The sequence below is a fragment of the Platalea leucorodia genome (assembly GCF_965183815.1).
Source record: "Platalea leucorodia genome assembly, chromosome: 7".
Taxonomy (NCBI): domain Eukaryota; kingdom Metazoa; phylum Chordata; class Aves; order Pelecaniformes; family Threskiornithidae; genus Platalea; species Platalea leucorodia.
The window spans coordinates 5,681,848-5,753,704 of NC_138829.1; the positions used below are offsets into that span (position 1 = coordinate 5,681,848).

Here is a 71,857-nt window from a genome sequence, read left to right on the forward strand (position 1 = left end):
TAAGCAGCGCCCCATACAAGAGAAAAGACGACAGGCAAACACAGCTGCTTCCCCACTCTAAGATAAGCAGAAGACATAGCATAGAAATCTTCTACCACCAAAAAATTAGGATGGAGGGGAAAAAAAGACAAGCAAAGCAGTGAACATGACTGGGCAGGAGATCTGGCTCCCTCCCCTCCTTAAAACAGGTGTAGAAACACCAGGAAAGAAAAAACAAACAAAATACTCCAACGTAGATAACAAAACACAAATCTATCTCCACTTAACAACCAGCACAGAAGTGGTGATGGGGGGTAATGCCTTGAAGCCAATATCCAGCAGAACATGAGGACACCAAAGGTGCTCCTACCTTTCAGCTGCCCTCTGGAAGAGCAGCTTTGGTGGTGGCTTATCCTCCCTACTGCTCCTGGGACAAGAAGTGCAAAGGAGAAGAGCTGCTACCTGCATCTAAAATTAGACAAGCAATTGTTTAGGTATCTACCTCCTTTGTATGGGAAAAAACATCACCTCAGCCTGGTTTCCCTATCCATCACTGGTTCAACTCGAGAATTATTGCCATGAAAACTTAATCCAAAGAGCAAACCTCTCTTTCGGAATATGCCATAACATCAAAAACTGACTACATTAGATTTACTGACATGCACGTATTGGCTTGAGAAACCTGGAAGTAGGAGCTTCTGAAGAACAGGCCAATGTGCACTGGACCTGTGAAGGAACCCAACGTGCCTCTCCCTCTTCAGGGCACTTTGTAAGGTGCAGCACTTTTGCCCCATATTTGCAACATTTCCTACAGAAATGGAGCAATCAATTCAGACAGCACTCAATCACAACACCCCAGCACCAGCTGGATGGCAGAGGATTGCTCCTTCGGCAACCGAAATTGAGAGTTATTTGTAGCAGTTAAACACTGAAGCAACCAGTGATTTAAAATGACTTTGTGAAAGCTAAAAGGGGGAGAAAAGAAAACAAAACCCAAGTTCTCTTACAGATTGAGAGATAAACTGATCTGCCACCTCCCGATACCATGCCATTCTCAAGTCAAGCCTCACTTACCGTTCTCCAGATCACTGTAGTCTTCAAAGAAAAAAAAAAAATAGCTCAGTTCTAGCAAATTCTCCTTCCCTCCAATCAGGCTGCATATGGCTGATGCGTTTCTGCTCCTCACAGTGGAAATAAGTGGAGCTCACCTTCACAGCATCGCTACCTATCCTTCGCAGCAGACCGACGCTTGCGTACCGATGGTCTCTTCCTGGCGACTCCAACAGCTCCAAGGTGAACGAGCAGCTCCACGCCAAAGTATTTCAGCCAGCCCCCCTCCTCTAGAGCCTCACTTCATTTCGAGGTGGGACGCTGCTGTGAAGAGACTTTAATTCCAATCCTGCTTATTCTCCTAGGTTGATGTGTATGTCAGGTTTCTATTAATCACATTTTAACTGCCTCCTTCTATGCTACTTTATTTAAAACTGCTTGTTCTCCGTATCCTTTTAGTTCATGCCTTCTTCACTTCTCACCCTCTATTTCTAAATAGCTAGATCTTATTTTTCCAAGCACTTCCATTTCCCAATGTTTTATATTTTGATTTGTGTTGAGAAGTATTCTTAAAAGAACACCAACTCCTTCCTGCCCTCTGTGCATACGCAAACAGAATACAATACCAAATCATGTTAATAAATTATAGGACTTGTAAAAACACAGCTGATTTTCGAGCCTACAACAGTTTACTGCAAAGCCATTTTCACCAATTGTAGACAACATAATTACACACACATACACACCTCCTCTCAGGCATTCATTTGGCTGCCAGCCTGTTAAATGCCTATGTTCTGGGAGCGAACATTAGAAAGGCAATACTTTACCTCATTACATGAACGTTAAAAGGCGTATTTGTATTTTGGATAGTACTTTATTGTATTCAGAAGCCACTGGAAATATTTTCCCAAATTACATGCTATAAGAGCTGTAAACTTAAAAAGGTGTGAAAATTATAGTTCCCCGCCCCATCCCCATCCAACTTGTATTGTAAAGTAAACTTACTGACAACGCAGTCTTCTCTAGAAATAGAAACTCTTTCAGTGTGCACATGGGGAGGTTTTTTAAAGGAAGGGGAAAGGGAAAGCTCACACCAGTGATAAATTTGGTCAGTAAAATTACTTTTATTCTTTTTTTTTTTTTTTTTTTTTTTTAAATAGAAGGGCTTATACAATTGAGTATAAAGATATTTGAAGAACATGGAAATGAAATGAAAGAAGTCTCTGGCAGGAATTCTTTTTATTGAGGAAGAGTTTACATATCTAAGTTTAAGTATTCACCTACTTTTTGCTGCCTCCTGTTAACAGGCCTAATGAAATATTGCACTGAGCATATGCATGGAAAACACAGCTAATAAAGCAAGAAGTATGGTAAATACATTTCACACAACCTTAAAATAATTCAAACAATCATACAACAAATTCTGAAGCACTTCTGTGATCTGCAGTTGTAAGATGATGTTCACTGTTCTGAAGTGTTTACAAATTGCCACTTTTTTGTAGAAAGATTTTGTATTGGTTAATAAAACCACAGCCTTAAAATTGTTGGCTTTCAGTTACAGAGGTAACAGAGAGGTATCATCTGAACTCACATCAGAGCTTTTGAAAAAAAATGGCAGCAGTACAAGCATGTGCCTCCTCCAGTGTCCAAAACTCTTTGTGGCTTTGCCATGGCCAAGGAATAGAGCTACGCAGCTCAACAAAGCAGCCAGCCTCCCCAAATACTTCGAGACAGTCTGGCATCCGTTCTCTTGTTTACTGATACAATGCTCTGCTAAATATGAAATGAAGCAGAACCTCAACTAACCAAGAGAAGTTCCACACACGTCTGTCACTATTGACTACACCTGGGAATTCATTAACAAAAGAGGAAAATAATTTTATTTGACCGACCCATAAAGTAAATTTATAGAAGTGTTGCTCTGAAGATGGGAGAGAAAGAAGTTTCCATAACATACGGTGAGCCCACAGTAGAAATAAGTGTTACAGATGATTTCTTCAGGGATGACGTAAGTCAGGTTGAAGACACAAACCACAGCAATTCCAACCTGTTTTCCACAAGAGCTCACTCTGAACAAAGGTCTATTTACAACAACTCTCAACTGCTTGTGGAAAAGCTACCCCAGAGGTTTCAGACATCACTGTTGCTTCGATTCAGTACACGCACATATGGGTCCATCTCAGAAACACCTTGAATAAACACTGGAGCATAACAGGCACAAAAGTAGCCTGTCTCCAATATTATGGTCATGATCAGTGGAAGAGAAGCTTTTGCACACTTCAACATTTTATATTGCTCAGGCACTGAGGATCAATTATCTTCAGCACAGGAATTTTCAACTCTAGGTTTCTGCTAGAGCTGCTGTCCATTCCTCCTGTATATGAAAAACTGGGCTACATTTTATCCTTTCACTTCTTTATAATTTGAATTTATTTACAGACAAAACAAGAGACAGGAGAAAGTTCTCTTCTATTAACCCAACAATGGGCACCTTCACCTTGTAGTAAGAATGCCTTAGGCAAGGCAGCTGCATTTACTTGAGGAGCGTATATAAAATTCAGTGTGCTGGCATCAAACAGAAACAATAATGTCAGACCATACAACTCCAATACGTTCTGGTGGGCCCTTGACTTCGGTACAAAAAACCCAAAAGAACCAAAAAAAAACCCTCAAACTTTTCACCACTTCAGTTCTGTTTAGAATGCTACACAATGAATAAATTACATCTTTCTGGGATAGTGTTGCTTTTACTCCTACATCTCAAAGAAATTCCAAGCTAATTAATTAGAGCAAGAAATTACATTGAGCAGGATAACATTTTAAATGAAAGAAATTACTTAGAAACACCAATCAAAGATAATTTGATTATGATTAGCTGTGCTGAAGTCTAAGTCATTAAAATTGATGAAGAATGTTTTTACACTGGCCTATTCTATGTAATCCATTACCTACACTATGCTCTGTAGTTCAAGTCTAACAAATGGTATCTGATAATTCAATATTGAAGACTAAAATACTTTCAATGTACCACTTGCTTTCCTACACTGACATGTTTCCAATTAAAAAAAAGAAAATCAATAGCAAGTAGATTTGCAAACTTCTTCACCGGGAGAACTTTAGCTTACATGAAATATCATTCTAATTTTTACCTGCTCGCCTTCTACATAGTCATGTTTAAATATGGCTGCTGCTTTATTCTGAACAGTAATTATCCCACAAAAGTTACAACCATGGTTTGGTAAGAAATCATTCCCTGTGCTTTCTAACAACTGAGGCCTGCCCAAAGGTACAACATTTCTTTCCATGCTCTCAGCTGAAGTGACGAGCAAGACGAGCAGACCTATAGTCAACACGCAGCTGAACAAAGGAGTGAAGGATGTTCTTGTCCAGATTAGCAAGTTGTTCCCCTGAGCAAACTTGCTTTAAATTATCCGGGGCTACAACCAGAAGATTGCAAAGTGCATGCAAGGTATCAAAGAGTTGTAACACCAGCGCAATCTGTGGTTAAGAGAAAAACAGAGAAAGACAGATATTAAGAGTTAGAGTTGCTTCAACTCTTGTGATGCGTTGTCCACCTAGATTCTCAAAGTACTTCCTCCCTACAGAGGATTTACATCCATCATTCTCTCCTCATGTGTGCATAAATAGATATAGACACATGCACATATACATCTGTAGGGAGATATGCACACATGCAAAGTTGTACATAGAATACATAATAATGCAAACTCAATACTTCTTCAATACACACACATAGCCTGCAAGTAATAAAATGGTATCGGGAAACTGCTCTTCAGGACTTGATAAAGAACTGCTGGTATAGTGACAGAATATATAACATCAGCATACAAAATGGGGATATTCAAACAGAAACAAACTATTTTTATGAAGAAAAACCTTCCGATTAAAAATAGAGTCCTGCTACTAATTTCAGCATGTCTGTACATCACTAACCTGTGCATGCTTACCTTGAAGTCTTTGGCACACTTCCTATATTCAGCCACGTCACAAATAGCTAGCATGCCTCCCATGCAACTGTAGGAATATTGCTGTAGGTGTTCATAGATAAGTCGATGAAAACGAACTCCAAGCTCCATCAAAACTGTGTCCACATTCTTACCATCCATAGATTTTCTAATCTTTTCCACCTGCTTTCTAACATAGCCACAGACTTTAACACAAGCCTAAATAAAGAAAAAAAAAGAATTAGGTAACTTACTTTCTAGAAATCTGTTCTTCTCAAAGTGGCTTCCACATCATAAGCTGAAAATCATCACCAAGTCTTTAAACTTCCCACAACACATAATTGAAATTAGTAATTTTCCAATTAATAATTTTCCAACAGGTTTTATTTGCCACATAAAGATGCAAAAATGCAAGTAGAAAGATGGATGCAAGACAATATTCAGTTATAGTTTATATCAGTTCAGACTAGAATAGTTAAATTTGGGCTTTTAATTCAAACAATGATCAACCAAGGGTGGGGGGGTGGGGGAAGTGATTAAAAACCTCGTCACCTGCAATTATAAACCCAAATTAACATGCAGGCATCTTCACCCTTCCCACATAGTACCAGACTCCATGTTCTACTGCTCCACTTCTCCCATTCCCACCTGATTGCAGGTAATCAGGCAATGCACTCACTTCTTCCCATTGACTGTAATTTGTTCTCCACTCCTCTCTGCATTGTTCCCTAACAAGAGCCTAACGTACTCCAGCACTACAGCTTCTCAGCAGCCTGTAGGCTGGGATTCAGACAGATGCGGTGGTAGAGACAACGTTCTGCAGCAAAGAATGTTCATGCCATACCCATGATGCTTTGTCATGCTCCTGCCATTCTAAGGGGAAAAAGCAACTACAGAGTACCTCATTTTCTGAAACTGATAGCTTAAAGCTAATTATCCGCTAAAAACCTTGTTCCAAATCTGGGCATCTTGGGAGGGGAAAGAATGTGACAGTTCATCCAGCACCTACTGATTTGTCTGACACTAGATACAAAACTGCTAACATTCCTTTTCAGTTTGAGAAAATAGTCTGCAACAAAGTTTGGAGGTGCTTAGTGCAAAATCAAAGCTAACTAAATTAATCAAATGCACGTGTTGTCTAATGCATGTTTGGTAACGAACATCTTGTACCTAATAACACTCCTGAGCATCTGAAGCTATACTGATGAGCAGGGACTTAGTTTACTTACATTAGTATATTGAATCAAAACATTGTTTTCATCTTCTGGTTTAAAATCCGTCTTCTTTTGCTCTGCAGCCAAGATGTGCTTCATCTGTCCAATCATACAATTCAGCGTCCTTTAAAGTTACAAATACAGATTGGGTTTTGAAGGGAAAATTTTAATTTCCTTGATTTTTATATTTACATATATTAATATGATTCTATACAAAAGTAAGCAGCATAAAGCAATGACGAAAAAACTCCACTACCTAACATTTCAGTAATCTACAGAAGATACAATAAATGTTTGCTTTTAGTGTAAGAAGCAAGTGGTGCTAAGGCATGTCAAAGGAAATACTTCATTTAACAGACATGCACCCGCACATACGCACTCTTCTGAAGTTGCAATGCAATTCTATAGAGACGATATGCTTGATTTTACTCAAGCAGTTAGAAAAAGGAGAATCAGCCAAAAAAAAAAACGTAATAACCCTAAAAAACTCTTTCCTCCAATTTCAGTGTCTTGGAGCACAGCATGCAGCATGCTGGCCAGCTGGTTTTAAAGGGGACACATTAATTGTAAGGTAATCCATTCAAATCCAGCTCTTCAGAGAAACTGGATAGCATTCTTCAATGCAGAGAGAATCAGAAAGCGGAAGGAAGTATTCCAAAGTTTAGTAGAATTAGATCACATTGCTTATTACTCAGAAGCAAGCATCAGAACACACTTGGAAAATGAAGGAGGGGGGAAAAAAAAAAAAGAAAGAAAAAATACCCAGGGAAAAACCCTCTTCCTTTGCCAGAGCTTGCTATTTTTCCTGTTCTGAGGAATCTAATAGCGTTTTACAATGTCATTTATTTCTCCCTCACAGGACTTACCTTTTCAGCACATTATCTAAGGTCAAGGCCCTGGTTTACTTTAAGTCCAAACTAAAGGTCAAACAGCAAAGCAGCGGAGAGGAGCTGCATGCCCTTCTCAGTGCCCACCTTTGCCAGGAACCTCCCTCTGTCTTTCCTTCCCCCTCCTCTCCTTCCCTTCCCCACCCCTCCAACCTCCCCAAAGAAAACAGTCAAGGCCATTACAGGCCTTGAAGGATTCAAGTTGGGGTGAAGGGGAGAAGAATATATGTATCCAAAGAGAGGGAAAAAACTTCTTTTCTGTGCATAGAGCTCAGACTTGCATTTCAGGTGTACTTCATTCAACAATCCACGTGCCAATAGAAATTTAAAGAAATTATATCTTGCATTCTCCGCAATTTCCATTTTCAATAAATACTCCCAGAAGGCTGTTTACACAGAATACAAACTGAAAGAAAACCAGTTGAACTAATTTTGTTTGGCTAATAAATCACTTTTACAGAGGTAGACATTGCTATGAATGCCGTTCAAGAAGCTGCTATTGTACTTTTTCAGATTGGATAACGTCGAAACCATCAACATTTAGAAATTTGCTTTTATTTTTTTAAATTACATCATTCCTTTAAGCAGGATGATCAATTCTCAACAGCATCAGTGGCACCACAAAGCAGCATGTAAGCAGGCACACAAAAACATTTTACATGTAACATTCATCTCAAAACTAATCTCTCTTTTATACGTGCCAAAGCACAAATGTTTTTGAAGTCTCCACCCACAAACCTTTGAACGTACCGTTTTCCAACAGGGACTTGTTCCCCTAAGTCTTGCTATTACTTTTAAGAGATTAATTATTTTACACAAACAGTTACAAACTATTCTAAATGCTGATGACTGACATATATCTGTCTAGATCTAAGCTTATGGCCTCAATGGTTCAAGTATTTCAAATTTTATGTTTAAACCTCCAAGGTCACTTCTGGCAGAAGCAGCTAAAATCTCAATTGCCACTTACACATCCTCTATCTCCACCTTTCTTTTTGCACCTGCAGAAAACGCAGGTGCAAATAACGTATCAAATTTCTTCCTCATCTCTCTGCAGAAAGTACCCAGTAGGACACAAATGCAACGCCTTTTTTTGCTATACATTGCTGTTCTCATCCCTCTCCAGTATGGTGTGATCCTTACAAAAACCTCAATAATAATTTCCAGAGTAGGCCTTGTTACCCACAGGATGCCTTCTTCCCGTTACTGCAGAGAGAAAACAGGCACAGAAAGCTTAGGTAACATGTTCTAGGTTGACTAATGCCACCTTGAAATAAGGGAACACTACATGCATCCCAGACCAAAGTAGAGCATCGCACAACAGCTCCATTTCCTAATATTAAGCTTTTTAATTTGTTATTTTCCTCTTCTACAAAACAGCTATGGTTTTAATTTACAATTTTTATAGCTGTCTCCTCATTTTTATTTGGAGAAATGGGGAAAAAAAAAAAGATTAAATGAGTCACTCACAACCTCAAAGCAAGTCAATGTCAGAATCAAAATTATTCCAGGTCTACAGACTTCTCTGACTAGGTCTAATCCATAGCACTGCACAGATTCAAGCAAATCATCTAACCTATTTTTGTCAAAATTTGCTCCTAATGGAAATCCTGCAAGTCTTTAACCTATTTCAATCATCATTCCTCCCTCCTTTAAAGTAGAAAAAAGTAGTTTGAGACAGTAAGGCAAAACTGAATTATTGCACTCTCTCAACATAACCAAAATCCTTTAATATCCTTACGAAAGTATTTATGGGTCAGAAATCTGCCACAGAAAATATGACCCTCTAAACAAACAAAATCTAAATTTCCTATGCACAATAATGCATACTTATGGATTTAATATTTTTTTTTAAATCAATTTTGTGTTCAGAAATAACTTACCCTTAAAAGGAAAGCTAACATACATCACAAAGGAGTTTTACAAGAATTAATGATTAACAGAAAGTTTAAATCTCTACTTGCCTATCAATGCCCATATCCAGCTTCACTTCCATTTGTTCTATGATATCCTTTTTCTTCTGAAGGCATTCAGATAATTTAGGAGAAGAACTGCAACGGTATAAAGGGTTGGGTGTGCGACAGTGTTAAAATATCAAAACAAATTTGTCTGCTGGGTCTGCTACTTACAACAGGATTTTGTGAACATTCCCATCCCATCAGAAAGGACTAGTTTAGACGGAGTTAGCTGGCCTCAGAACAACAAATCAACAGCCTGAAGAGCCATCTGACCCCGAGGAGGATTTGCTGAGTGCTGATAGGCAGTACTGTAATACTCTTCAGGCAGTACTGTGCCTTCTGAGCGGTGCCTCTCAGCTGCTGCCAGCCCCGGCAGGTGAGCGAGCAAACCCAGCTTTTCACGCACAATATCACAGCGCATCAGTGTGCTCTACCTCGAGTGTATCCAACCCGTGGCTCCCAACAACATGCAGCTTTCCTGCAGTTCACATCTGGCTCCCAAGGCATGGCCAGCAGCCCTGACACTGCCAGCTCAACCCCAGGTGCAGCCACAAACCCCCTCTAGTCCTGGCTTGTAATGCAGCAGTGAGGTCTCTAAGGAACAACTTGTCTCTCCTTCCTATCAATACTCCTGGAGCTCCCTCTCTCCCATTAGTTCTCCAAGTTACCGATTTGTTTACCTTCCCTTCTTCTCTCTCTCATTACAGCATTTTATCTTCCCACATCATCTAGCTTGAACCACTCCAACAATCAACTCCTCTTAACGGAGATGAAGAATGAATAAAAAAAAAAAAAAGGGCTTTCTTCACCAAAAATGACCATTCACAAAGGAAATGCTAATCAAAATAAGGTACCTGATCAATGGCATCAGATGATCATTGAACTGCTTGTCGAATAAATGGAAAATAGTATTGGCCTGGTGGACAACATCCAAGAAATAAAGATTTGCATTCTTTGAATCAGAAGAGGGAATGCCTATAGCAAAGAAGGTTTCATTAGGATTGCCATGATACGCAGTTCTTATAACTAGCATGATGATTTTTAAATATGCAGAATTTTTCCAAGAACGCTTAAATCAGAGGCTTAGAGTTTCAAAAATTTACCGTGGCGCCATATACAGAATACTTCTCATAGCTATATCAGGTAATAACCATAAGCTTAGAAATATCTTGCTTTTAAAATTTCTAAAAGCAAAATGGAACAGACAATTTAAATTATTTCTTCAGAACACGAGTTTTATGCTTTCCTGTAGGAAAGATAGGGTCTCACTATCAGGATTTTAACTTCCTTAATACAAGCAGTTTTCTTATTTACTGTCACTCTTTAAAATGCACAGGTATACAAACAAGCACAGAATTCTTATAGAACATAAGACTCTAAGCCTTAATATAAAAATATTCTCCTGCTATGGCACAGAGAACAATTAAAAGTGGCAGGGAGTGCTGATGTCCCAATTTCTGTGACACAAATGTTTTTGAAGGGAGTAGCATGTTTCCATCTGTGCATCAATTCCCTAAATGGAAGCCACACTTTAGAAGACATTAACTGCTGACTCCCAAATACACAAACCAAATTTCATTTAACCAATACATTCCAAACAGCGCCAATCAATAAGGCACAACAAGGATCTGCAAAGATCATCTGCACAAAAAGGCCAATGAGATGAAACGCTCAGAAAATATTATACTCACCAGCAAGGCCCGTTTCTAGTGCATAATCGATGTGTTCAGTACATAAGAACTCTACAAGCATAGAAAAAATTCTGAAAGCATTCTTCGGTAAGTCAGATGGATCAGAGAGCTTTAAAGAAAAAGAAAAAAAATTATCCTAAAGGTCAGTTCTACATACATTTGAAAGTTTATCCGATATTGTGAAAGGGATAAGCTTAAAATACAACAAGTATTCCAGAATAATTAGAATTTTATTCTAAATTAAAAGTATCCATACAGAGAACTACTCAGGAACAGCCTTTAGTACCAATAAGCCCTTCAGCATTAACAAGTAAACTGAAGCCAACACGCCACAGGATGCTACAGAAAGCAAGAGTATGAACGGTTTCTAATAATAATAATAGTAATAATAAAGGAAGATATTAATTAATAGTCCTTAAAACGCAATTGTCCAGATGTAATCTCAGGAATTACCTAAACTGCATACCACTGGATGCTGGGAGAAGGTACACAAAAAAGACGATTCTATCCATGCCCTGCCTTTTTTCTTTTTTGCTAAGCTTGTGCCACTGGCCACACTCAAAGACGGGACCCTGGGTCAGAGGGAGCTTCCGTTTCACCCAGTGCAGCTCTTCTTTTATCACTGCCACAGTGCTGCAGACAAATAATGCAGACTGAACTTCAGCTACGTTTATCACAGTTCAGCTGGAGTCAACGGAGCATGAGAATTTTTATTAAGTGAAGTAATGCCCACATATACAGAGAGCATCTGTACCTTCATGAGCTGTGAGCAATATGGGATTTTGGACAGCAACATGTCAGTAAATCCCTTTTCTAAAGAAAAATGTGACAGGGCTTTTGCACCTAAGAAATATGGCTTTGGTTTTTAAGGAATTACGTGAAGACTTTATGAAGCTAGGAATAAGAAAGTTTACTACTGCAATTCAAGTTAATTTATGTAACACCCCCAAAGATTTCTGCTGTATTCCCAAAAAAACCAAAACAAAACCCCCAACAACAAAACACTGTTACAGAGATTTCCAAACACCAAAATGCTGAATATACGGTTACATTCAGAATTACCAACTTATTTTTCTTAAAGCAGTCACAGCTGGGACACGCAGCGTATCTGCATGCATCTGTCATGTGATATAAATATTACAATTAGTTAGCCAGGGACATATTTAATGTCTCTTTTGCATAGTGAGTTGCCCTGACCACAAACAAAACCCTAGCAGCGTGTATGATAACAGAGAAGTTATACACCTGTAATTCTAAAAATCTCCTTATATGCCAAGATCCATTTAGCATTGGTTTCCACCCCAATACATACAATTGTTTTCAGACCAAGTAAAATTCTGATCCCAACAGGAAGAAGAAAAAAAAAAAAAAAAAAAAAAAAAAAGTTGTGCACAATTGGGAAAAGTTAGTTTGTATCATGAATTTAACAACTGTTTCTAGCACCTACCATATTGAGAAAAATAATGATCTACTGCTTGTCTTGCAGTCACTGACTTTCACCACTAGGAAGGCGGTCAGCTTGGTGTGCACAGGTAACAGTGCTGCATCTGTATTTTGTTATATCTTTGGCCCCTCTGAGTTCATAAAATATTAAAACTTCTGAATATCTAAAGTGTTAAGTTTTTCTGCACTAAGCCAATTTAGAATGTTAGAGGCATTAAAATTTGTTAGAAATCAGTGTAGTTAGCTAATAAAAAACCCCTAGCATTTAAGTTTGCAATTCAGTTTCAAGGGTTTTCATTTACACTAAAGTATCAGACAAACAGTAATTGACAGGCAGTAAAACCAGCGATTTAATCAGAAGGAAAACACTTTTTTTTTTTTTTTTTTTTTTTTTTTAGACTAAAGCATTTAAAGAACAGTAGAGGGTTAGCAAGGTAAACAATGTTAAAGATTATTCCTCTCAGCATTTTACTGGTGATATTCTGTAATGCTAGAAGAAATGGCACTTGACACAGGAAAACAATTGTTGAACTATTCTCTATATTTTTACAGCAGGAAAAAAAAATTACACTAAAGGCTTCTCAAGTCTTGGGTCTAATTTAGTAAGAAAAGCAATGCAGACAATAGGTTTAACCCTCCCCACTTCTTCCAAAAATAGACAGTATTAAAACCCAGAAAATACAACTAGATCCACATTTAAAATCAAACCCTTAGCCTCCACCATGACCTTGATTCAGTGAAAAATACAAAAGAATTAATTTGTTTAATAATGTCCTTCCTTTCTTCCTATCACGCTTCAACTGAAAATTGAACCTCAAGATTTGATTTCACACACAAAGTTATACCATTAATGGAGATCACAGGAAGCAAACTTACCCTGTGACATCTTTCAAAAGCTTGTTTAGTTTCTTGCAAAAGGTTAACGACCACTTCTTGCGACAGAAAAGTTTCTCCGTGTGTGTCAATACTTGGCCCCAGTGGTAAGTTCGTACGTTGCCTTATTCTCTCTTTGAGGTCTTGAATACTAGAACAAAGATATACCAAAAGAAGATTTCACTGGATGGAAATTTTGATGCTCAAATTCAACAATGACTTAGGATGTTTTAGTTGTTAACTTAAAAAACAGAACCTAAGACACAGTTTAGGATAGGCAAGCATTAAGACAGTTTTGCAAGCTTAAAAAAAATTGCCAGTAAATGCAAAACTACCACCTCTCATCCCATGGTCAACTGTGTTCTACCATGGCACGTTCACACATGGAACCAGCTGTTCCCCATTGTGGAATAAGAGCAATTTCTATCGAATCCTATGGCACTTATGCTCTGCGGACCAAGGTTAGCCTCCATACATTCTGTCCCATTGTACTTTCAAAACACTAATGACAGCTTTCTATCTCATCCATGCCCACAAATCCTCTCATCCTCATCCACTATCTCAGCAGTCCTGATTTAGTCAAGCATGCTCCAACACATTTCCATGCATAAAACAACCCGTAAAGTCAGTCGCTACAATCAATTTAATTTTCCCCAAGAAAATTAAATTTCATCTTTGTTTTGTAATTCATTTAATTACTTCGCTGCTGCTGTTCTCTCCAAATCACTTTTCATTCCTGACACACTGAACCCAGTAGCTCTTTGAAAGGTGCAGTAGTCTTATCACCTCTGCTTCACACAAGTTTTAATTCTTCCTTTCCCACTTCTCACTACTCCTTTATTAGAGTTTCTCTACCCTGAGGATAATGAAGTCTTGTTTTACCTTTCTCTAAGTCCATTGCATCTTCTGGGCTCATTAAGAGCTTTCTCACTGACATTGCTATGGTCTTTTCCCCTTCCTAGGTCTTGGGAGGGGACCACAAGACCTGGGCAGGTGAAAAAAAATGTATGCTTTTAGATACACACATATACATGCTTTAGGTACCTTAATTTTGCTTCAGTCCTTTTGTGGATCTGGATCCTAAGTTGAAACATAGGTTTAACTGGTATTTTTCATTTCCCATGAGCGTATAAATACCATGCATCACCTTTCACATGTACCGAGAGCAAGACATTTTTTAGCAGAAGTTAACACAAAGTGACAGCAAATTATAAAAAGCTGTAGGTCATTTTAGAAGCCTGCTCTTTTGCAGTTCATCACTGTACATCTGACATGGCAAATACTATGTTTCTCCCCTTACCGCCTCCCTTCCATTTTGAAACCACAAAACTTCACAGAAGAAACTTACCCTCCAGTGCCAATGGACCTCTTCTGGTGGTTTTTGGAATCATAATAGCGTTGCAGAATCATAGCACTCCTACTTTTCAAATAACCAATTTCCACCTCAATGTAATTCTCCAAGTAGGAAATGAAAATGGATTTGATAAGCTTAGACAAGAAAGTCTGCTTATCAGTACCCAAGTTAAATTCCATCAATTTGCTTGACAGATTAGTAGTTCTTTATGCAAAAGAAACAAAGAAGGGGAGAGGAGGAAAAGGTTGAATTTGTATGAATTACAGCATTACATGTTTGTAAAGTACATAGCACAACGGAATCCTGATTGCGATTAAGACTTCTAGCAGCTTTACATTTAAGTAAAGAATTTCGCATAATTCATGTTTCATTACATACAATACAACTGCAATCAAGTAAGTCGCCAGTGAGATGTGGAGGACTGGCTTTTGAGAGTAATTTTAAAACTGTGCAAAGATCACTATACTAAATACTTCCCATTAAAAACAATAATGGCAATTTTAAATTTTCTTTAGGAAAGCAATCATTGTAAAGGTTAATGGGCGTAACAATTTTTCAATTTTTATGAAAAGTTTACATTTTTGGCTTCTCTTCCTACGTCTTGGTAATAAATCAATCTGTTACAAGAGAATATCTACAACAATCTACAATTTCATCATCAATATATAAATACCTTGTATATAGATCATAGAGATTCTTAAGATACTGTTCTGCATCTGATTTCCTGTGTTCTTCTAGCTGGTCCTTTACGTAACTCTGTAAAATTTGGGTACACATGTTAGAAGAATAACTATTAGCCACAGGTCCTACTCACTACTTGCTAGATTATACGTAGTTTACTGCAAAGTGTGTATCTTACTTAAGGTAATTCATATATTCTTTGTTTTTAAATCTCTAATTTACAGATCCTGCATTATCTACAGATAGAGTTAAATGCATCTTTTAGAAAGAAATTATTTAATAATATAAAGGAGCAGTGTGTGAAGGAAAGACAAAAGACAAATTGCTTTGAAAACACGCTTGACCAACAAACACAAAATCCCCTCTTTTTAAAAATCAAAAGCAGTGGAGGCCTAGGGGCATTTCTGCAGTTGACAGTAAGCAAAGGAGATGCTTACATATTTGCTTATCATAATACATACACAAAGCAGATACAAGCTTAGAGCCTTCTTGTCACTGAATACTTGGATAAAAATATTATTTACCATAAAATAGTACGTCAAAACTGACACACAAATTTGGGGTTGAAAGACAAGCGCAATCTCTACACTATAAGGAGAATAACATCTACAGGGAAATTGTTTTTTGCAACAAATACTCCTGTTGACTTTACACACTCGAGTGTATTGGCAGGATGGAAAACAGTATTTTCAACTATTCCGGACTTTCATATAAATATTGCATTAGCTGCAAGACAGTATTCACAACATAAGTTCTTTTTGCTTATTCAGTGCTAACCTCACACATGAAACCCAATTCCAAGAATGAACAGATTAAAGACACTTATTAAATGTGAAACTTCTTTTCCTGATGTATTCTTGGTAGGGGGCATATAGAAGAAATCAAATATGCATATGACATCTTGTGAACTAGCTAATGAACACACTGATTCCCCTATAATTTTACATATTGATTTTGAGTATTTTCAGTTGCAGTGTATTCAGAGTAGAAGCAGCTTTATTTGATATAGGCTTGATTATCTTTCTGAACTGTTACAGAGCAATCAGCCGTGATTCTACATCCGTAGACAAGATTACAAATACTGTAAATTCTCATTAATTGTTATCACTAGATATAATATTTTTGGACGAAAAGTTTCCTCAATGAACTTCAGCATGTTAAAATTTGAAATACCTGAAGTTTAACTTCAAAGATATTTTGAATGAGTTTGGCTAGCACAGTCTCTGGATTGCTAAAGACTTCTCCAACTTGCTTATTCACTCGCTGGCAGAGAATGGCTGCATCTTCAAACACATCATTCCTCAGGAATGCACCCTAGAAGCACATTTCATAATATATTTACGACAACCTAAACAACTAAATAAATCAACACCCAAAGAGATACATGTAAAACAAAATGCATTACCTCTTGACACTGTTTTATGTACACATCAACGCAATGGGAATAGCCCTATGGAAGGAGCAAAACAACTCAATGTTAAAGCGGGGTCTCCAAGCTTTCAGTATAAAATGAAATCAAGGAAATACAACCCCTGCGAAAAAGTTACTGAAGAAAAAAAAAAAAGATTCATCGGAAGTGTAGACTCTTTCAAACCCATTTTTGTCACAAACCTAACATAGCATCACTTACCACCACTCTACATGGATACACACCACAGGTTTCAACACCTTCTCAGGAATGAAAGTCAGTTCACACACAGACAAGAAAAGATTATCTTAGAAGAATCATCTCTACTGACACTGCCTCCAGTCCCCCATCATCTGCCTCTTTTATTCCCCTGCATTTGATTTCGGATGGAATATCTCCATATTTTTGAAGTTATATATGTTATCTGACATGGTGGTTGTGCCCATGCAAATATGTTCACTTATTGTATCGTGGGTTGTCTTACTTATGTATTTAAATTAAAACCCTCAGTTTTTACCTTAAAATGAAGCAAAACTGCTGCTACTTCTCTCATTCTGGAGATTTCGCCCCTCCGCTGTGCACTGGTAAACTCTTGAATTAGCTGGCACTCTAAATCATGGTACTTACCTGAAGAGGAAAGGGGATAACAACGAAAATCCATCAGGCTACGTAACACAAGCACTGACAAAAACTGTAATCCTGACGGTATTGCATACTTCTTTAATCATCTTTAACAATTCAAATATAGGAATATAGATTGAACTGGATAGATAACTTACTTGCTATCTTTGATTTTACTTCAGAAAATCTGTTAACAACAAAAATACCATGATTAATTCAAATCCACATCACAAGAGAACTCACAGACATCCTACATCATTAGTAACAGGCACTCTACTTAAAAATGAAAACATGCAACGCAAAGATGACAGAAAAGTTACACGCTTTATATCCATAAAAACCTGCAAGCATCTAATTCAAATCTAGCATTAAGTCAGCACGGCAAAATTATCCCATTACAAGTCTGTTAAGCAGTTTAGGATGTGTATGTAAAGATGATCCTACAACACGAGTGTGTGAACACAAATTCGAGAATAGAGGAGAGAGAAATAAGCACACAATCCATCTCAAAAGCTACATGAATCACTAAGTAAAGCACCAAAAAAGTAGACAAGGGAAGTATCAGAAAATTATAGCTACGTGAAGTTTGTTTGTTTGTTTTTTTGTTTCTTAAAAGATGTTCAGATAGAATTTTACCTGTCAAAAGGCAGTTCCTGTGCAATCAAATGCAGTTTCTGAATAATATCAGCTGCCTCTTTAATCTGTTAAGAGTAAAACATGACAGAATTATTAAAGAAGGTCTGATTGTGGGCTATTCCTTTCCTCCCCCTCTACTATCCAATTTTCATACATGTAGTTCCTATTTCTAAAGCTGGTTGAGTTGATATACCTGTGGAAGAGATCACCCCCTTAAAGCTCCAGTAGGTACTTTTATGATGCTTAAGTTTGGGGTTTTTTTTTAAACATGAAATTATATAGGTCAAAACACGACAAAAAGTCTTTTATATGTTCGCATTGGGCATGTCTGTGTAGGTGTCTAAGCTACCTGGACAAATAGCTTATCACTGCACTATGCCAACATAGCTTGCAGACCAAAGATTCCTCAGGGCTGATTAGATCGGAATGTGGCTAGAGCATCTCATGAAAATTTGCACCCTTCCATTTGGGAATGAAATATATAGCTGTAACACAGAACTGGCTTAACTGCAGCGTTATACTTTACAAGGGATTAGGATGAAAGTCTTACTGAATCACACCCAACCAGAAGAGATGTCTGTTGAACTCAGGAGTGAAATGGCTAGCAACCCTTTCAGACATGTCAGGAAAAGCACTAGGGAATTCTTTGCAACTGATGAAATTAGCTGTATAGCTGTATCCAAAAAAGCCATGACAACACTTGGCATGGAGAAGGGAGGAAGGGGAAAAAGGGGATCAAAGTGGAGCATAGTTGGAGTACCTCACATTCTCCCAAGGAAGGAGAAATGGAAGTTGTATTAGAAATGATAAACTCTTGGAGTTTAAAAAGATCCAAAAAGGTCCAAAGCGAAGATCAAGATGAAAGTTAGTTAATCATGCATCTACAAAATATGAATAGTCAAAGCAGCATGCAAATTTCTGCTCTGTCCTGGACAGCAAAACCTTTTATCATTTATTCTTCCACAATCAGTCAGCATGGGAAGCACACCTAATTAGCGCTTAGTGACTGTTTCACCAGGCTGACTAGAACTATAGAAAACACCAATTTGAAAATGTGGGGAACAGAGCTGGTTGCAACTTTAGTTCAGTGGATTGAAGGACACAGTGTTGACTGGCCCAAACCGAACACAGCTCTGGGATGGTTTTACAGGCTTTACTATGCTGTCTTGCTGACTGGAAGGCACCTCGAAGGGGGCGATGAAAGCTCCAGCTACTACATTCAAGCAAAAACCTTTATAAGCTGACGCAAGGGAGAACATGCAGTTTATCTTGTTCTGCCTGTTAGTCGTGTTCCAGGGAACTGGAGTGAGAGGGAAGGAAGCAATGAAATCCTGTTCTCCTACCGCTTAGAGCAGGTTGGGATTAAAACTTTTCAAGAATAGAACAAGACACACAGGTAAGAATACAAAGCAAAAGCATCATGCTAGGTTGGTTGTTCAGCAAAAACAGGGGCTCTCGTAAAGTATATCCATTCTGCTTATTAAGAGCAGCTTATGTTTTGAACTGTCAGCTTACAATAGCCTCTTAAGTCAAAAGCAGCTACGCTCCTCAAATAAATCCAATGAAACAGCAGTTATTTCTATTAGCTTACAGCAACCTTAATACCTAAGTAACAATTGTGATCAATACTGATGTCATTAGAGTAGTCTATATATTAGCAGTTATTCACTGATGTTATAAAAAAAGAAAAAACACCCCACAAACGTAACATTTTCTTTGTCTCCTCTTCACACAACCGCTGTTAACTAACTTAGATTTTATTGAATTCAGGGCCTTTTCTTATGCACAACAGAAGCCATGACAAATCAATTCTCCATGGTTTCTGCTTAAATCTGGACATATTTCATTTTTAATTGAATCAGGCTTCTGTAAACTATTAAATCAAAATAAATATAGATTCTGTAAAATACAACTTAAAGGCTATAACATACCTAGAAAAAATCTGAAAAATCATGGACAAATAACAGCAAGAGAGAATTTTAATGCAAAATATTTTTATGAGCAAGTTAAAAGGCATAATGCAATAATGTTGAGTGCAGACCATAAATGGAGAAGAGGATGCAAGAATAATAGTAAACATATGAAATACAGGACAATGCTATGGCATGATAAACAGGTGAGCTGCTAGATCTTTCGATGGTTTAATTGTTTTAACTGGGGCGATTTGCTCACTTTAGGACTTCAGTACAGGAGAGGGGCTGGTTAGCTGGCAGCGCAAGGGAAATAATAAGGATTCAGAGGATGAAGACACACAATACATAACACGGGACAAGACAGAAAGGAAAAACCTTCACAGAGACAGTAAGTTAGAAATTGCTCAGTACGGCCAGGAGAAAGTAACGTGGGAAGCAACAACTTGAGTGAAGGGAAAACAAAGGAATCCAACAGATTTTAAGAACTGACATTAGTGAGAAAAATACGTATTCCCTAGGAAATAACTGCATTATAATTCTTTTCTTGCCTCTCCGTTCACAGTATCCCCTGCCCTCAATGTCTCAAAGAAAAACCCACACTTGCGAGGGATGGCATAGTACAAAAAAATCATAACATCCTCCAAAACACTATCAAAAACCCACATCAGTTCGAAGATCTGAAGACACTGACAAAGCACTAACATTTTACATTTATTTGTTACTACCTCATGCTTTAAAACTATTTTTAGTTCAAAGATGCATTAAGACATGATAGCACATGTCTAGGCAGGTTCTTTTATAAACACTACTTCTACTTACTATTTAAACTAGAAGGCAAAAGGTTACAGAACAGTACTAACCCACCTTGACTGAATTAGTCTCAGTAAGATAACTTGTATCTGGAAAATCTTGCTTGTGTCCCCACACATTTCCTCTGCAGATGGGCACAAGACTTCTGACCTTTACTACATTTGTCTTCCTCCAGATTTGCCGACTATCTTATTATTCTTCAGGGTGTATAAAGATTAATTTGTTTACCGATTTCCAGGTTTACCCTGTTTATCTACCAGTTTTTTCAGATCCTCCAACAAATTATCACAAAACTTTAAGTGAAAGATGAATTCTATATGAGATTCTTCAGCAGACAACACATAATTCTCTAACTTATGCTTTATTATTTACCATGTTGCCATTTAATACTTTTAAAACACATGTTTTATTTCTACTTCAAAAAAAAAAAAAAAAAGAAAGAAAAACTTATGCAGATCTGGAAAAGGCTGTCCATAGAAGAACTTTTGTTATGTTGCAACCTTTCTGATTTCTTAGGAAGTCAGAGAAGTTTTTATGTGCTCCCTCTTTGATTAGGGCAAACTATCAATTACCATATATCCAGAGACCATGAATCAAAAGTCACTGTGCAACTGACTTCTGGGGAATACAACTATATGAAATGATTAGTTTTTCATTTCCCTGAGAGATACCTTCAGCTCAGTAGATAGGGGATGGCTATTAACCTATTCTCGGGTCCTTTATGAGCTGCATTTCAAGCACATATTTTTTGCTGAATGTGCAAACCAAGTTTTTGCTGTTCCCACATACTGTAATTTTTTCCTGACTACAATCATACCACTGCACAGAATTTAAGGAGAGCGGGAAGATTCTTCAGGACACACCTCAAAAAAACCCAAAAAACAAGCCCAAACCAACTTTACTTATCTTTCAAACTGCATAAGGAAATGTAATATGTGCCCTTTTGCTGACAGCTGGACACTTTTCCTTCAGTTTATTTCTATTAGCCACACCATTCAGATTATATTTGCTTCATGAACGTACTCTTGAAGCATAAGAAAAATAAAATGCTTTAACATTTCTTTGAAGTTTTCCTGCCCAGTTCCTCTAAATTCAGAGGGTGGAGACATAACCACAGGACTACACAAAGCCCAAAGGCATGCTGTGACAAAAAGGTATCCAAGGCCAGTGGACTGACCCAACAGAATAAAGTTTCACAAAGAAGTTGCATTCAGAAACGTTCTGCATTACAGACTGGATCTGAGGCAAGGGGTTCAAAGGAAAAAGGCAGATATTGTATGCACTCTTAAGTTGCCCTCCCAGCATTTCTCAAATCTCTGATAATTTCATAAAATGAAAAATGCCAACATTGCCACATTAAGCATCAGTGAATACAAATGCTTTATCAGCAATCTGCAGCCTAGTGTTGTTAATTTACATTTCAGAACAATGAAACTTTAACAAGTCAGTCACTCACTGGTTTGAAGTCTGACCATGGTAAGTCATGGTAGCAGCTTGTAATTAGGGCAGTACTGCTTATTGCTTTGAACTGCTTTCATCCCGCTGACAGCTCTTACCTTTTCAGAGTTTGTAAAAACATCAGACTTCAGCTCTCCATCCAGAAACTCATTAAAGTATTTCATCAGCTTCTGAGCCTCCACAGCCCGTTGCCGTGGCGTGTTTACCCCCTCCAGTTGGTCGCCAAGGTGACAGACCTTAGTTGCTACATAGCTGATGTGCTCATCTAGTTCTTGGAAATGTTGGAAGGCAACCTGGGAGAACATAGACACGGACACAAAACTCATGATTTCCATTTACTGTACTTTAGGAAACACTAGATTTACTTCGGTAAGAAGCACAGCAAATGCAGGCATCAGCTTTCCAGGTGCTGCACCTCAGAACTACAGAACTGCTCAGAACCACTAATTAAGTACACACAACTGCTTAAAGGTTAGTGTCTTCCTTTAAACTATTGTGAAGACTCTACTTTCAGAATAGCTAAGGCTCATTAGTGGAACATGCAGATAAGCCCCCTTTGACAGGGGAAATGGTTTTCCATCAAACTCTCTTTATTCTTATCTCAAACAGTAGCACGCTGTACCAAAAAATGTTAATAGAGCATGTGATGCTTTTAAAACTTGCACAGCTTAGCACTGACTATACTCTCTAGATTTTACCTGGTTGCTTTTCTGCAGCTCTTGTACCTTCTTGGCAAATTCCTTTGCTTCCTTCTGGCACTGCTGTTCTAGTTTCTCCACCTTTCTCTGAATCCTTTCATCCATTACCTGTAATTCTTGGATATGATTTACAAATTCTTCCAATAATCTGATTTAAAATAAAATACAGGAAAGCAGACTTTAGTTTGAAAGACATTGTCTTCTGCAGAGAGCTTAAAAAACTCAAAGAAAAGAACTTGCCTGCAAGGCTGATATAAGCATGCCTAACTTACAAATGCTATTTTGATTTAAACTACATCACCCTAGTTGTGTAGAACTCTATGCCTACATAAAAACTATGTGGTCACGTAAAAGGTAGGCCAGGGGAGAGGGGAATACCTAAATACCAATCACTCAAGAACGTGGCTCTGCCACAGGTACAAAAATCCCTATATTCCCATCTTCCCTAAATAAGTCTCACAAGGACAAAGAGACCTTAGGCCACTACATCCCTTCAATGGAAGAGCTATAACAGGAAAATATTTTCTACCATACTGTACATGTTACTGTAAACTTGTAAATCAGCATTCTATTAATAGGCAATGAATACAATCACATAGTCTCATAGTGTTATTTTGGTTATAACCATGTTGCTTCCTGACTTCACTTCTTTTCCTCCTATAACATATATAATTTTAAAGCATTTTTTTTCTGCCCTTTCCCATCACTTTGATTTTTCTTTCAGACTCACATTTTACTCTTCCCTAACACAGTACATCTGAATGCATTCTTAAATTTCCTCTATTCTTTTTCATTCCATTCTCAATGTCTCTCTCTTTCTCATTCTTGTTTTTATCCATTCTGTCCCATTCCAGTCATCTTTTCAGCTTATACTCTTCTAAACATCCCAGTTGCTCATGCTCAGGAAATGGATTATTCCCAGATCCTCCATAGCCATAGAACTCATGCTAATAACTGAAAAAATATGAAAGATTTGAGAACTCTGCTGTCCAGGTTTAATGTCAAAGCAGAAGAGGAGAGGAAACGGGAATCCCTTCCAGGGAACTATTTCTAGACTACCCAGGAATCTGCATTTTCACATATGCTCTGTTCAGAAGGTATACTGTGAATGTGAAGCCCTTCCAACCTGCAGTGCTGCTGAAAGGCAGAATGAGCGTGCTGTTCCTCTCCCGGCTCCCCCTGCACAGCCTGGAGACTCTCAGCAACCAGAAGGGGAAAGTAGAACCTATTATTCTACCCTCACACGACTCCTTCCCAGTAACAACTACAGTACCTCTCTTGGCCAACATCTAGAGCTTTCTCTGAGCAACACCTAAATGATACTAAAGTGATTCTCTTCAGTTGAATGGAGGGTCACCAAATTTTCAGTCTTAACTTCTGCTGCTTGGAGCACGTGAACTGCCTTTTTGCTCACTTTATTGGTCTAAAAACCTATTTCAAGTGATATCTTTACAACAGTAAGTGACTTAAAGGCACAACCTATTAAAGAAAACTGGATTGGGACAGATGTTTACGACTTCTTTCCTCCACTTCCTGCTTGCCAGAAGCCCAAGAGTAAGCATGTTGCATTAGATTCCACAGAAAACCACAAGGAATAGACTTAAGTTTACAGAAGTATTTTCTAAATAAAATTTAAACAATAGTAAGTGACACAAGGCATACTTTCAAACAAAAGCCTAGAGAAGTGCAGATAGTTCCTATTAATTTTAACAAGCTGATTCAGTTCAGTTTGGGCTTTGTTTTTTAAACAGGTATTGTGCCAACTCAGCTTTTATGCAAGTCTTCAATATAGTGAGAGAGGAAAGAATGCTCAAGTAGAAGAGGTAGCTGCTGGTCAGGTTTCTCAGAACAGAAAAAAAGAATCCAACATTCTTTCTGCCAAACAAAAGCATCATCTTCTAAAAACAGAAGAGAAAAAACATACACTAAAAGGTTTGTTTCTTTTTGATATTAATTTTGGCTCCCTGCCCAATACTAGAAGGTCCCACAAGAAAAATATTTACTGTTGTAGGATTCTTCCACTTGTCCTGAAAAATATGAAAGCACTTCACAGAAGTGAACACAAGCAAACCAGCATAAATATAAAAGATGGGTTAAACTGAGTTGGTATTGGTACAAATCATTAACTACCCTAAAGCAGCTACTAGGCACAACTGTGGGGAAAGAGCTACAGGAAGCAATGTTGTGTATTTCCAGGCTTCTTCCTGCTTAACTCAGATGTAAAGCTCTGCATAGGATACGGGCCCCAGACTGAATGTCAAGGGTTCAAGCATCTTGCTAGAACTCCAACAATATCCTTCCTCTTCTCATAGCCTCCAAAGAGCCTGACTGCTCCAGAAGGAATGTCCTTTCACCATGCTAATGAAGCTTTTTGTATCTGCTTTTGAATAACAACAGCTTGTCTATGAAGTTAGTAATTCCTACACTTCTTAAAAGTTCTAGCTCAGGCCACTACAAACAATCTCAACCTGGAATAAGATCCTGTAGGCAAGAAGTCACTAAGAAACAGTTATTGCACTTTTGAATTTGTGTCACCATAATCTAAATTAACATTCATGTAGCTAAACTTTTTGTTGAGCCTGCTAGCTCAACAGCATTCCAATAACCATAACAAGAAGAAGGTCAAGCTCATCTCCCAAGTTATAATCATGTGAAAAATGAAAACACTTAAGTTAATTACATCTCAAGAAAGAATACCAATACTGGTACAGAAGCTAAAAAGCAGCATATTTGAAACAGTCACTCTTTTCAAAACAAAAGAAGATCCAGACGTGTGGAGCACAGAAGCTTAGACGTTGAACACTGCTGTATAAAACCGTTCATCTGAGTTACCAATGCACCACCCAACGCTGGCCCAGTAACCAGAGAGCTGGCTTCTCAGGGTGAGGTTTCTCAACAGAGCCAAGCCAGCTCACCACAAACAAGAGAAGGTCCTGCACTACGTCCTCCTTCCCCACTTCCCCTCCCCTAGCCTTGCTCCTTTCCACACCAACAACCTCCTCCCTTTGCATCTGCTCCCAGGCTCTTCCAGTCCCCCAAAATTGCTAACCCAACTAGAAAAAAAAGTTGATTTCTTTTTCTTGTCAGGTTAGTTTTCTGACATTTTAGTGAGTTAGATTAGCTTACCATGAGATCATGTGCCTTTAGCTAGCTCTAGGCTACACCACAGTGTGCAGCTAAGAGCAAGGAAGAAGGGCAACAAGCCCATCTCCATTCAGCAGCAGCAAGCTGTTAATTTGATCCAGACTACACAAATTCACACAAATTCAATTTAAAACAATCAAGTCGACATTGCTGTGTTCCGGCCTTTCTTCTCATCCTACCTGTTTGTGCCTTTTATTTGCACCAGGACTGTAAACTACTGGGTCTTACAACAAGCCAGCTCAGGGAGCTAAACTAGCAAGAAACTCATTAAATTGACTTAACTATCATAGCAGTGAAGACTCATATTATGCTTTAATCCGGCAACTCTAGTGCTTTGCAACATTCGTGTCTGACAAGGACAAACAACATCAATTCTCCTTTGTTCAAAAGGTCTAAATCAGAAAGTGACTTTCCCTACTCTTGTTACTGAATAATTGGTTCTAAATAATTGGCTCATGGTCACAAATTCTAGCAATTCTCCCAAATGAAAACCTCCTTGGGCACACACCAACACTGCACACAGGCTTTTTGTTATGTGTGTAATAAACCAGCACAATTAGAGATACATTCATTTTGACCATTATGCAATTTTATTTTACCTTTTCGGATCAAAAGCTTCTCCGCCTCTGGAACCTCCTCCAGGTGTTCTCCATGCCAGGCGTTCAATGTATTCATCTGCCACAAAAGGCTCCTAGCCACAGAATAAAAACTCCTTACAATGTGCCACAGCAGGTTGTTCCTTACGCAGCCGCTTACACATCATTCTGAAAGCATGTGGAAGCTTTACTACAACCAAGAGCAAGTACAGTGTTGACAATTACCCCGTCACCTCTTATGTTTACATATTCAATACAGAGAACACTGTTCTTCTTATGGTGGGCTTGAACATCTAGTCTAGAGATTGCCAGACTGCTAGCAAAGAATTTGCTGGAGGTCTGTGAAGAGTTGGCTCTAAATTACCTGTCCTTATTTCCAGGTGAGCTTATGGCTTGTCACTATAAAGTATCTGAACCATGCAGCAGCTACACCGATTTGAGATATTACATCACGAGACCCAGCCATCAGCTGTGCAGCAAATCAGGTAGGAGAACTGATCTGTCTAAAAAATTACATGGCAAAGTAAGTTTTCTTTGCAGTTGCTCAACTCTCTGACAGAGTCCACAACATGGCATCACAAGAACTGACCGAGGCACTGATCTGTGGCAAAAACACCGTGAGATTGCCACTAGACACTAGGCAACATCAAACTGCAGCTGCAGAAACAAAGCAGATAAGAAGGAAAAAAAAAACAAAGCAACCATAAAAACAGATGATGGACTTGACATTCCCAAGAAGGAAAAACAGTGCACGAATGATGCTAAAAACACAAGGTTACTCAAGTTTCTTCCATAATATTTGCTGGATCTTCCATAAAAGCACCGCACGAAGGTGAACAGTTAAGATGATTTTTCCACCCAACAATGTTTCCTGAAGGCAGAGACCTCATTATAAAACCAAGAGCTCCTATTTTAGTTGGCCTAATACTTAAGCCAGCTCAAACATTTCTTCACATAGTTAATATTAAATACTCAAAACATAGTCCAACACCTATCCTGTAAAAAAATTAGTATTTATCACTTCAACTTCATTGGCAATCTAGCAGTATTGTTTAGGTGCTAACATCAGCACATTGAAGATCAGTAAGCAAAGTATTCTCACAACCACCAGGATTTCACGGAAAGCTTTTAAATGCAGCAATGGTTCTAAAACGGTGAAACACAACCCAACACAGCGCCAGGAGTGGCTCTGGTTAATAGTGGTATTTGCCACAACTCATTTCTGATAATGAGACACGTGAACATGCCACCGCTGCTTTTGATAAAGCTTGGTCTAAAAAAATAAAAATAATTTAAAAAATGAACAGACCTCCACAGGTCTCAAATTCGTTCTTGTATCAATAGGCCTAAAACCTTGTCAGAAGTAACAGGGAGGGAAAAAAAACAGCATTATGGTATTATTTTAATAACTAAAAACAAGGGTTGGAAAACAAATGTTGGCAGTTCAAGGTTTGTCATTCCTCAAAAATACATTATGCCCTATCCAGTCAGGCCCAGCTATTAAACAGAAATATACATTTTTTTAAAATATACTTTGCAACATGCTGAATCCTGCTAGACAGGACAGAAGTTTCAGCCTTTCAACAGATCACCCAGTAGCTCCTCATTCAAAGACTGACTAGAGTAACTGTGTTTTGCTCAGCCTCCTTGGTTAAGCTTCAAAAATAACTGGATGATACCACATACAATTTCTCTACAAGTCACTCATCTCTTTAACCTAGCTCTTCCTAATACACAATGTTAAGTTTCATTTACGTGAATCCTTTTCATCAACAGTTCTAATGCAGTGTTTTCATACCCAGTGTAAATTCTCTCCTTATGTCATCTTTACATCTAAATGTTTGGGAACATTTTTGCAATTTTAATTATAGGTGAAATGAGCCATTCAATACAGTAACATTCCCTTCAGGGGAGTCCTCCAGCTTCCTAATTACCTTACGGCTCTTCGCAGCACACCTCCTTTATATGAAAATCACAACCACAATCTTTCCTCTGAAGATCCCGTAATTCAGCTGGAGTACCACCCTAGTTACAAGGAGACCAATGCCAAGTACACCGCTATGGAAGAACCCTATATAAAGCGTGCACTGCTTACTGATGCTGTGTGTGTGTGTGTATATAACATTTCCTACATTTCTCCCTTCCTTCAGATGTTTGCACTAAAGATAATTCACATATGCTCACTCACATAATGACCTTGATTTTTTTTCTTTTCTTTTTGGCAAAACAACATTTGCAGAGTTTTTCTGCAAGCCTATCAAAGCCTCCTCTCCTAAGCAAATCTGATATACATGCCCTAGATCCTCAAAAAAAAAAAATTATAATGCCAATCTTGCTCTATCCATTATGCCTCTATATTCCTCTAAAGCTCCCTGAGTGCATGTGTACACAGAGTACCTGCAGCTCCCTCCCCTGCATCCCAAAAACCACCTGGGCACATGGCAACAAACGCTGTGGTTAACCCCAAACTCGGTGCCACCCAACCAGCTACGAGGCCAAACTGAACTGGCAGTCTGCCTCTAGCCTTCTGCAACATCTGCTATTCTGCTAAAATTATAAACCTGCATTTTGTTTTAACAATTTGACACATCACCAAAAAGTGTTAACTAGTTTATTTAGACCTAAATGATGGCAGAATCACTGCTATATGCAGGTGTAGTAATATTTTAAAGGGGCATAACCTGAAAAATGTCTGGTTTTCAAGAACACTTACATAGGAGACCTGTCCTTCAGGTTTTTTACCATATAAACCCTGTCCTGTATTATTTAAGAAATAGTTACCATAGGGGATATTATTACATGCAAAATACTGACCAACAGAGAAACAAAACGAGCTTTTTCTTCCAAATTTTCACAAAAGGTATGCTAAAAATAATCTACTTGATTTATAAAGAATAAATGAAGTTCAACAGTGTCATTTTAAGACATGATTTCACAGGTTCCACTGCAAATCCAAAACCTTTTAGTTTTGCTTGTATACTGCATCTTCCATATACATCTGCTCTTCTTAATGCTATATTGATAATAGTTACCTATAGCTATCTGACAGCCTAATTCCTATTTTAAGTCTCCTATCCAGTTCTGCAGAAATTGCTGAAAATCAGCTATCACAAATGTCATTTGCAAGTCCTTTGCCTGTTATCAGATGAGCCCCAACAGTCAATTTCTTCAGAGCTTTGAACTTCCCTCTAGCTCTAGATGAATTAACGTGATCCTATCCATTCAGCCAATACTACTGATTTAACGAGAGATATGCCTGAAGCGGATGATAACCTGGTTTGATCTGGTCTGTATAAATGAAACTAAACTGGACCTAGCCACATTAAAATCCAGTTTAGAAGTAATCATTGTTAAACTATGCTTCGAGTTATATAAGGGAGAATTGAGTCCATGTTGTGCCCATTTTCAGCACAGATCCTTCTACACAATGTCACGTATCTATACTGAACATGACTTTCAAACACACTTGCATGCGAACATGGCAGGCAAATACTACCCTCTGCACGCGGCTCAGGGTTACTCCCATAATAAGCATATGTTTTCATGTTCTTTTCATGTTCACCTTCATGGCAGTGACTTCAAACTAACATAGTAGGCAACATTAATTTAGTGAACATCAGCAAAACCTCTCTTGCCTTTGGCATGAAAGAGAAGCAAAAGCAGGAGAGAAAGAAATACTGGTTTCCATATTGGAAAACATAATTTCAAGCCCTATCTCTAAGCAAAGGTCTCAACTACTTTGCAATTTCATCCTTACAGCTATCACAAAATGGAACAAATTGTTGCATGACCCAAAGGAGCCAAAACACACAGTTTTCCTTTGACATCCAAGTTATCTCACATTCAACATCCCACAAAGAACAGAATCTCATTGTCATCACGCTGAGAAACCAATGGACTCCCAGGACAGCTGGAGAGGTGTAGAGAGGGTATAAAATCTGGCATCTAGCTACTCAGAACATGGTACATTAGTCTTCCTATTCTTTCAAACCATGCAAGCCAAAAGATGTGAGTCATAACACTCATGTGTCATAACAGTGATTCATAAATACAAGTGCACACAATGCATTTATATAAATCACAGATAAAGGATCTTGCAGAGAAACAGGAAGACCTTTCCCGAAGGCCGAGCAAAGCATGTCCCAGTGTTAACACACCAAATGAACAACCGGCTCTCGAGTGACTCAGAGAGCAAATACAGGATACCTGGTAACGATACCACAACCCCATGCACTAGCAAGTGGGGACAAACACTTTTTGTTAATCACAGGTCACATCACGAGAGCCTGTGGTCCAGGCCAGGAGAGAAGAATTTGCCAGACTCTTGCTATATTTCTGCCTTGCTCGTGCACGGCCTTGGGCAAGCTATTTGGCTTCTTGTGCCTCAGTTCCACAGCGGCTAAAGGGAGGGCAAAGTTATTTCCTTATTTCAGAGAAGAAGCTGCGCTGAGACACCATGGTGCTGGGGTCAATGCAATACGTGCCTTCAGGAGAAGAAGAGTCATGTTATCTGCTTGGCGGCCGGGCCTGGCGTGGCCTGTGACCCTGCTGAAAGCAGCACCCCATCTGCTGCAAAGCCTTGGCAGCCCCAGGGGAAGCAGGCCCCGGCCTAAGGGGCACGGCAAGCCCTCGCCTGAGGGAAGGCGAGGGACTGCATCCTCCCGGGGCATCACCCCCGCTCCCCCCGCCGCCTCCTCAGCCCCCCACGCCTCACCCCGCTTCCTCAGGCTCCTCACCGCGCCCCGCACACGCCCTCACCCCGGGCGGCAGGGCCCGGTTCCCTCCCCGCCCGGGCAGCAGCTGCCCCGGGGCGGGCGGGGGGAGAGAGGCCGCCGCATCCCCTCAGAGCGCCGGCCGGCCCCGCCACCGCCTCCCGCCCCCGGGCCCAGCGCGGCCCACCTCCGCCCGCCGACACCCGCAGGGAGCCCCGGCGCCGCCCGCACCCACCTCGAAGAGCTCGGCCGTGGTAGCCATGGCCGCAGGGAGGGCGGCGCGGCTCCTCAGCGGCCCGCCGCCGCCCCGCCGCTGCCGCCCATTGTGTCCCGCCGCCCCGGCAGCAGCAGCAGCAGCAGCCGCCGCGGCGCCGCCTCCGCCCGCCGGAAATGGGCCTGCGCCGGGCGGCCGCCGCTGCGCGCAGCTCCCGGCCCCTCCCCGGCCGCGGCCGCCCTCAGCCTCCCGGCGCTGCCGCCATGGCCCTGCGGGCTCTGTGGCTCCTCAGGCACGACCCCGCGACCGGCGGCACCGTGCTCTTCTCCAGGTAACGGCGGCGGTGTGGGGACGGGGAGGCGGGCGCGGGCCCGGAGGCTGGGCAGGCCCGCGGGCCGGGCCGGGGGCCCGCGGGGGGCCGGGGCGCGGCGGGGGTTTCCCGGCCGCCTCTGCCCGGGCTGCGCCTCCCGTCGGGCCTGGGTCGGGCGGGGAGAGGCAGCGGGCAGGTGGGCATCGGAGGGCGCCGGTGTTTTCGGAGCGGCCGGGGCTGCCTCGGGGCCCCGAAACAGACGCAAAAATACCAAAATAGCCTGGTGCCTGGTAAACCCCTTCGGTCCTCCCAGCGCCGCCGGCCGCTGAACGGTTCTGAACCTGATTTTGAAAATTTCTGGGTGCAGATAATGTGCTTTTCGCGACCGCCTAAATGTTTTTTTACAGCTTCTGCATTTTGCACATGACTTTTCTCTCTGTTCCTCTTTCTGTTAGTTGCTGTAAAGATTTTACCCAGCTCTTCCCTGTCCTTACATGGAAGAGGACAAGGCAGTGATTATGAAGTGGTGTTATGGGCAAAGTAGAAAGCATGTATTTTTCTTATATTCTCTTCATCTTGTTCCGTACTTGTACTAAAAGTACAGTATGTTCAGGCAGAAATTTAACTTTCCATTTGATTTTAATTTTTGCGTAGTTTTTTTAAGTTACTGAACCAAAGGGGGACTTTGTACACAGAACTCTTACAGAGTTTTAAGTAAGACTTTGGGCTAGGCAGGCTTCTTTTGTTGGTCTGGCAAAATCTGTTGTCATTTCCCTGTACTGTTCTCTGATTTCAGAGGACTCACTTCCAAAAAATGAAAGGAAAAATAACTGGGGGGTAGGAAAAGGAAAAATACTGAGACCTGACTAAAGAGATGTGACCCACAGTCCTAGTCTGTATTCAGTAAAACTGAAGAGAGAACCTAGAAGGAAGAAAAAAAAAAAAAAAAAGAGCAAGTAGGCTATCTTCCATCTTGAGGTGCAGACAGATCTCTACATCGGACATTCCTCTGATTGTTTTAGGATTAGTATTATGGTCCTTGTATTACTTACAAGACTAGAGATGAGGCCTCCCCTCTACAAACACAGAGAAAGAGAAAGCCTTGTCCCAAAAATCTGAGAGTGTAATCGCCATGGAGGGAGGGGGGGCTAGTGACAGGGATATGTGAAGTAACTTGTCACACAGTAAGTGGCAGAGACAAGGAATAGCACCGCTTTGAAAAGGGCAAACTATACTTGATACTTCAAGTGATTTCCAGACTTAGATCTTTCAAGTTCCCAGAGGAAATAATAGGGCTGTGGAAACCCCAAGTTTATCCTCCTAACTGACCTTAAATTCAACAAAGCGCACAGACAATATAAAGAATGCCGGATCACATGGAAACTGTTGGTTTCGGGACTTATGCACTCAGCTGGAGATACGTGAGCCCTGATCTTTAACCTCGGAGAAGACATCTGGGACATCAAAGCATTCCACTTTTTTTGAGCTGATCATAACTTAATTCAGGCAACAAGTATGGTCTCTCTCTTGAATCACCAAAGCTCATTCATCCCTGGAAACTTTCATCTTTTTAAGTTTTCATCACTTTCTAGAAGGGAATACTGAAAAACTGAGATCTGAAGGGCTAACTAATCGTCTAATGACTCAGCTAAAGCTGGGAAGATTCAGTGGGAGGAGAAGATTGCTGTGGCGTGGGGACAGCTTCAGCAAATGGAGCAGGCAGATTGGGACATAAGTAAGACAAAACTAGACTGAAATATCACCTCTTCCTTTGTTTTGGAAACATCAACCAAAAATAAGAGATGCTCACCAAGGTTACATGTAGCCTCTTATCAACAGCCTTGCTTTGGAAGTCCTCATAAATTTTCGAGCTGCAAAACCAGTCTGTTCCTTTGCTCTTCAAAATAGATGTGAGACTGCAGGGAGGCGTTTTACTGTCATCTGTATCCTGTTTACAGGTCTCGTAGCTCTGGCTTCTCTGCCTATGCTTGCTTTCTCCTTACTGGAAAAAAGAAAAAAACAACTCTAGCTGCCTGATTAAGAATCAAACAAAAAAGCACAGTCACTGAAAATAAGCCTGAGGAAGTGTAGCTGCCTCCAGCAAGAGACTCTGCTACTCCGTTAAGGAAAGATGGTGTAGGTGGGACTTAAAGGCAACAGGATAAGAACCATGCAAGTGTTGAGGAGCAGAAGGGGAGCGCTACATATGGAGGTCATAGATAAAACAAAGTACCACATTGCTGGGATTAAAAGTTCCATCACAATTTACGAAACAGCCTGTCAATATGTCTTTAAAAAGATGGTGTAAAAAGGGGAATAAATGAAGGCATTTAGGTATCTCTGCATTTTTTTCTCCCATGTTTGTGTGTAAGCATGGCTCTGAGTGCGAACAAACATGCAGCCTGAGAACAGATCTGCTACAACGTGATTCATAAAGTGATTTAACCAGTTGCCTGGCATGTAACCTGTGCTATGCACCTTGAGGGTCCGTGGAATCCATGAAAGAGAATGTAGAAAAGCTAGCCTGTTATCAGACTTAATGTAAGAGAGACTCAGGGGAGTCTGTAGTTCCAAAAAGGGATGAAAACCAATGCATTAGTGGAAGTAATTTTTCTTTTCTCAGCTATTTATTAAAAGACAACTCTTCAGTTCCTCTTGATAGAATTAAGTTAGCTTGAGAAGAAATTCATCCCTCCCTCCTTTAAAAAATAATACTGCTTCAGAAGAAAAAATCCCAGACATAGCATTAAACAGCTAGTATGATTTTTCTCAAACTTTATCTCTAGGAAATTTGAAATTAAATATATAAGTTGATGCAACATAGCAGTTTTAAAATATAAAAAACCTTGTGTCTTTGTAATATGATTACATCTTAAGTACTCAAAAGTAAAAAAAATGAAATTATGATGCAGTCGTCACAACTTATATCATATATTGCACTTGCAGTGTGGAATCCATTTCACTCCCCCCCCCAAAAACCATGCAGCTCTTGCTGGAAAAAATGGACTTATGTACACTGAAATCTTTGTATTTGCAATGTTGTAAAGATTTCTAGTTAACCTTGTTAATCAATTAAAGCAACTGCTGCAGATCAATTGCATGAGCTCAGAACAGCAGTGAAAAAACTGTAAATGAGTAACTTGCATTATACTGTCTCATAAATAGAGTATTTAGTAGAGTAGCAAAGCTGTAGCAGTAGCATACTATATGTAGGCAAAAAGCTGTTGTAGTTGAATTTTATTACATGGGACATCCATTTTCTAAAATGTCTGAAAACTTGTCTTCAGTGTGATCTCGCCTCTTAGAAATTTTTCGCTGTTGAAGTTTCGCTGCACTGGTGCGAGTCATGCTTGGGTTCATTAGTGTCCTTTAAACATCCTATACCTTTGTGCAACAGAAAGGGTAGACAGACAGATTCACATTTTATTAAAAAAATGAGTGAATGTATTTGCTCAAAGTTTCCAGTAAAAATCCACCTGCTAGAATGAACCCTAATTACTCATGAAATAGTTTTATTGACAAAGATTTAGATTCTGATCCCATCACTGTTTCTGTTAGGATGCTGCTGGCTTCCACTTAAACAAGGTTAGTTTTAGGACCAGGGGGGCCTTTGGGAGTTATTGGAATACCTAGAAGAAGCCCATCCTTGATTATATCAATATTCCAAAGATTTTTGTAATGCTTTTGCATTCTCTGACAGCCAGAAAAGGGATTGCATGGTTCTGCTTCTAGGAACTCTGTTGGTATGATATTTTGGGTGGGAAAACATGAGTAGCACTAAGACGCTCTTATTTCCATCTCACAGACGTTTCCCCACCGTTGAAATACGCGCAGAGACCTTCAACGGGTCAACACATGTGCCTGTACCATCTGACAGCGCTTTTCTTAAAGCCTTGCTTTTTGAACTGAGGCTCATAGATGACCATATTTTTGTGGAGCATCGAGATACTTGCACCCGAATCAATCACTCATCAGTATATTCAGTTCGCACTGAAGGAGGGGATCTCTGGCCCGTGCTTGCTTTTCAGAAGAGTGGTCTGATCTATGCGTGTCTCCCACTAGTTGAGGAGACCTTGGAGCCACGGCCGCCCCTCCTCACCGTTAGTGGGCTCTCGCAAGGGCTGGCTCTTTTGTTAGGCATTGTGGACTACATCTCTCCAAGTCGGAAAAATGAAGCTGAGATGAATGCGAAAATAGGCCAGCTTCGAAATTTGCTTATACAGGCCTGTCCGCTTGGCACCCCCTTAAACACAAACATACGCAGCTTAAACAGCTCGTTTGATGACATTCAGGAAATGCCTACAGATGAGAATCAACCGGCTTGGAGATCCAACACGTATAAGGGCAAACCTCAGGTTAATGTCTGTATCACTGAAAAAGTCAAGTGTATGCAGTACGACAAAAGAGATGTTGTGGACTCGTGGCAAGTTTATGGAGCTGTAAATTGCAAGGTGAGAGCATTTTATGTGTGCAAGTCTGGCCAAAGTATTTTTCATGCAAGCACACTGGGAAAGTAAATACTCATGGCATTTTACTTTGGTATGTGATCAGTGAATTTCTAATACTGTAATATTTCAAAGTGTAACAAACGATTACATATTAGACTGATGCATTAGCAGTGTTTTTTATTTTGATCTTTACTGGTTTTTTCCTGCATGCTTCATGCATTTTTTCAGTAACTATTTATGGGACTTAAATTTCCAGCAGTAGCTACATTGTGTGTATTTTCCCAAATTTTTCTTATTTTAAATGAAATAGGGAGAAATCATTTCATATAGTCTTTGCATATAGAGACTAAAAAATGGTAGTGTAACACCAGGTTTATTTCCAGCTATCTAATAAGCAGTGTGTTAAATAATGAGTAGAAAGAGAATTTCTGAATGAGTCTTCTACAAGTGTCTTTACTTGAGCATTTTTAATTAATTTTCCTACCAAATGAAAGTTTAATCTTCTCTATTACAACATTTTCAATCCACAAATGCTGTTTGTTTGGCTGACATAAGAACTGTTGATACAGAATCTGGTGAAAGAAGCTGGTTGTATAATTATTTTGAATGTTTTTGTATGCGACAATGGTTTTCATTGTTTAATACTAAAAATTGGGGAATATTGACTAAATAGATCAATAATAATTTTTAAATACATTAAAATTTGTGGGTTCTGTAGTTGATGTATTTAACGTTCTTCGTCCTGAATTATGCTTAGGAAGCACACTATATTATCACAGCACGCTGCATTTTTAACCACCAGTGTTTTAGGAGGAGAAAGACCTAATAAAGAGGATCACGGTAATTTAATTATTTGCAAGAGGTGGGATACTCATCTCCGAAGGAAGCCGACTGAAGTACTGCACTTCCGAAGACTGGGTTGTTTCCCACCAGCCATGCTGGTAGGGATTATGTGGGTGAACAGCTTCCTGCTCTCAGAGGGACAAGTTTCTAGGTCATCTTGCAGCGTGGATGCCCTTACATAAGAAGAAAGCCCTGGTGTAATCGCGCGCTGCTGAGCTGGCACACGGAGGGACGAGACAATGGATGCGCCGCACGTGGTTGCTGTGAGAAAGCTGACATGGGACCGCAGTGGCCATTAATAGCGTGCTTGAATCCATTAAGCGGATGTTGTAAAAGTAACTGAATTAATTAGACTATCACCAAGTGTGTTTATGTAACATTCATAATGATGTAGCTATACAGTAAGTCCTTGGCTTGCTTATCTGCTGTTTTCTTGCTAAAGGGTACCTGTCAATTAAGAGACATTTAGCTAAGACTGCGGCGCTAGCCCTACTGTGGGAAAGGCTACAGAAATGGGAAAGGGACTTTGTTCTGAAAGTATTTGTCAGTACTAATGTTTGAAGCCAGCTGAAACTTTTTAGTGTGTTGTGTTTTTTTTTTTTAATGCTTGTATTCAATTTTTGAACATCTAATTCTGACTTGAGGGAGGTACTTTAGAATAACTTCTTGACTTCATTTCTTCCAGTGTGATATAGAGGGATCTGCACCAAACGTAACCCTCAGTTTGAATCTCCCGACTAATGGTCCTCCACTCCAAGATATCGTGGTCCATCATTGTGTGACTTCCGTTGACCCTGCCATGCTGATGTCCAGTAGTGCCGAGCCACTGGATGATTCTGTGTATAACGGACCTTACAAATTTCCTTTCATTCCTCCTTCAGATTCATTCAACTTGTGTTACTACACTTCCCAGGTAATAACATCCCTGACCCTCGTTATTTTCCATCTTCAAACAGAAATAAAAATACCTGTGTTGTTGAACGTGTCTGAATGAGTTTCAGTCCAATTCAGGCAAGTAAAATGCTATAAAATTATAAATTTAAAAATTATATTAAAAATTATATAAAATATAATAAAGTGCTTGGAAGGCACTTCAGGACTTGAGTCATCTGAGTCATGTTCAGGAGGTGCCAGTACCTTTGACGGCTTGGCATGGCTGCTGTTATTTCAGTGAGCCACTTAGGTGCCTGAATTAGACAAAATGAATCCAACCTGAGATGTCAGGTGCGTATACCCCAAACCTATGTATGACAAACAGCCTGAAGAGTTTGGCATATACTGTTCAAAACCAGTCAGCAATTAATGGGTTTTTCTTTTAAAAAAGTACTTTAGCAATTAAAACAGTATATGACTGATCTTATGATGATGGTGTTAAATTTATCTTGAGAATGAATATAGTTCTTTCCAGGTTCCTGTTCCACCAATTTTGGGATGTTATCAACTCATTGAAGAGGGATCACAGTTAAAAATAACTGTTAATTTAAAGCTTCATGAAAGCATAAAGAATTCTTTTGAGTACTGTGAAGCTCGTATACCTTTTTTTAACAGGTAAGAATAAAGAAATCCTAAATAAATTTCTTCCATTTCTCTGTGATCTTCCTGCAATGAACCTGTCAGGAGTCAATATAACAGATTATCCTCCATCAAAGTACTACCAGTGGACACCGACCTCGCAGATGTCAGGAAGTCCCCTTGGAATTCTTGTAATTTCCAGCATACAGAATTATACCAGAATATTTGGTAATGTTCTGAATACTTCTGTTGCGCATCCTGTTTCCCTGTGGTATTTTTTCACGTGAAACACTGCCACAATCCTCCCGGTGGATTAAGTCTTGAGATCGCTTCCAACCCAGGGTTACCAGTTCCTTAAAACTGCTAATCCTAGCTACAGATCAGCTTATCAAAAACATAGTTATTTAAAATTAAAACAATAGTTTCCATTTAAGCCTCTCTGACAACTGCCGTGACTACACTGTCACATAATTATCTTGAAAATTTAAAGATGATATGATAGAAAGTTGCTGATGCTGATCATGGTGTTAGTAAAACACTATCAGTGAACTAAAGACAGTGAAATATCAACAGCTCTTTTATGATTACTAGGTTGAGACCATAGTGATTTCCTCCTGCTCTGTAATTTCTTTTCATAAATTAGCAGTGTGCTCAGATAGGTATGATTTGTCTGTATGCACATAAATAATGTCTTTCGGCATTTTGTTGCTTTCTTTAACAAAATGGGTGTTAATAAATACTGAATGATGCTAATTCCAATGGGTTTATTTCTTCTCTGTCATACTGCAGGGGCCCAATCGCTCAGTTAGAGTACAAAGTTAGTTATGGCCAACTGGATTTGTCACGAGAGAAGAGCCTACTGGTTTGGGTCATCGGTAAGCAGAATACCCCTGTGCCCTCCTACTTCCTCCCCCAGTCGGTTTTGTATAGTGTAGGCACAGCTGTATAACTTCTTATAGATGCTGTTTCTGGCTTCAGGACAGAAGTTCCCTAAATCTTTGGAAGTTTCTCTGACTGGAACCGTGTCTTTTGGCACTGCAGGCAAAGAGCACCCAACGGATTATGTTTGCACTGGGAACACTGCTTATGTAAAAGTAAGTCACAGGCTCTGTGAAAGGAGACCTTAGTAGTCATTTTTTTATTATCTTAAATTGGCTATGAAGATACATTGATTTTCAGTCAGACATAATTACTAGCCTCTCTGTTCTCAGCATGGAGTTTTCTGTTTTCCTGCTTACAGGATTTGACGTTCTGTCATTTTGGAGTACATTTGCACACCAAGAGCATGTAACACATTGCCAGTATTAGCACAGCAAGCATGACAATACGCATCTGATCATGTTTCCCCTCTCTTTCTATAGCTGTATTTTAGGATCCCAGACTTTACACTTACTGGATGTTACGTAGACCAGCATTCTATTCAGATCTTTGTACCAGGAAAACCCAAAATTACTGCATGTGAGTTGCTAAAAATGTCATTTATTTAACTGAAACTGTGTATTGTATGAACTGGATGTCAATGACTAAAATTTTGTAGCTAAAGTTGGACAAAGCTTTTTCCTAGTTTGCTTGGGACATCCCAGAAATTTTGTTCTCTGCTTTGTATTCTTTTTTTGGTGATGCTTAAAGCGTCCCTGGAGTAGGGACTGGCATCTCCCTTTCAGATGAAAGCTCTTATTACTCAGTTACAAAGTCAGGCTCGCTCTTGGGCTCTCTCCCCTTTGCCCTGTGATGTTTTACTACATTCTGCATAATGGCAGAACTTTTACTGGGGGGACGGAGAATCCTCTCCGTAGTCTGGCCCCTTGTTTAGGACACTTTTGGCAGACGTGATGTGTGGATTGGCAATACCCAGGCACAGAACTCAGCTCCTGCACGCAAGGTGAGACTGTTGCTGTTGGTGTCATCACACCAACATCCCTTGGTGGATGTGGCTCTACGGTGAATCTGTGGAGCAGAAACCAAATCTGCTTATTCTTGAGTTAATGCGTGACCTCTTCCAAGTCTGCACCAAAAATACAGTAATTGGGAACACAGTAGGCACTCATTAAATCTCAGCAGTACTGTCTAATGGAAGCATTTTTATTTGTTGCTGTCCGTCTGTTGCAACTTCTGTCAGTCATGTTAGCAGAAGTCTGTAAATGCCTTTTGAAAACTGCGATCCACACTGTTAATTTTGTGACAGGTCACATTCAGTCCTAAATTGTAATACAAAAAAGCAACACTTTCATATTGTATGTTTTATATCGAGTATGCGATTTATATTCATTGAACAAAATCCAAGCCACCCACCTGCTTTTGACTTAACCTCTGTTTGAATTTTAAGCTCATGACTGATACATTAGTAAAGGTGATTGAAGCGGAGACTTTAAATGTCTCATTATCAGAAACGATTTTCAAATAATAGTAAGAGTCTTACAATTTAAAGCGGCTATTATACCTTTTCTGTAAACTAGTAAGGATGGATTAGTAGTCTCTTAACTTGCATGAAGGAATGTCTGATTGTAAGGCACCCTGTAATTCTTATTTTTCTTGCCTGTTTTGGTTTTTTTTTAGCCCGGGAGCTGATTTCTTCTGATTACTACATCTGGAATTCCAAAGCACCAGCACCTATGGTGTACAAAACCTTATTTGACCAATTTGCTAGCGAATGATTTTTGTATTTAAACAAAACAGACAGCTAATGAGAGTAATGTCATGATACAGTGAAAATAAATATTCTCCAGCACTTGTACTTTGTATGTTTGCTTAAAAATTTCTGTTGCGGAAAAACAAAAGAAGTCACTTCTCTTAAAAACATAAGTTGGTTTTAAATTGTTTAGTCCTGGGCAACCGCTTAGAGAAGACAGTTTGAAATGTACTTACGGTGGCCATTTTTACTTTCCCTTCTAACGTTAACTGGTACAAAATAAGTAACTAGTGATACAGATACAGACTGGTACAATTGGGCGTCTTCCAGGAGGACTCCCAGTTACTCCACTGGTTATCTAAACCAAAGAGCTCACGGGGTGTGAAAGCTTTCAGTGTCTTTTTCCTGTCATGAAGTCACAAGAATCTGATTAGACCGCAGATTAACAGGACAGCTAAAAGCAAGAGTTCTGCTATTTTCATGAGATGCGTACAGAATACATACAAGTCAATAATTAACAAGAATTTTAAGAGCGGGAGCATGGCACGAGCAGCACTTCTAAAGGTGGAGACGATACAGGGGTCGTTATTGCCCCTGTCAGCAGAAGCGGTGAGTTCCCTTTCATACATGCCTGCGAACTGCGTTGCTCTGAAGGCTAGCGTTAGTGAGGATCCAGAGGTGTGAACCTGGTTTCTCAGATCACAAGACTAGCTCTGAGCTGGCAAAACCAGCTAAGATTGATGGAGGTTCCAAAAAACATGACCGAGCCATTTTCCCTGGAAAAGCAGGCGCAAAAGAAAAGGACTCGGTTTACAGAGGCAGACCTCTGATTTTGAGAAGAAGATTGGTATCTGCAGGAAAGCAGGAAATGGACTTTAAGTAAGTTATCAGGAAATGAGCAAATTCTGAAAGGCTGGTGAAAAACTGAGAGAACCTGGAGAGCAGCACAAAAGAAGAGAAGAATGCCGTCTAACAACCGAGCGTGCCGGCTGCTCCTGCCATACCTCTCGTCTAACTGCGCTGTGTGATAAATAAGATTAGTGATGATGTAAGGAGAAAAGTTTTAAGCTATAATTTAAAAAATGCTTAGATTGAGGTAGTAATCAGTTGGTTAAATGTTCTAAAAGGTGGATTAATTCATGTGAAACATGCCGTTCAGCTGAAGCTGCTATGCAGACTTATAAAACAGCTATGCTATGACCCATTTCACACGGGTGATGTGTCCATTTTGATAAGCAGGCAAAAAGTGCATTAGTGATTTTGCCCAGAATCCAGCCCCTACCTGTTACTGTTGTCTGCATGCCTGGACACCACACAGTCAGTGGGGAGAGGGGGTCTCTCTGTTGGAAGGGTTTAGGGCACCCACCACAGGATTTCGGTGTGCGGCACTTGCTTTCCACCTCCCCTTGAGAAAGGTGGGAGCTGTCTGTTCTGCACAGCAGCACCGTGGAGGAACGGCTTTTCTTCTTTGCAGCATTTCCCCGAGAAATGCTCTGAAACAGTGGGACTGCCCAAATGCACGGCACATTAGAAGAGAATCCCCTTGCACTTAATAGCAGGGGGTCCTTCCCAAATCACGTTCCTTTTTGTTTCCCCCTTGTCTCCGACTCTCAGGGTTAGGAGAGCTGCGGTGCTCGGGAAGGGAGGGCTGCTGCTGCAGGTGACTTTGCGCACACCTATCACTGCAGGCCTGGATGGAGGGAGCGGGTGGGTGATGTTTCTCTTCTAGCCCTCAGCGGTTTTCTACAACTTCATGCAAGCCATCACCTGTTTTGATTTGTTATAAGGGTTTGCTCCATAAACCTCTGGATTATAACACGCTCTTGCTGCAGTGCTCTGCCCCTGCCTGGGGACAGCTCTACAGTAAGAGAAGCGGGGAAAGGAGGCTGCGTCTGCCTTTTTTTAACCATGTGGCTGAGGTCTCTCTAGCAGGCTTGAGTACGCAGCACGTGCCCTGTGCTTTGGAAAGCACCCACGAATGAGTTGGACAGCAGAACAGATCAGGTTAAATTGGCACACGCCTTAATCCACCGGTCTCGGGCAGCGACTGTGAGACACCCACGCTGGTGGAAAAAGAGTCGGATGAAGCCTTTCTCCTGGCCTGATGGCTACGCTTGTCTTTTGGGAAGAGGAAGGGCCCGTTCTCATGGATGCTTCATAAATCTTAGTAAGCTAGTAAACTAGTAAAGTAAGCTTAGTAGTAAACTTAGGAAGCTTAGTAAACTAGATGACTATCAACTCAGGTCCATCACGACTGGGGTACCTTTCACTCCTTGTGAGCTTGGTTTGGGATGGAAATATATGTGAATAAACAATGTATATGATTCAATTTTCCCTCTCGTGGTCAGATGAGGTCCTCCTCACAGCCTTCACGTACAGACAGATTAGATGTTTCTGTTTGTTTGATGTAACCTGCATCTTTTGGAAATTCCCATGTTTGTAGTACAACCAGGATTTAGTGGGGAAGTTACCGACAGTTCTTGAAATACATATATTGACTCTTTGCCACACCGTGAGTGGACAGATTGGAGATCTGAACTGAACCGTGACAAGAGGAAACGGCCTCAAGCTGCGCCAGGGGAGGTTTAAGTTGGATATTAGGAAAAACTTCTTCATGGAAAGGGCTGTCAGGCCCTGGCCCAGGCTGCCCAGGGAAGGGGTTGAGTCCCCATCCCTGGAGGTATTTAAAAGCCGGGGAGATGTGGTGCTGAGGGACATGGTTTAGTGGTGGGCTTGGCAGTGCTGGGCTAACGGTTGGACTCGATGATCTTAAGGGTCTTTTCCAACCTAAACGATTCTGTGATTCTAAGACCTGCAGAACACAAGGCATGGAGAGAAACGAGTGATGTGTGTAGGGGTTCCAGGTGCCTCCAGGGCTGGGCAGCAAATAGGGAACTGGGGAGATGACACTGGAAGCCAGAGTCCAAGGAGTTATAAATGACTAAACCCTTTTGCGCATCTCTGGGTGTTCCCTGGGAGCTCCCCCGACAATGTCACTGTTTCTCTACGTGCTCTGACCGTTTTTCCTGTTTTAAGAGGGAGAAAAAACACTTCAAAAACTAAATCGGGAAGATACGATTGAGAGCTCCCATGAGCCTGAGGACTCCATGGCAGAGGTGGTATCTAAGAGTAGTTCTGGTGGGCTCTCAAGGTGATTAAGCCCTGTGTTAGTGGCATTCCTTTAGCTCTTTAAAAAAAACAAGTTTTTAATACAACAGTTTCTTTAAAAATACTCTGTGTTAAAGAGAAAAAAATAAGAATTCTCTTTTAGTACAGAGGGCTCTTTCTTCTACAAGAGTGCTTGCTGCTTGAAGCACTTATAATTTCATTACAGGTATTGACTGTATGAGATCTATGCAGATAGCTTTGCACAGACTTTCAAAAGAGGTGGCCAAAGAGTTCTCCAGACTTAGTATTACATTTCAGAGGGCTAGAAGAAAAGTGGCATGTAAATCCATGAAAAGAATAAGCAGAAGGATTTACCAACCTGCCATTTTTCCCAAACAAAATAAAAGGTATAAATAAGAAGTTAATATAGAACTCACTTCATTAATAAAATGAACTTGCTTCATTTCATTAAAATTTTCAGGTAATGTAACTAATGCTAATTAACATGAATTTAAAGCAAGTATATACTGTCAAACAAACTTTTTAGATGAGACTGCACATTTAGTTGGGAAAGAGAACTGATGTAACAGACCTCTAAGAAATTAAAATAATCCAATGCATAGCCCATTAAACAGTAAAACCTGGCTGACGTTGCCAAATGCAGTGGCAATGGGGAGCCATCATCAAACATGTTTTGGATCCCAACTGCGTTAGTTAACGCTTTGTGGAAGGTGTGGAAGGAAATGGGGAATTTGCACGGATGAAGTTCACAGTGGGTGCAGTGGCTGAGAAGCAGTAATTACCGAAGGTGCTGAAGCCCTCATTCAAACCCTGATGGTTTGAATGCCTCAGGAAAAAAAAAAAAAATAAAAAAAGTAAAAGGAGATGTTGCAGCACAAGCAGGTGCAAAGGTGTGGATCTGAGAACAGGTGCCATTGATACAGGGTGAGAGGAAAAGGGGGCGAAGGACATCAGAAAGACCTCGTAGGTGGCTTAGGTGTGCGTTGCCGTGGCCAGAAGGACCAGTGTCATCATTGAATGCACAAGGAGCAAAAATGCAGGAGTACCTGGCACTGGTGCGATTCTCACCAACCCACAAGGCCCCCATTGCTGGAAAAATGTCCAGACTCTGAAGCTTCTGAGAGCTTCTGAGCTTCTCACCATAATCTCCCTTGTTCTTCACCACCACCCCCTTGCTACCCGCAGCGTAGCCTGCCTCTCCCTCAAAGAGTTGCGTCCAAAGGTTGTACTGAGGTGCCACAGTGAGGAAAGGGATCTCTTCAGGTGTCTTACGCGCATTCTTCCCACTCCATATCTTGAATTATACCAGAAGCAAGACAGGACCAGGAAGCCCACCTTCCCTTGACTGGTAACCATGGCTGGAGATCTTCGGATTCCAGCCATGATATCAGATATCTTCGGATAGATCTTCCTAGATCTTCCTACAGCTTCCCACCACAGTCACCTTGACCATATATCCTGAGCTTGCCAGTCATATTGGGAGACAGAGTCAAAAGCAAAACCAGTGTCCATATGTGAGACAGCAAGTGTCCCCCCCAAATTCCCAGGGCCTGATCCTCTCACCGCAAAAGGGAATTAGTCCACCTAACACAGTTTGATGTTGTCAAATCTGTGCCGACGGTTACTTATCGCTACTGAGTAATTTGGTGTTTTTCTAGCTTTCTGGAAGCCCTTTTTTCCCACCAGGATCCCAATGTATTTGGTGACAGCTCCAAAATGGTATATGCCAGTTCCTCAAGTACTTTGGGGTAAGTCCTGTTACTTCAGATAATTTGTGAGCAGCTACTTTTTCTACATAACTTAGCCCTTCCCTCCTCTACATTTTTATCCTGGTTTTACGAGTGTTAACTACTTTGGCCATTTGTTAACAAGTAAACATTGAAAGAACAAGGCATTAAACCTTCAACGGCAGTTGTCCTCTATTCACGCTATCCTAGAAATGTGCCACGCTTTGTCCTATTTGTACAAGCCCTGCTGAGTTTTAAGCCATAAAAGAGCTTGCGAGTAAGCCCATGTTTGTCCTTCACTACTTCTGCTGTCTCCTTCGCCACCACTTTGTTCTCTCATCCTTTAGAGCATGGCAACACGTTAGAAAATACCCGCTCCCCCGGGCAGCCTTGTCTCTTTGACTTACTGCCCATAGGCTCCCACTTACCAACTTTCTGAACACACTGAAATTTGGTCCTATTGCCCCTCTTTCCCATGGCCGGAGTTCTCCAAGATTTATTTAAGTGTCACCATCTCCCACATTGCCTCCTGCTGTCCCATCATCCATTGGCTCCTCCGTCCTCAGACTGGGATCTAACCCTGGACCACGTTGTATCTGCAGCAAGAATTTACCAAACAGTCAGCATGGACAAAATACAGGGTATTATCAACAGCACTTTTTAGGGTGGAGAAAACCAAGCCTACCCGAAGCCATGTCCATCCTGAGAGCACCATGGCAGGAAATCCCTGCAGCCCTCAATCCCAAAGGAGCCGTTAGATGAGAGTTTTGTGGATCCCAGTTTGGGAAGTGCAAACTTCCTTGGAAGAGCTGTTGTAGCACCGTATGGCTGTCAGTGGGAAGCCCAAAGGGGCACCTTGGGGTTGTTCCTAAACTCCCTTCCCTTCATGGCACCCCAAGTTATTCAGGTGCAGGGAACAGAGAAGAGAGTTTTAACTCTCAGTCTGACTCCCGTTGACATCAATGCTAAAAATTCCATGGGCACGAGTAGGACCCTGTATGGGCCCAGCGTAGGCCACTTGGATAGGTGCATCTCCTCAATTATCTAAAATTTTCCTTCACTATTTCCACAAATCTCATTTTGCCCTTCGATGCACCAATCTGCCAATTTTTGCAGGAATAAGATGATGATTCATGCAGGGGAGCACGATCTGAGGGAAAACAGGCTCTGTTCTCCTAAAAATACTATCCTAAAAATTCTCTCTCTTGTGAGCAGACTGGCAATAAAGCCACTGACTGTCTCCACCCACACCCAGATCCGAAAGACCAAAGGTTCATTGCTTCCTGCAGCCCTTCCAGGAGACAGGACAACCAGCAGTGTGTCCCCGGGAGGCTTTCAGGAAAAACCAGCATCCTTGGAACTTGAGTGCTGGTCCATTAGGACCTGCTTCATGTGCAGGATGCCTGGAAGGACAGTAGTCCCATCAGTCCATCCCAAGTCAACGGGGCCAGAGAAGAGCTGGAAAACAGAGGAGCCGTGCTTCTCCCAGGGGAAGGGATGGCCCACTCTGCCCTGAACCTCACCTCTCTGCCCGCAAAAGGGCTGCAGGGCTCTCCCAAAAGGCTTCCCGTCCAAGATGCACCCATTCACACAGATGCCTCATCCTCAACAAATCAAGCCAAATGCTGATGGGGAGATCTCAACCCTCATGGGTTTTTTTTTCAGGGTCTCACAACCCACAATGCAACTAAAATTCAGATATTTTAAGGCAAAGGCCTGCCCCCTTTTCCCCTTCTTGCTTTCCTAGAAAGCTGCTTGAGCTCTAGTTAATTTTTTTGAAAGCTTGATGCCATCTCTAGCGACACGTAACAGCAGAGAACTAAACCCAACCCATTTTCTTCCCAATGAGATCAGCTGATTGCTTTTGATTTTCTCTAGAAACCTATCTGTTCAGGATCTTTTTTTTCCCCCTTTTTTTTTTTTTTTGAAGTCAAAGTCTGTTTCCCGTTTGGTAGGTGACCTGTTTAATGTTTTCCCTGTGTCTGGGAACTCCTTAGTGTAATTAGCGACCTTTGAACTCCACAACTAATCCTGAGCTATTTTGTATTCCTTACTCATCTTTAAGGCTGGACCTTTCTTTTCTTTTGAGTCCGCTGCCACAATTAAAGAAGAAACAGCTGCATTTCAAAGGGATTCCAATTCCAGAAGCTTAATCGTGATTGACATGTTCTTATTCTAAGCTATAAGAAACTCTAAGAGTCCTTTCTTGGGTTAAAACTTCAATCATTTTCTAAAAAATTATCTCAATATGGATTTTATTCATTTTCTTTGATAACCATTCTTTGCGATTTTTTTAACTTGAAAGATGCTTTGAGTTTGCGATGAATATGAACTGCGCCCACCGAAAGAATGAATGGCGTCAGGCGCAGGCTAGATGCAGAAGTGGCTAAATTCCATTTATTGTCAAAATCTGATTATGAAACCTGACGTCTGCCATGTAGCTTGACATCCTTCCATATGCCCAAAAGGTAGGAGAGGTGGAAGCAGTTGCAAATGAACCCCAGGAAGGCTGGAGAGGGAGACGGCAAGGAAGCATTCTCCAGAAATCTACATTTTTTTAACCTGTTTTTCCCAATTTTTATAGCGCAGATTAAAAAGCCGCTGCCTCACAGCCCTGGAAGAGCCCTTCTTCTCTCTTCGAGAAATGAATTCTCCATGAAAAGTCACAGCAAAAAGCGACTGCCATAAACCAGGGATAATTCATATGGTTTAAAATCGTTGCCACAACCACACAACAAACCCTGAACAAGGCTGCGGTGCTTAAATCTCTTCCGAGAGCTGATCCTAGAAAATGATGGCAGCCTGTTGGGTCCTGTTATTTAATTATCTCCATCTCACTTACATTCGAATTCAGCGTGACCTCTGAAAGATGGGCTTAAAAAGAAAACAAAAAAAAGCCTGAAAATCTGTTTGCGTGCGTGTGTTTGCACAGATCCACACGCGCGGTGGGCGCACCCATCCGCGGGCATCGCTTGCAGCCGCCCGCAGAAACCTGTACGAAACGATCCCAAAGAGCCCCGGGTAAGGCAGCAGGCAAGACCTGGTGTTTCTAAGACAAAGGTCAAATAAAAAAAGGATGTTAATAAACAGTCCTCCGGTTTAAAGGGACTTTTTTTTTAAGGATTACATCTTAAATTCCAACAAATCAGATTTAGGAGTTACTGAAAGTGAAATTGATCCATCCCTCAGCCAAACTTTGCAATACTTTCCTGTTCTGACATCATTTAGATAGTTAGCTGTATTATCAGATTAAAAACCATTGTACAGGGCCGCTGAAAGGAAAAGGAGCCAAAAAGCTAAACACTGCCTGAATTCTGAACCTTTTAACCTGGCTGAAGTACGTTGGTCCCTGTTATGCAAATACCTTCAATCCTCTGCTAAGTTCAGTGGAAATAATTTTCTTGAATGACAGGTTTATTCAGCAAGGATTCAGTTGGCGATTAATCCCCCTTTGATCTAAGGTATTTCACTTAACTACCAGTTACCTCGTCCTGACAAAGTGCAACCGAGATTAGGGAGATCACTAGAACACGACCAGGGTGTGCGTTTATTCTCCCCAACCGTTCAAAGCGAAGGGCCAAGAATGCAATCTATTTTCAGTATTTGAAGATGGAAAGTCCTGTCTCCTAAGTTAGAAAGTCAATTGAATACCAAATGGTGTTTGGTCCTGACGGAATGGGACAAACGGCTGAGACCGTCTTCAGAACCAAGATATTCCCCCTAACTGTGATTTTTGCTATGACCTACCCCAGACCTTGTTTTGCAGCCAGGTTTTTCCTCGCTCATACAAAGCTGCCGCTTTATTTCAGATTAGCGCATCGTGCGTGTAAAAGATCTCCGCTTTCGAAAAAGCAGATAATGCATGACATTTTCCAGTTTTAATCTGTTCAATATTATTCCTTGGGATTCATTTTGCTTTTTGCTAAAAATCCCTTTTCTACTTCTCCAGCGAGTACAGGCGTGGTGCAATACTTTTATGCCAAAACCTGTTCACGAAGGAAAACACATCACGACAGATTACAGAAGTCACTCACTAAAATAAAGAATTTCAGACAACTGATCTGTGGCTGCCTGATGTCTGAAGCAATATATTTTTTCCTTTGCTTATTCATTCGCCAATACGTTGTCTTTTTGCTCAATTATGACATCATTTTGTAGAAGCGTAAACTGCAAAAATGCTGCAGAGACCCAGACGGCACCACGGGAGCGCGGTCCTGATCCAGGGCTTAGCTGGGTCAGCCCGTGAGAAGCTGATTACGGGATTGGGCGTAAAGCTTGATTTTCTTATTGCAAGTGGAAAGGTGGAAAAATATCATTTGCAGGATTTTTTCTTTTTTGGTTAAAGTGGCCGCCAGGATTTTCACTCTAAACTCTCTGATTTTAGGGGGGGTGTTTGTAGGTAAATATGCCTGAGAGAGGGGAGAAAAATTATTTTATTCCACTTTTAGGACTTTACCCATCCTGAGATACTAGGCAGTAGCTTAAACAAATTCCTTGTCGGTAGGATCCGTTAAAATCAACCTCCTAAAGCTAAACCATGTACATATGTCTTTGCAGAAGCGGGGCTGTATTTGGGCATTTCTGTGTTCCACAGGCAACCTTTAAACCATCCTTCAGATAAGTTGATGGGTTTTTTATTCCCATATGTAAAATACTTTGATTTTTTTAAAAAGCGGCTCCGCAGGGTGAGTACTTGCATGTGAAGGGGCTGTAGCCTGTGCTGGGGTCCCCCCACCCTGCCTGCGTCCCCTCCTCATTTACTCCCATTACAAAAATTTCCAAAGCGTTTCCGTGCAGGACTCCTTGCCCGCAAGAGCCACAAAATCCCCCCAAAGGCTCATCGAAGGCCCCCATCGCACTTGATCAGGTCAATAATACACAAACTAAGAAGGATTTGCACTCGAGACAGTAACAGCTTCTTAAGAGCCATTACAGTGTAGTGGGTTAAAGAATGAAATCCGTTTTAAGAAATGCCAAAATCTGGAGTAACATGATAGTCTGTAAGGCTTTAGGGTCTTTCTGGTAAATATAATGTTACATGTACTTATGATTTGGTAAAAATAAAAAGGGAGGATTTTAAAACATTTTCTATATTTACTATATTGACTGTATGAACTCCACAACAAGCCAGTGAAGGAAAGAAATTAAGCTTTGAAAATAAGCTCAAACCGTTGTCTGCCTAACGTTATACCATAACAAATACGGCACGGTGACCACAAGCAATCAAAGCAAAGCCCCATGCTGGTCTCTGTACTGCCTCGTTGGTGATAGATAATTGATGACTCGATTTAGCTAATGACAACATTAAATTATTTAGGAAGATGATTGGGTTGTATCTGTACGAGATGCAGATTTGTATTCTGTATGAGACACAGAAAATGCCTCAACTGCATCACTTGTGTTTGAAGGAAAAAGAAAAATGTGGAGGGGGGTGTTCTTTCTCTGCAGTGGTTGTGTTTGTCTGTGTTCATGTGTATACAACATATACACATAGATAGTATACAACATATACATATATATATAGTATAAATAAGATGAGAAATATCTTAAGACAAAAATATCTGAATGGCATTTATCAGTTTTGTTGGCTGTTTTTCCCAAATTGAGTGATAATAAACTTTCATCAGATACGTAGTATAGAATGATATTTTATTCTGATTACATTGAAAGCTATTTCCTAATTACTCTTAGTAATCTGTTGCTTAATTACTTAAGGAATAGGGGTTTGTTCACAAAACGGAAGGCATCTCCAACATCCCCAATGTGCGGAGAATTTCTCTTTTCAGCCCTCAGCAGCATTTCTAGAGGACAAATACCTTAAACCACTGCACAGAGCTCTGTTTTAAATGTAATGTACAATGGGTCAACCTCCTAATTTCAATAAAGGGCACGGATATATTAATAATGGAAGAACTTTATTTACTTCAGCAACATTGCAGTTTTTATGGGAAAGGCTCGTATTCTTCAAAGGCCTTTTCTGCCCCCCGGTGGTGACACTAAACCAGCGCTTCAGCTGCAAAAACCAGCCTTGCAGGAAGGGATGACTTCTTTTTTCTCATTTATTTATGGGGATTATATACGTTGTGTGGGTTATCCAGCAGGTCACTGGTTCACTGGTGCAACTGGTTTGCTGCACCCTTATATCGTGTGAGCATTGCAAACTCCTTTGCTTTGCTGCCTTGGATTTGGCCATCCTGGTCTTCACCCTTTTTATTTTATTCTTTCATTTATTGCTCCTCTAGGTAGATGTTTCCTCAGAGTCTGGATAAGGGTAGCTTAATTTGGGGGATGGAAAAGGGTTGGGAATGACTTTGTTACCGAAACTTGGCCTTTGCAAATATTTAAGCTCATTCTCAGCTTAATGCCGCAGCAGCTCCCGTCCCCTCCGAGCCCAGAGCAGACCCGTCTGCAGCCCGGGCCACAGCAGCTCCCTGGCATGGTCCCGGTGAGCAGAGGTACATCATGCTGGGGAAGCCTCTGATGACTACGACAAGCTGTGCAAAGCTTTGAAATGGACTCAGGATTATATTCTCAAATTGCTATGAAATCACTTTGCCACTTGTAGGACTTCTCCAAGGTTTCTTCCAGTTTTGAGATGCCACACCTGCAATACTCGGGAGTGCATTTCACCCTTAAACCTCATTAAAAATGCAATAGCAAGCATGAACTATGATTTTGTTTCCATTTATCTACTTACTGGCAGAAAAAGTGTGTCCATACTTAACCCTGAGCTTAACTGAAAGCCAGCAGAAACAAGGTCAGATTCTAGTTGGTATCATTGTATTTACCGATATCAGTGGGTGAGCTGAGATTGCAGATGAAGCAATTAGAAAAATAACCCTTCACGTTGCTAAAACAGACACATTTGGCCTCAAGTCACAGAGAGAACAAGCAGCATGAAACGACATCAATCCATTCCTACAAAATCACTTTTCAAATCGCTGCACTCCCAATCCTTGCTCTACTGCATCAATTCTGCTTCTCAGTCTCATTTGTGTTTGTCCGGGGAGCAGGCTGGAGAATAACCGGTGCCAGATGAAGGGAGTTTTATTGTCCGACCAATTTGAGAAGAGAATCGGGGGCTATCACCGGGGGAATAAGTCATCTCTAGACATTTCTTCACCTTCTCAACAGGTGCGCGTATCTGTTTCTGCAGCCGCAAAGAGCTGCTTTCCTACATGAAACCGTAGATCTGCAGGCAAGCTCGTGGTGGCACTTCTAATTCAATTAACTTACTCACTGGAACTACCGGAGAAACTAAATATGACGAGAACAAGAGGAGAGGCTGGGCCAAATTAATAGGATGAGATCCTTTTACAGGCTGGCCAGCAATCCTGATCAGCAGCCCTGAAAAGCAAATTGGAACAAGCAAATTGCTGTTGAAAAATTCTTTCAGCACTCGGCTGTTGCTACTCAGCCGGTCATTGCTGGGAGTCAGAGGTTGAAAAATCCCGGGTTGGTGCTGACAATGGAGGCATTATTATGACAAACATTTACATTTTATTTATTGAAGTGTTGGAGGTAGATTAGTCTCATCTTCAGCTGCTCTGGATGGACTGCACCGTTCTGAGGGAAGACTAGCGGAAACAAGCATTTTATTGTGGGGGGAAAAAAAAAAAACTAAATCATATTTCCCACTCCCAGCCTAATGAAAGGAAACTCAGGTTTTGAAGATTACACTCAGGAGAAAGCTTTCATCCCCCAGGACTCCTTTTTAGGAAAAGTGCAGTACGGGGGATTTTTTTCCTGATTCCAAATCAAGTTCTCTTGAAAATAATGTCATTTTATGCATATGGCTGACTTGACATGTGCTTTATGCAAAAGTCCTGCTGCTTTCCTTCATGGAGACCAGAGTACACAGCAAACAATCCCTTCAAAGTGTCCAATCAAAGCTTTATACAGATGCAAACTAGTGTGTGGGTATTGTTTAAGTGGTTGTGTAATTGAATATAGTGATCACATATGCATGGGATATTCGTTAGCTTGTAAAAAGAATAATTGCATGTTCATAGCTGCAATTTCCACTGAACCTTTTGACTTTAAATAAGTAGTGGAGAAGGAGAGGGAGGGGAAACTGAGCTGGGGGAGCGGAGACAAGTAGCAAATCATGCACATCATGAAACATCCTTCTTCTGACTTACGTCCTGGATTTTATTTTATCGATAATAAAGCACCGATGCATCTGTAGAATAAAATGTTGGGGGAAAGAAAAGGGAAACATGCCCAGTTAGAGCCCAAGTGAATGGTTTCAACTAGAAGAATAATTACAGCGATTAAGCGCAGTAGTTCCTCTCTCTCGTGGCAGTGCTGGCTCTGACGCAGCAGGTCCCACGCCAGGGCTTGTGTTTCTGTGGAGGGCTCTGACCTCAGATGTCCAAGCAGGGAGCACCGTCTCGGGGAGTCTGACCTAAAAAGCTTGGGGTCTGCTGCTATAGAGGAAGGATACCCATTGCCACCCTCCTCCTCGGCTCTTGTGTGACAGGGCACGCAGCAGAGAGCAGGTCTGGTGCTGATGTTTTTCGCAGTAATGACCTCAAATCCAGCTCTGTCCTTGTCAATTATTTGGGAAAGCTAAGCCCCAAATCCTTTTACTCTCTCCTGCCGCTCGTGCCTGCTGGCCCGCAGACAAAAGCCAAGGGAGTGCTTGTTCACAGGAAGATTTTTTCAATTTTTCTGTGGTTTCCTTCTCTTCTTCCTGACATCTAGAGGCAGAGTGGAAGGAAAGACAAGAGAGAGGGCAGCAGCCAGTCCCTGATCCTTGGGTCAGGAGAGTGCTGGCCCCAGTCCCAGGCTCAGCACTGACCCCAGGGGTAGGATTTGTGTGTGTTGGGTGCTCTTGGCCAGCGAGGCTGCTGGCAATCTGCATAGAACAGAATGGTTTAGGTTGGAAGAGACCTTTAAGATCATCAAGTCCAACCATTAACCCAGCACTGCCAAGCCAACTACTAAACCATGTCCCTAAGCACCACATCTCCCCATCTTTTAAATACCTCCAGGGATGGGGACTCAGCCACTTCCCTGGGCAGCCTGGGCCAGGGCCTGACAGCCATTTCAGTGAAGAAATTTTTCCTAATATCCAACCTAGACCTCCCCTGGTGCAACCTGAGGCCGTTTCCTCTTGTCCTATTGCTTGTTACTGGGGAGAAGAGACCGACCCCCACCTCGCTACAGCCTCCTTTCAGGTAGCTGTGCAGAGCAATAAGGTCTCCCCTCAGCCTCCTTTTCTGCAGGCTAAACGACCCCAGCGGCTGCTTCTCATAGTTCTTGTGCTCCAGACCCTTCACCAGCTTCGTTGCCCTGCTCTGGCCAGGCCCCAGCCCCTCCATGTCCTTCTTGTAGTGAGGGGCCCAAACCTGAACACAGTACTCGAGGTGCAGCCTCACCAGTGCTGAGTACAAGGGGATGATCACTGCCCTGGTCCTGCTGGCCACACTATTCCTGATACAAGCCAGGAGGCTAGTGGCCTTCTTGGCCACCTGGGCACACTGCCAGCTGTTGACCAACACCCCCAAGTCCTTTTCCACCAGGCAGCTCTCCAGCCGCTCCTCCCCAAGCCTGTAGCGCTGCATGGGGTTGTTGTGACCCAAGTGCAGGACCCGGCACTGAGCCTTGTTCAACCTCACACAGTTGGCCTGGGCCCATCGATCCAGCCTGTCCACATCCCTCTGCAGGGCCTTCCTACCCTCCAGCAGATCAACACTCCCACCCAACTTGGTGTCACCTGCAAACTGACTGAGGGTGCACTCGATCCCCTCGTCCAGAGCGTTGATAAACAGAACCAGTCCCAATACTGAGCCCTGGGGAACACCGCTTGTGACCGGCCGCCAGCTGGGTTTAACTCCATTCACCACAACTCTTTGGGCCCGGCCACCCAGCCAGTTTTTTACCCAATGAGGAGTACGCCCATCCAAGCCATGAGCAGCCAGTTTCTGCAGGAGAATGCTGTGGGAAACCATGTCAGAAGCTTTACTAAAGTCCAGGTAGACAACATCCACAGCCTTTCCAAGCTCATCCACCAAGCGGGTCACCCTGTCATGGAAGGAGATCAGGTTGGTCAAGCAGGACCTGCCTTTCATAAACCCATGCTGGCTGGGCCTGATCCCCTGGTTGTCCCACACATGCCGTGTAATGGCACTCGGGATGATCTGCTCCATGACCTTCCCCGGCACCAAGGTCAGGCTGACAGGCCTGTAGTTCCCCAGATCCTCCTTCTGACCCTTCTTGTAGATGGGCTTGCCATGAAGGAGGTGTTGCTTAGTTTTCCTTCTGATGGCCCAAACCTGGCATAAAACCTCCTTTTTGCGACTGCCCTCCAAGGTTCCCTCTTCCCTTCTTGTGTCTGGGAGGTGGTGCAGCCTCGAAGCAAGGACCATCTTTGCTTTGTGTCTTGTACAATGCTGCCAGCCAGTTTCATAAAAGCACAACCTAAACAACTTGCTCAAGAAAAAATCCATAGGTGCTCCTGTCAGTGTCCAGCTAAATCATGTTCTGCAGTGAAACCTGGAGCATCATCATGCACTAAGGAAGGATGGAGAGGAAAGGTGTCCACTGGTTTTCTTTTGCAAAAGCATGATCATGTATGGAAGGAACTGTTCCACCCATTTTAGATGAGATTAGCAATAAATCTTTATTTATCCCTGGAGAATGGGTGTAGGATCCCTCTACACACCCTTGTAAGCCTAAAGCAACCCTAGCAGTGTGAATAGTTGGACTACTGACACCAAGTCCAAAGAGTAAGGTTACTGTATTAAATTCCTTGCACCCTTTGAATTCCAGTGACTTTATGTAAAGCATTCAATATTTTCTATCATTTTTGTTTCAACTTATTTTTAGCCTTTTTTTCACTGTCAAATGTATTGAAGCTGACATAATTATCGCTCTGACTTCCCCAAAGGCATGTATTTACCTACCTGTTAAAAGGCTTTTTCCATGCTGCCATGCTGTTGCTGTGACAAGATGACTTTAAAGGCACAGTAGGTAAAATAATATTGTATATTGCACAGCAACCCCAACAACGAAATGTTAATTTAACCAATAAAGTAACCACATCGTAATTATAATAATCACTGTTCCTTATCTCTTAACGGGGCTAAAAGTGGAATTCAGATTTGCCATGTAGTGCTTGTCAGCTCTCAAATTACTACACAAATCACTCAGAGCAGTGATGTTTTTAGCCCCACCGCCCCCTGGAAAGCGAGGAAAGGATTCTCTGGAGGAGACCAATGAGGTCTCATAGCAATCATCTTCCTCCTCCAGCTCCCTCCTGCTCCAGCTTCCCATCCTGCTATGATTTTCCTTGTCAATGAATGGGACATTTGGGTGGATATTTGAGATTTTTCCATCTCCTCCTTCATCTCCATCTACTTCTCCAACTGCTGTTAATGCATCCTTCTGCTCCATAATACTAGGAGTCAAGCAAAAGAACCATCTCTAAAGCAACAAAATTCAAGGCATTAACCCTGAGGAGCAGGTGAAGGGCAACACCATCACCCACAGAGCAAGGGAAGCTCTCAGTTTGGCCAAGCCCAGCTGGTGTCACAGGTTGGACCTACACTTCCCCATGTTCTGTGCTCAGCTGTGCTAGGGCATGGTCATCCACACCATCCAGACTGGGACAAATTTGGGGACCATGTGGCTTCCATCTCTTTTACATGTTTTCACCTTCCTTCCATCTAAATCGAGGTTCAAACCTGGCAGTGCTCAGGCAGGTCTCACTCTGGTAGCAAGTCATCCAGGGGGTGTGCTGGGACATACTCTTTGAGCAGGTCATTTGCAATCAGCCATAGGATTTATCTATCAATCTTTTGTGCTTCTAAACCCCTCTGCTGGCTTTGAAAGCCCCATCCTGCAGCTCATTCCCAGTGTCACATAAATAAACGGATGCCAAGTTCTCTTTTAGACTCAGAAATGAGTTACTGAAAATATAGCAAATCTGTAGCGATGATGGACATTTAGGAAGACAGAGAGCTTACAGTGGTAAAGAAAGGGAAAGAGAGAGATGGAGTGTCTTTTTGTGTTTGTAGGCATGGCAAAAAGATATGACAATGCTGCAAAAACTGTCCTTGCCCTTTTGCTGAGCAGCAAGTTAGAAAAACTGTGGTTCGGTGTAGCTTGAGGGAGGATGATCTAAAGCTGTACAAGGGAATTAGCATGTCTTAATCCATGGCTGCTCCCCAAAATGGCAAGGCAGGAGCCATTCAGGGTGGTTATCTCAGCTCCAGCGAGGAAGAGTCTGGCACTGCAGATCCCTCTGCTTGCACCAGCAGTGAAAGGGCAATTGGCCCCAGCCTGTGCCCAGGGTCCCACGCGTGGTATGAGACCCACAAGCAGACTCAAGACATCCAAGACCGAGCTGTGCTTGGGAACCACGTCCAGCTCGAGAGAAAGGGGCTGCCCTCACAACCCCCTTCCATGGCAGAGATGGGATGGTCCAGCAAGCTGAGCACTAGCTCAGCCCTCAGCAAGGGCAAGCTCAAAAACCTGGGCTAGGGAAGTGCCACAAACCCTCCTGAGATGTGGGGCAAGACTTTTAGTGCAAATAGGTCTGGAGAGGAGGCAACTGCAGGCAGAAGACCCCATAGATCTCTCATCACAGTGCTAAGCCTGGACTAATATCTGCCCCTGCTCCAGGACGTGGCTTCCAGACCAAAGATGCCCGGGATCCTGCCAGCCAGGAGCCCCTGCAGTACAGGAGCAGCTGTTGCCCCCCCGAGGGGATGGATCTGTAGGCGATCCCAGGAGGGTCTCGACATCCTCTACAGAGGGGCTTTATAAGGATAATTATGTTACAGGCTGACCGGTGTTGAGATACTCTAGCATCACGGGCCTGTGTGAAGTCCGAAAACAGATTTTTCCCTTCTCACATTTTATGGGGTGTGGAAATAAAGCCAATCCACATCCCAGGCCAAATCCCCCAGCCAGATGCCAATCTGGCTCCTGACTGTGATCCTCAAGCTAATATTAACTTGTCACAGAGGCAACAGCAGAAATGAAAAATGTGAAGAGAGGGTCTGGGTCCATGCTAGCATAGCTTTTGATTTTTGCTCCAGAATTTCTGATGTGAAAATTGATCTATGACTTTGCAACATACCTTAGGAGCCACCATTAAAAATCAGCATACCTAACACCTGCTACAGGCAGTTTTTCAAGATACCATAGTCTCTCCCTTGCCTTAAAAAGCACAGAAACAGCAATATTTCAGGTAGCAGGGTGCAGTAGACCTTGGTAAATACTGGACTGCAGTCCTTAAACTGTACTGACCAAATCACCCCACAAGAAACTAAGCAGCTCTTGGTGAGGCCAGTGGATGCTGTAAGCCGGGCTGAAGTTGTCCTTTTGCACTACTAGCCAATATGAATCCAGCAAGATATTTCCTATATTCCCCATTGCTACTTCCAAAGCTGATCTTTCTTCTTTCTTCTCCTCCTTTTGATATTGCAGGGGCTGGACACCAGAAAATTACCCACAGCGAATCCATCCTTTGCTCCAGCTAATGAGGAAATGTACCAGTAACTCTTTCCTCTGTGTTAAAAGAGAGGGGGTTTAAGCCGTCTCCGCATGCCTTCTTGTCACCCCAGCGCTCCCAAGAGCATTTAACACCAAATCTGCAACACACATGGCATTTCCCAGGTCTCAGTGGTGAGAAACCTTCATTGTCACTGGCAAATGCCACATTGTACATTCTGGGGACTAATGGTAAGAAAATGTAACCGTGCCTCTTTTTAATTTTCTCATCAGGTTAGAGGCATGTACATCGTAGGGGTTAATTGTCAGAAACTTTAATTGTTACCCTATGACTCCTGCTTCCCTTGTGTGTTAGTGGCACGCAGTCGGGGCTAATAGTGAGAAAATTTGACTGTAGCTCTACCACACTCTCTTCATTAGGCTAATGGAACATTTTCCTCTCATTTTCTCCCTAGGGTAGCTGTAGGAGTGCTACCTTATAATTGTTGCTCTTACTGTAATTGGCAGTAGTAGGAGGATGTATAATCTCATTGTCTTTCCTGTGCGGTGGTAGATTTATTTATGACCTATTGACAATTCCCAGCCAGCAGCTGTAGCGCAGTGAGTATTGCATTAGCCTTTCCCCCCAGCAAAGGGAAGACTACACAAAGGCTGTTATTAACTAGAAAGAACATGAACCCAAGATGTCCCACAGGACCAAATATTAACATCACTAACTGCAAACAAAGGCGCTGCTGACCCCGAAGATACATTGGTATCTTGTTCCCAGGAATAAGACCAACCTTTGTGGATTCGCATGGTTTCTGGCATACCTCGTCTCACCAGAAAACACAAATGGTTAAATTAATCTCCAGAGTTGCTTCAGCAAATTAACACCAAAGATGGACCAGGCTGTCTTCATGCAGATGCTGCACTACCTTGCACCATAGTTTGGTGGGAAAACGAGGTCTTGATTCAGCAGTAAGCACGTAAGTGAGGGGGGATATTCCAGCCCCACTCGGCAAAGGACATAAAGATGTGCTTAATTTTCAGTTCCTGCTTTGGGATTTTGCTGAACAGGGACCTAAACTGGTTTGGCATGAATAAACCTGATCCTTCTTCCCAAATGTGACTGTTAGGATCCAGAAGCAGCTTGTAGGTCACAGCTGCTGTTGCCAGGTTGCTGAAAGATGCAGCGTCCCCATGGATGACAGCCTGCAAGCGGCTACTTCCACCCAAGGCTGTCAGCAATCTTATTTATGTCTCCGTGTCCTTCCTCTCTAGGAGTTGCTGCTCCTCTTGTCCCCAGCTCCAGAGAAAGGCTCTTTGCGTTTACCCACGGACTAGCGTTTTCGTAGCAGCAGCCTCAGACCTTTAAAAAAGCTGGGCTCAGTGCAAGCCATGAAGCTCTCCAGGCTGGAGGAGCATCATCCTGCAACAACCTGTGGACAGGCACTTATCCAATGGGCCCACCAGAGCCAGGATCAGGCCCTGAGCCGTAGTGTGACACTGTGTTATAGCAGCCCCTGTGTTACACTGCTGCTCCGAGGCCACCTAGGGTGGAGAAAATAAATAAAGGTAAGCAGTGGTGTAAGTCAGCGCACAATCAGAACCCGAAGGACGCTAATGCAGATCCCTTCCATTATCTGTTTTTCAGTGTGTGAAATGATGCTGTTTTTTCCACCTCTCATCCTCAAGGCTGAGGCAATCAAAGCAACATCTGGAAAATCCCTGTGTCTCCAAAATAGGGAGTACATGACAAGCAAATCTCTCTCCTCCACGCTACTAGCTTTATTTATTTATTCTTCCATCTTCCCTCTGCTTTTCAAAAAAGCAAAGGAGAGAACAAATAAAAAAAAAGAGGGAAGTAAAGGAAAAAATATTGACCTAGATTCACTGGCAAAGCAAAAACAAAAAGAAAGAGGGAGGGAATCACAAAATGTTTGCATCCTGATTCTGCGTTGCTTATGACAAGGGTCCTGCTCACCTTCGCACTGCTCAGACAGGTCTATCCATGCTCCCGGCTCTTCCCAGTCCAGGAAAAGCAGGTTTAGAGCTAGTCAAGGGCATTTCTTAGCAAGCAGGATTTTCTCTCACAGAGGCATCTGCCAGCTACGCCCGGGAACGTGACCCAGGTAAGGAGCTTTGCCATTCGCCACGTCATGTGCGGGAGCTATTCTGGGAGCCGAACCGTCTTTCCTCCACTCCTGAAATGCTTTGAACTCGAGGGGTTGTCTCAGGGGCGCCTCTAACGATGAGAGCCATGACACCCACCCTGACGTATTTAGCACAGCTCATGATGGAAGCTCTCCCAAGAAAGGCTGGGATTTTCAAAGGGAACCTGATAGGATAGGGGAGCCTGCCCATCCAGAGGCAGAGATGCTGGAGACGGGGTTGCCCATGCTCGGCTGGAGCCTGGCGTTAATGTGGTGGGAAACCAAAGTATGTAAATGCTCTGCAGGGGTGAGAGCCTGGGTTGTCCCACAAGAGCAGGAGTTATGGTGGCCCTGGGGAGTTGTACCTTGAAAACAAAGTTTTTAAAGGTAAATGGGCACATGGCCCATCCTGGAGGAGAAGGGCGCAGAGCCTGTGGCTTTGCAAACCCCCTCTTGAGCTTTGCATACCCCAACACAGGGACCACCCTGCCATACTACTTAAATCCCACCACTGATCCCACTCCTTGCTCTTTGTCCATGCCCAGGCCCCAAAGCTTGCTGTTTGTCCTTCCTACCACTGTAACAGGGTTCAGTCCTCCCAGTCTGAGCCTCACTGGGTGCCAGTGGAAGTTCTGCTTGCACAAGAGGGTAAAACCAGCCCTTATCAGCCCAGGATCAGCCCCTACCAACAGCAGCACACGTCTCGATAGGCAGGATGGATTTTTGATGTCAGAAGAGTGGTTTTGCTTATCTTTCACTGCACACAGATGAGCTTATTAAAGCCAAGTAGGTCAGGCACATGATATAACAGTATGATCTATGTAAAAGGCACTGCGAGGTGTTCATTGTGCTGAGACACTCCACTCCTGACAGATTTATTCCTCTTCATATGAAAAGACTTGACCAGAGTCAAATCTTCCCAACAAAGCCAGTAGCAAGCTCCCGACTAACTTCAGTGAGACAAAGATTTCAGCATCATTCACTGGTTTGTACAGGGAATATTTTAGTGAGTTCACAAAAGGAACTACTCTCTCTGGGAAGTATGGAAAAAAGAAGAAACAGAATTTTGTTTTAAAGCCTGTAAATAAAAGCTACAGCTTACTGATGACTTCAGAAGGAGGATGAGTTTATTTCCCCAAGCTGTAACAGTTCATGTCATCATTGAACAGAATTGCTGTTGCTTTGCCAGACCCAGCCTGGCAAACCTGAGATGAGCCAGATGATCATGTGTTCCAGACTCACACCTGGGGAAAAAAAAAAAAAAATCTAACAGTTTTACAGGCTTCTGAATCCAGGAAAAATGATTTTGCAGTACATGAGACTCATCTGCATTGCGGCTGGGCCTCATTCTTCCCGGCGCAGGTGCAGGGACATGAGCAGCCCTATCTGCCCCCTCATCCAGCTGAAAACTAACCAGGTTCATTCTCAGCTGCATCCTCTCCCTGACCCGGCTGGCCACAGCACGGATGCTGACACAAGCCTGCGGGCTGGATACAGCCCAGGACTTCATTTCACCTCCTAGACAGAGGATTATTCTCATTTAGGTATTAGCTAACCCCGACTTCTCACTGGTGGGCAGCTGGAAGTGGTAACCCCTTCAACTGGTGTTAGACCCAGCAGAAGACGTCTGCCTCCGGCCGGCGGAGATAATCTCTCTCTCGTGTGCTCCCCAGCGACACGCACCATCCAACGTTATCAAATCCGGCTGGTTTGCGTGACTGGCTCTTGCTCAATCAGCAGCTTATTTAGAAAAGTCAGTTTGCTAATTGAGAAAAGTTTAATGAATTTTTGGTGTATGAAAAAAAAATATGATTACTTTATATTACCAATGTGTTCATTTGAAAAATTCATTACATTTATGTATTGTGTTTTCATGTAAATACCTCTGCCAAAATGTATTAGCAAAGAATACAATATTATGGTTCATGGTTCATGTGGTATCTGAAAGGAATAATTGTATAACTAATCAGTGAAAACAAAGTAAATGTTCCTCTTGAGCTTGTACAATAAAAAACTGAATTAAAACTATTCAGGCTCAAAAATGCAAATATGCCATGTCTCCCATCAGCAAGAAAATAAAAAATTAATATTTAGAAACCTTATAGGAGATCCAGGGTCTCTGGGATTTTCTGACAGTATCATCGCAAGGCACCAGTCCAGTCTTTGTTCAAACCACTTCTCCGTAACACCGTCCTACAGCCCCACCAAACAGTTCAGGGCTGGTTTGGGTTTGGGTAGTTTATTTTTGGGGGGTGATTTTTAACTGCAACTTTGTCAAATGATGCCTCCAGCATCAGGGCAGAATGGGAGCAAGGCGATACAGGGAAACAACCCCGGGGGTCTCCCAGAGAACAACCTGCTGTTGAAGTGCACAATATATTCCAAGCAGGTAATTAATGCTGGCATTTGTCATTCAGAGTCAATCCTAGGGGAGGAGAGCTGGGGGAGGTGACTCCAGCCTGAGCTGCAGTCACCATGACTAGGTCTGAAATGGGGCAGAGCTAAGGGACCCCAAATTTGCCCTCTGCTCTGGGTGCTGCTGCATCTCAGCCCAGCTCCGAGGGCATCTCCCCGGAACAGGGGGACTCAGCGACTCTCTCCTCTCCGTGTGACAGCAAGTCATCTCTGAAATGGCGTGGCACCAGGGCAGGACAGTCTGTCCCGTTACCTGCACCAGTCCTCACCCAGACCCAGGAGGGAGCGGGGAAGCAGAGGGAAGGGCTTGGGAAGGATTTAACCTCCTGCTAAGAGCACAGCAGAGTCATGCCCAGTGCTAAGCAGATGGTGGCAATGGCCATTTGCTGGGGAAGAGTCGGTGCAGCTCCCATCCAAACCCTCTGGGGTTAGCTGTAAAATACAGATAGGAAGCAACCAGCTCTGGGAAGGAATATCGATGAATTAAAGTAATTTCCCCGTTATTTCCCATTCATATATCTCCTTTCATGTATATATGTAGCTCAGACTGGAAGCATGAGACAGCTTTTCTCCTTGATCTCGTGGGGACCCCTGTCCTTACACAGGCTGCTCTGAAAAGCCACAGATCAGAGCTGTACCAAGATGGGTTTTTTCAAAGCAGAGAGGCTGGATAAGCAGCACAGCCCATGTAATTGGTACAGCAGGGCCACAGCCTCTGTGTTTTCCAGATGGCAGGGAGACGTGGCAAGCAGGTCAGAAGGAGGGAACAAGCCAGCAAAACCACAAAAAGCAGAGGCGGAGGAGATTCAGCGCAGCCAGGCCAACTGCCAAGGCCACGGGGTACGAGATGGAGAGCATCCAAAGCTGCTCACCTGGGGAGGATGCGTAGGCAGAGCTGCTTGTTCCCAAGATAAATAAAGTCATCCAGGATGCCCTACATGGGGTGACATCAATCCCATCCCCCTTAATCGAGTGGGGACCACAAACCCCCACCCCTCGGTCCAGCAGCTGGGGTGTCCCTTTCCCCGGAACCAGGCTCATTCCTGCAGAAAGGTTAATAGCCGCAGTGCTAAATTATTAACTGCCGCAGGGCATGCATGGTGCTCTGAGCCAAAGCTGGGTAAAAGCACTCACGTAGGTTTTTAAAGCATTTTGGGGGCTACCGCAGTAGCCTCAATCATTACAGATGCAGTGGCTGAAATGTATTCGCTGGTGCCTCCTCGGTGGGGCGAGTTCAGTGTCCGCTGCCAGCCTGTGCCCTGAGCAGGCAGGACAAGCCACAAGGCCACCTCGGCTCCTCTGGGCTGCTGTGTGCAGAAATGGCCTCGTTCAAGTGTGCACTAGCTCTCTCTAACCACAAGAGTGTGCCTGGACCACAGTTTTGGGAAAATGTTAGCATTTAGCTAAGATGATGTTAAAACCTCTCCGTCTGCAAGAGAGTGGTCCTGGCTCTGCCCTCCTACCCACACGAGATCCCCCAAAACATTGCTGTCCTCTCTGGAAGCTACCCCGCTCCTCCCAGTCCCCAACCATTACTGCTCCCCCCATCTTGCACCAGCTCTGCCCCCAGCAAAGCTGGGTTTTGCCTGAATCACTAGGACGAGGTCCAGGTATCCTGGGAGAGTCTTGGTCCTCCTTTCATCCAAGGACCAGCCATGATCCTCTGTAGGCTTGGAGAGAAGAACCAGGAGTTTGGAGCCAGCATGGTCTTTTGTTACGTGTCTGGTAGGGGTTTTCTGCCACAAGGACATTTTTATTTCCAGGCATGTAGCACTGGGCATCAGTAATGTTCCTTAAAGCTGTAAACTCTGGAGATGAGTCCCTGTGTCTGCAGGGTGGGATTCTTCTCACCAATCTTTAAGGGGTGTCCTAACTGCTAACTTCATCTGAGCTGGTTACTCGGGATCTTTATTATAAATAGGCATTTCTGGGGCAAGACCCATCTGAACTGCTTCAGTCAGTGGGTGTAGGATGAGCACAGATTGCAGGATTAAAAAGCATGTTTCAGCCCACGTAAAGGGGGACAAGGGCGTCTAGTCCAGCTCTAGGTGTTGGCGCTTGTAGACATTGTGTTTGGATATGACTGGATACGACATGTGTTTGTATGGTACTTTGGGGTAAGGTATCACCTGGGGGTTATTTTAGGGGAAGCCAAACTGATTTGGAAATTCAGCTGTTTGAGACCTGCTTTCCATGCAGGACTGTTCATATCCGTATATCACTCACTTAGCTGGGAATGACTGCTCTGAGCATGGCTTGATCTCAGATCATTTGAGCATCAACTACGACCCCTTACGGCAAGTGCTCTGTTTTGCCAGTGTCCGCTGAATGAGTCTGTGCCAGTTATTGCCAGAAGTAGGAGGTGGCGGAGCGGCGAGTCAGTGCTGCATGGCTTCATCTTCCGCACAGATGGGCAGCCTTCTGCAGCCAACACCAGCTGCAAGACCCAACACGTAGGCAAGAGGTTTCTGTCTTCAGGGGCTTCAGAGTAAAGCTCTGTGCCTTTAAATTCACAGTGATGTATGTACCAGACCGATAAAAGTGATTGCTGACCTGCATAGGGTTGAGAGTTTTCACAACACCCAGCTCCATTTGGTGGGCTCACACCGAAGATCTGAGGTCTGATTTGGAGCTGAGCACTCCCACGTCCATGGGTATTTGGATGGAGCTGTCTGGGAGCCACTGTCGAAATCAAGTCAAGCCGCCAAGGCTTCGGCTCGGTGCAAAGCCGAGCTCCCTCAAAGCAAAGGTGATGGGGAAGATGGATTCAGGTTGGCAATAGCTCCCTGTCATGTTCCATTTGTGAATGAAGACCAAACTCTGCTGGCAGTTGCCATCTGTATCAGTCTACCTGGACGCAGCCATTTCTCTGCATGGGATCCAGGCAAAATAAGATGGCTGAGATAAACATTTGGTTCAAAAAGTGCTCACAGCCTACCAGGAGCAAAATGACATATTGCTTATCTGAAGGCCAGGGTTAGAATCATAGAATCACAGAATCGTTAAGGTTGGAAAAGACCTTTAAGATCATCAAGTCCAACCGTTAACCTACCACTGCCAAGCCCACCACTAAACCATGTCCCTAAGCACCACATCTCCCCGGCTTTTAAATACCTCCAGGGATGGGGACTCCACCACTTCCCTGGGCAGCCTGGGCCAGGGCCTGACAGCCCTTTCCGTGATGAAATTTTTCCTGATATCCAACCTAAACCTGCCCTGGCGCAGCTTGAGGCCGTTTCCTCTTGTCCCATCGCTTGTTCCTGGGGAGAAGAGACCGACCCCCCCGGCTCCAGCCTCCTTTCAGGCCGTTGCAGAGAGCGATGAGGGCTCCCCTCAGCCTCCTCTTCTCCAGGCTGAGCCCCCCCAGCTCCCCCAGCCGCTCCTCCCCAGCCTTGTGCTCCAGCCCCTGCCCCAGCCTCGCTGCCCTGCTCTGGCCACGCTCCAGCCCCTCCATGGCCGCCTTGGGGTGCGGGGCCCAGCGCTGAGCACAGCATTCGAGGTGCGGCCTCAGCAGTGCTGAGTACAAGGGGATGATCACTGCCCTGGTCCTGCTGGCCACACTATTCCTGATACAAGCCAGGAGGCTAGTGGCCTTCTTGGCCACCTGGGCACACTGCCAGCTGTCAACCAACACCCCCAGGTCCTTTTCCACCAGGCAGCTCCCAGCCGCTCCTCCCCAAGCCTGTAGCACTGCATGGGGTTGTTGTGACCCAAGTGCAGGACCCGGCACTGAGCCTTGTTGAACCTCACACAGTTGGCCTGGGCCCATCGACCCAGCCTGTCCACATCCCTCTGCAGAGCCTTCCTACCCTCCAGCAGATCGACACTCCCACCCAACTTGGTGTCACCTGCAAACTGACTGAGGGTGCACTCGATCCCCTCGTCCAGAGCGTTGATAAACAGAACCAGTCCCAATACTGAGCCCTGGGGAACACCACTTGTGACCGGCAGCCAGCTGGGTTTAACTCCATTCACCACAACTCTTTGGGCCCGGCCACCCAGCCAGTTTTTTACCCAATGAGGAGTACGCCCATCCAAGCCATGAGCAGCCAGTTTCTGCAGGAGAATGCTGTGGGAAACCATGTCAGAAGCTTTACTAAAGTCCAGGTAGACAACATCCACAGCCTTTCCAAGCTCATCCACCAAGTGGGTCACCCTGTCATGGAAGGTGATCAGGTTGGTCAAGCAGGACCTGCCTTTCATAAACCCATGCTGGCTGGGCCTGATCCCCTGGTTGTCCTGGAGGTGCCATGTGATGGCACTCGGGATGATCTGCTCCATGACCTCCCCCGGCACCAAGGTCAGGCTGACAGGCCTGTAGTTCCCTGGATCCTCCTTCCAGCCCTTCTTGTAGATGGGTGTCACATTTGCTAACCTCCAGTCAACTGGGACCTCCCCAGTTAGCCAGGACTGCTGACAGATGATGGAAAGAGGCTTGGTGAGCACCTCCACCAGCTCCCTCGACAGGATTCCTCCTGGTCCACTGTCTAACCTCTCCAAAATGGGACTGGTGGCCTGCCCTATCTGTTCATTGGTCTTGACATCACCTTTACTTACGCATATAGGTTGGAGGAACTGAACATCATATACATGCTATGAAAATATTAGAGCAGAGAACATTTTGGAAGCTACCTGGCTATTTCATCAGCAGTGGTTCTGGCTCTCCATCTATGCGGCTTCGCAAATAAGCTCATTTTGAACAGCTTTTGTTGTATTAATTCAGCAGAGTTGTTTCTGTGGGCCTTTCGTGGTGGGAGGTTGTTGATGCCCTCTGTGTGTGCACTTACTTAAATGTTTTCTCCCTCTGCTTTGGGGTGCAGCAGACCTGGGGAGCATATTCTGACCAGGCTTCCCAGCTCTGATCTGCCTCTCCAGCAAAGGACAGATTTGGAGAATTTTTCTTTCCCTCATCCCACTTATACAAGAGTCAAATATTGTAGCTAATAAGCTAACCATGGTAATTTTTTTTTTCCATATAAATAAGTATATATTATTTTCAAATGTCTTGAATTATACCTTACAGATGAGGTTGTGCTGTCAACAACACTAGACTATGGCAACAGTTATATTCAACAACAATGTCTGGAATATAAATGAGGCTGACAAATAACTGAGTGTTAAATGCCTACTAGTTATTCCAATGGTCTTTAAAAAAAATTTGTGGATTATGTTAGGACACAGATTCTGTCTTCTCTTTCTCTGCCTAGTCTATTACTTATCTTCTTCAGTTTTGCTGGCAATTAAATTTTTGTTTCCATAGAACTATCAGTACGGCTACCCAGATTTTCTTCCTGAGCAGGTAATAGCCATTAGAGTCTATCATTACATATATATAGTGAATCACTTATCCTGTTTATCATTTGGTACTTATCAACACCGAATTTCCCTGGAGTTTACCTTATGGTCACTAGGTATCGGGATCTATTCTCTTCCCTTGACACAAATCTTTAGCTTTGACCGTCCCACGTCCCAGGCTGTGGCACCTCAGAAATCCCTTTCTTTTCTGGTCAGCTCCAAATATTCTGAACAGTTTGAGTAGAGCTTTAGGGGACCCTGCTTGATAACCTCTCTGTGGTGAAAAATGATCATAATTTCTATATTTTCTTTCCTCTCTTTAAAAAAAATAGTAATTCCTGACAGGGCTGCCCTCTTACCCCATGATGTCATTTCTTAAAGAATTTATTGCGATAAACCTGCTAAAAAGCTTTCTGTAGTGACTGATCTTCCCCAGTCTCCAATATTTCCAAGTATCCTAGTGTAAAATTAGATGATACAGCTGGCCAATTTGCCTGCTACAGAAACAAGACCTGCCAGTCTGTGGTTTCCAGGGTAGCCCTTGCATCACCCGGCATCATAACCACACTGAATCAGCCTGATTCAACCCACACTTGCTTTTTATCTTGTCTCCAGCACTGGCCAAAGTGAATATCGAGGAAAAGTACAAGAACAGGATGAGCATAAAGTCTGTTTCCTCCGATAGTATCTCAGTCTCCAACAATTTGCCTCTTGTGAACTTCCCGAGCCAAAGATGTGTGCAGATAGCTAGAAGCCCTCAGTCGATGCTTCTCTCTGGCCTCTTGAACCCATATGAACTGTTGTCATTCACAATTCCACTTTGGCCTTTTGCCATCCCTCTATACATATATATATATGTATATATATCCCACTCTATATTCATAAAGGCACCAGAACTGAGGTACTCAAGATGGAGTGAGTCATAGATTTACACCATGACACAGCAATGTTAAAGTCTGGTGTCGTATTCACCACTTTCCATTCCTCTGGTAAGCATCGCTGTGTTCATAACATTTTTTGCTTACATTTCTGATGCTTACTTTTTCTCTTTATAATATTCGGATTCAGGAAGTTTGACATTTTCTACCCTGAATGTTTCAGAGGATGCTGGAAAACATCCAGTACTCATTTTATCACTTCACTTTTTGGCCAGATTTCAGCGTAGCCTTTTTTCTTTCATGCAGAATTAAAAGATCATACAGCAGGTTAGTTTTTCATATGTTTTATTGTTTTAAATAATTAGTTTAATTTAGGCTCCCTTTGTGTTGTCTTTTCACAGACTTTGCAATCAATATGTTTACTAGCAACTGAAGACATCATGAATATATGTGTGCATTACCGGATAAATGCAGAAATTACATTTTGAATTCACTGACACGAGCATTCACCCCTACAACACGATTTTGAGCGTTTAATCAAGAAACAAAAACTTGTGAGCCCAAACAAAACATCCTGACTTTCTCATTTCAATTGCTAAATACTCACCCAGGCTGCATATGAATGAATTACCCACCCAAAATTATGTGCATAAATTATTTGGCAAACAAGTCTGAGTAATGAACAAATGTGGGTGAATTACTGTGTTGGGGAAAAGAAAGTGAGGCATGATTCATTCAATCACCTACTTGTTATGGCTGATTCCCTAGGCTCAAATTAGGCAATAATCAAGGATCCTTCAGCACGGCGGCTGGGGCGAGCTCGGATGGGTTGTGAGCCTGCAGATGCAGGGTTTGAGAGCTTCTGCACAGCTGGGGCCGGTGCCTCCAGCATCCGAGGCTCCTTCATAGCACCGAAGCGTCCGGCCAGTTCTGATGCAGACACTCGGACACTCCATACACATCAGGAAACTGCAATTCCTGATCTCATTCAAAATACTCTCAAGTGCCTCTGTGCCAAATAACAGTCAATACGTGGCCTAAGCCAGACCAACTGTTATCTTGTAGTGTAAGCAGGGTTATCCCACAGGCATGGGTAAAACTTGTCTTTTGTCCTTTCTGAGTTTCAGTACTTACACTGGATACAGACCATGCACTGAAACCTCACAAGAATAACTCCTGCAAACTTCACTTTTCATAGAATCATAGAATCATTCAGGTTGGAAAGGACCCCTGAGATCATCGAGTCCAACCTGTTAACCTAACTGCCTGGTCCACCTCTAAACCATGTCCCTAAGCACCGCATCCACACATTTTTTGAATACTTCCAGGGACGAAGGATTGACACATCCGACAGATAAACCCTGATGAGGATTTGTTTGTAGGAAGCCCTGTCTCCCAGCCTCGGACAGAAAGGGCCACTCTAAATATCCATCCATAATCCGCGTCCTTGCAGAGTGGTGGGGCAGAGGGAGGAAGGGCTCTCACTGCCGCTCCCAGGACGTCAGCCTGAACCCTCCCGAAGGCTCCCTCCAGTCAACCCGGCGGAGAGTACCGACTCACACGGGCTCAAGCAATCCCACCAACCTGCCACCATGCCATTGCCTGCAAAGCTCTCCCTTATGCTCTCCCAATGGATCTAACAGGACTTTGACAACAGGGTTCCCAGTTATACTGCAGAATAAATTATCCCTTTTTCCGCTATCTGCTGTGTGATGACTTCCCGCTATGCCTAGGAGCAAGAGGTACTGCTATCATTATGCACATCCG

At 42.5% G+C, this 71,857-nt stretch overlaps 2 protein-coding genes across 5 annotated transcripts; one reads left to right on the plus strand and one right to left on the minus strand.

The window, feature by feature from the left end:
* Positions 1–2,185: 2,185 nt before the first annotated feature.
* On the minus strand, positions 2,186–31,481 carry EXOC5 (exocyst complex component 5). Of its 3 annotated transcripts, none has more exons than XM_082317501.1 (18): positions 31,327–31,481; positions 26,383–26,474; positions 22,640–22,787; positions 22,040–22,234; positions 17,761–17,825; positions 17,283–17,311; positions 17,021–17,130; positions 16,501–16,545; positions 16,269–16,409; positions 15,088–15,170; positions 14,409–14,618; positions 13,064–13,211; positions 10,745–10,853; positions 9,908–10,028; positions 9,060–9,146; positions 6,224–6,332; positions 4,998–5,213; positions 2,186–4,527 (listed from the first exon to the last, which is right to left on the minus strand). In XM_082317501.1, exons 1-18 carry the CDS (start codon positions 31,351–31,353, stop codon positions 4,339–4,341), a joined length of 2,124 nt encoding a protein of 707 aa, XP_082173627.1. In that variant the 5' UTR covers positions 31,354–31,481; the 3' UTR covers positions 2,186–4,338. The 3 variants fall into 3 exon arrangements, with proteins under 3 accessions (XP_082173627.1, XP_082173626.1, XP_082173628.1); XM_082317500.1 differs by lacking the exon at positions 31,327–31,481 and adding an exon at positions 26,744–26,759; XM_082317502.1 differs by lacking the exons at positions 22,640–22,787; positions 31,327–31,481.
* Positions 31,482–31,524: 43 nt separating this feature from the next.
* AP5M1 (adaptor related protein complex 5 subunit mu 1) lies at positions 31,525–41,210 on the plus strand. 2 transcript variants are annotated; one of them, XM_082317503.1, is made up of 8 exons: positions 31,525–31,636; positions 35,421–36,066; positions 37,592–37,819; positions 38,315–38,454; positions 39,208–39,293; positions 39,397–39,512; positions 39,780–39,876; positions 40,975–41,210. In XM_082317503.1, exons 1-8 carry the CDS (start codon positions 31,569–31,571, stop codon positions 41,070–41,072), a joined length of 1,479 nt encoding a protein of 492 aa, XP_082173629.1. In that variant the 5' UTR covers positions 31,525–31,568; the 3' UTR covers positions 41,073–41,210. The 2 variants fall into 2 exon arrangements, 1 of the variants encoding a protein (XP_082173629.1); XR_014228742.1 differs by lacking the exon at positions 40,975–41,210 and having other exon boundaries at positions 39,378–39,512.
* Positions 41,211–71,857: the final 30,647 nt, after the last annotated feature.

Coding starts and splice junctions, on each gene's coding strand:
- EXOC5 (XM_082317501.1), bottom strand. CDS start 31,353: ATGGCTACCACGGCCGAGCTCTTCGAG. Junction 26,475..31,326: donor CCACGGCCGAGCTCTTCGAG/GTGGGTGCGGGC, acceptor TTCTGTGGCTAG/GAGCCTTTTGTGGCAGATGA. Junction 22,235..22,639: donor AGCTGCAGAAAAGCAACCAG/GTAAAATCTAGA, acceptor ATGTTCTCCCAG/GTTGCCTTCCAACATTTCCA.
- AP5M1 (XM_082317503.1), top strand. CDS start 31,569: ATGGCCCTGCGGGCTCTGTGGCTCCTCAGGCACGACCCCGCGACCGGC. Junction 36,067..37,591: donor ATGGAGCTGTAAATTGCAAG/GTGAGAGCATTT, acceptor CATTTCTTCCAG/TGTGATATAGAGGGATCTGC. Junction 39,877..40,974: donor AAAACCCAAAATTACTGCAT/GTGAGTTGCTAA, acceptor GTTTTTTTTTAG/CCCGGGAGCTGATTTCTTCT.